The sequence below is a fragment of the Salvelinus namaycush genome, chromosome 37 (assembly GCF_016432855.1).
Source record: "Salvelinus namaycush isolate Seneca chromosome 37, SaNama_1.0, whole genome shotgun sequence".
In the NCBI taxonomy this organism is placed as follows: domain Eukaryota; kingdom Metazoa; phylum Chordata; class Actinopteri; order Salmoniformes; family Salmonidae; genus Salvelinus; species Salvelinus namaycush.
Window position 1 is genome coordinate 926,690 of NC_052343.1, and position 72,089 is coordinate 998,778.

General features: G+C 40.6%; 2 protein-coding genes across 2 annotated transcripts; both read left to right on the forward strand.

The window, feature by feature from the left end:
• The first annotated feature begins 18,114 nt into the window (after window positions 1-18,114).
• On the forward strand, window positions 18,115-38,509 carry gpatch3 (G patch domain containing 3). Its single transcript, XM_038976678.1, has 7 exons — window positions 18,115-18,560; window positions 33,023-33,462; window positions 33,750-33,924; window positions 34,054-34,113; window positions 35,119-35,243; window positions 37,952-38,079; window positions 38,233-38,509. Exons 1-7 carry the CDS (start codon window positions 18,140-18,142, stop codon window positions 38,414-38,416), a joined length of 1,533 nt encoding a protein of 510 aa, XP_038832606.1. The 5' UTR covers window positions 18,115-18,139; the 3' UTR covers window positions 38,417-38,509.
• A 16,876-nt stretch (window positions 38,510-55,385) lies between these two features.
• Window positions 55,386-69,395, forward strand: LOC120031375 (GPN-loop GTPase 2). Its single transcript, XM_038977095.1, has 6 exons — window positions 55,386-55,466; window positions 57,071-57,528; window positions 58,236-58,392; window positions 58,538-58,698; window positions 58,996-59,126; window positions 68,691-69,395. Exons 2-6 carry the CDS (start codon window positions 57,109-57,111, stop codon window positions 68,761-68,763), a joined length of 942 nt encoding a protein of 313 aa, XP_038833023.1. The 5' UTR covers window positions 55,386-55,466; window positions 57,071-57,108; the 3' UTR covers window positions 68,764-69,395.
• Window positions 69,396-72,089: the final 2,694 nt, after the last annotated feature.

The window sequence follows — 72,089 nt, forward strand, 5'->3', positions numbered from 1 at the left end:
TTCTGGCTTCGGTAAAAAATGTCAGAAGTTAGCAGATTCATTAAATTCAAAACAACTATCATTTTGACCACTAAACCAAAGAGTTTGACAAAAATATATTGGATTAAAACTTCCCTCTACTTCTCTGCTTGTCAAATGCGGAGAAGGTTTATTCAGTATGGAACTTACGTTACAGCAGTTTTACTAAATGCACTACCATGTGTTTTTTAAACTTTCACAAACAACTGCCGTTTTGACCCCTTTCCCAACATTTTACAGAAAACAATGTTTTCTATATAAAATCTACCCCTACTCTTCTGCTTTTCAAGCAAGAAGTCGGATTTCAAATCGGGGCTACCAATCTGTAACTAGAGCTATTTTTGTAACCCTTCGCCTGTTTTTCTGGCTTCGGTAAAAAATGTCAGAAGTTAGCAGATTCATTAAATTCAAAACAACTATCATTTTGACCACTAAACCAAAGAGTTTGACAAAAATATATTGGATTAAAACTTCCCTCTACTTCTCTGCTTGTCAAATGCGGAGAAGGTTTATTCAGTATGGAACTTACGTTACAGCAGTTTTACTAAATGCACTACCATGTGTTTTTTAAACTTTCACAAACAACTGCCGTTTTGACCCCTTTCCCAACATTTTACAGAAAACAATGTTTTCTATATAAAATCTACCCCTACTCTTCTGCTTTTCAAGCAAGAAGTCGGATTTCAAATCGGGGCTACCAATCTGTAACTAGAGCTATTTTTGTAACCCTTCGCCTGTTTTTCTGGCTTCGGTAAAAAATGTCAGAAGTTAGCAGATTCATTAAATTCAAAACAACTATCATTTTGACCACTAAACCAAAGAGTTTGACAAAAATATATTGGATTAAAACTTCCCTCTACTTCTCTGCTTGTCAAATGCGGAGAAGGTTTATTCAGTATGGAACTTACGTTACAGCAGTTTTACTAAATGCACTACCATGTGTTTTTTAAACTTTCACAAACAACTGCCGTTTTGACCCCTTTCCCAACATTTTACAGAAAACAATGTTTTCTATATAAAATCTACCCCTACTCTTCTGCTTTTCAAGCAAGAAGTCGGATTTCAAATCGGGGCTACCAATCTGTAACTAGAGCTATTTTTGTAACCCTTCGCCTGTTTTTCTGGCTTCGGTAAAAAATGTCAGAAGTTAGCAGATTCATTAAATTCAAAACAACTATCATTTTGACCACTAAACCAAAGAGTTTGACAAAAATATATTGGATTAAAACTTCCCTCTACTTCTCTGCTTGTCAAATGCGGAGAAGGTTTATTCAGTATGGAACTTACGTTACAGCAGTTTTACTAAATGCACTACCATGTGTTTTTTAAACTTTCACAAACAACTGCCGTTTTGACCCCTTTCCCAACATTTTACAGAAAACAATGTTTTCTATATAAAATCTACCCCTACTCTTCTGCTTTTCAAGCAAGAAGTCGGATTTCAAATCGGGGCTACCAATCTGTAACTAGAGCTATTTTTGTAACCCTTCGCCTGTTTTTCTGGCTTCGGTAAAAAATGTCAGAAGTTAGCAGATTCATTAAATTCAAAACAACTATCATTTTGACCACTAAACCAAAGAGTTTGACAAAAATATATTGGATTAAAACTTCCCTCTACTTCTCTGCTTGTCAAATGCGGAGAAGGTTTATTCAGTATGGAACTTACGTTACAGCAGTTTTACTAAATGCACTACCATGTGTTTTTTAAACTTTCACAAACAACTGCCGTTTTGACCCCTTTCCCAACATTTTACAGAAAACAATGTTTTCTATATAAAATCTACCCCTACTCTTCTGCTTTTCAAGCAAGAAGTCGGATTTCAAATCGGGGCTACCAATCTGTAACTAGAGCTATTTTTGTAACCCTTCGCCTGTTTTTCTGGCTTCGGTAAAAAATGTCAGAAGTTAGCAGATTCATTAAATTCAAAACAACTATCATTTTGACCACTAAACCAAAGAGTTTGACAAAAATATATTGGATTAAAACTTCCCTCTACTTCTCTGCTTGTCAAATGCGGAGAAGGTTTATTCAGTATGGAACTTACGTTACAGCAGTTTTACTAAATGCACTACCATGTGTTTTTTAAACTTTCACAAACAACTGCCGTTTTGACCCCTTTCCCAACATTTTACAGAAAACAATGTTTTCTATATAAAATCTACCCCTACTCTTCTGCTTTTCAAGCAAGAAGTCGGATTTCAAATCGGGGCTACCAATCTGTAACTAGAGCTATTTTTGTAACCCTTCGCCTGTTTTTCTGGCTTCGGTAAAAAATGTCAGAAGTTAGCAGATTCATTAAATTCAAAACAACTATCATTTTGACCACTAAACCAAAGAGTTTGACAAAAATATATTGGATTAAAACTTCCCTCTACTTCTCTGCTTGTCAAATGCGGAGAAGGTTTATTCAGTATGGAACTTACGTTACAGCAGTTTTACTAAATGCACTACCATGTGTTTTTTAAACTTTCACAAACAACTGCCGTTTTGACCCCTTTCCCAACATTTTACAGAAAACAATGTTTTCTATATAAAATCTACCCCTACTCTTCTGCTTTTCAAGCAAGAAGTCGGATTTCAAATCGGGGCTACCAATCTGTAACTAGAGCTATTTTTGTAACCCTTCGCCTGTTTTTCTGGCTTCGGTAAAAAATGTCAGAAGTTAGCAGATTCATTAAATTCAAAACAACTATCATTTTGACCACTAAACCAAAGAGTTTGACAAAAATATATTGGATTAAAACTTCCCTCTACTTCTCTGCTTGTCAAATGCGGAGAAGGTTTATTCAGTATGGAACTTACGTTACAGCAGTTTTACTAAATGCACTACCATGTGTTTTTTAAACTTTCACAAACAACTGCCGTTTTGACCCCTTTCCCAACATTTTACAGAAAACAATGTTTTCTATATAAAATCTACCCCTACTCTTCTGCTTTTCAAGCAAGAAGTCGGATTTCAAATCGGGGCTACCAATCTGTAACTAGAGCTATTTTTGTAACCCTTCGCCTGTTTTTCTGGCTTCGGTAAAAAATGTCAGAAGTTAGCAGATTCATTAAATTCAAAACAACTATCATTTTGACCACTAAACCAAAGAGTTTGACAAAAATATATTGGATTAAAACTTCCCTCTACTTCTCTGCTTGTCAAATGCGGAGAAGGTTTATTCAGTATGGAACTTACGTTACAGCAGTTTTACTAAATGCACTACCATGTGTTTTTTAAACTTTCACAAACAACTGCCGTTTTGACCCCTTTCCCAACATTTTACAGAAAACAATGTTTTCTATATAAAATCTACCCCTACTCTTCTGCTTTTCAAGCAAGAAGTCGGATTTCAAATCGGGGCTACCAATCTGTAACTAGAGCTATTTTTGTAACCCTTCGCCTGTTTTTCTGGCTTCGGTAAAAAATGTCAGAAGTTAGCAGATTCATTAAATTCAAAACAACTATCATTTTGACCACTAAACCAAAGAGTTTGACAAAAATATATTGGATTAAAACTTCCCTCTACTTCTCTGCTTGTCAAATGCGGAGAAGGTTTATTCAGTATGGAACTTACGTTACAGCAGTTTTACTAAATGCACTACCATGTGTTTTTTAAACTTTCACAAACAACTGCCGTTTTGACCCCTTTCCCAACATTTTACAGAAAACAATGTTTTCTATATAAAATCTACCCCTACTCTTCTGCTTTTCAAGCAAGAAGTCGGATTTCAAATCGGGGCTACCAATCTGTAACTAGAGCTATTTTTGTAACCCTTCGCCTGTTTTTCTGGCTTCGGTAAAAAATGTCAGAAGTTAGCAGATTCATTAAATTCAAAACAACTATCATTTTGACCACTAAACCAAAGAGTTTGACAAAAATATATTGGATTAAAACTTCCCTCTACTTCTCTGCTTGTCAAATGCGGAGAAGGTTTATTCAGTATGGAACTTACGTTACAGCAGTTTTACTAAATGCACTACCATGTGTTTTTTAAACTTTCACAAACAACTGCCGTTTTGACCCCTTTCCCAACATTTTACAGAAAACAATGTTTTCTATATAAAATCTACCCCTACTCTTCTGCTTTTCAAGCAAGAAGTCGGATTTCAAATCGGGGCTACCAATCTGTAACTAGAGCTATTTTTGTAACCCTTCGCCTGTTTTTCTGGCTTCGGTAAAAAATGTCAGAAGTTAGCAGATTCATTAAATTCAAAACAACTATCATTTTGACCACTAAACCAAAGAGTTTGACAAAAATATATTGGATTAAAACTTCCCTCTACTTCTCTGCTTGTCAAATGCGGAGAAGGTTTATTCAGTATGGAACTTACGTTACAGCAGTTTTACTAAATGCACTACCATGTGTTTTTTAAACTTTCACAAACAACTGCCGTTTTGACCCCTTTCCCAACATTTTACAGAAAACAATGTTTTCTATATAAAATCTACCCCTACTCTTCTGCTTTTCAAGCAAGAAGTCGGATTTCAAATCGGGGCTACCAATCTGTAACTAGAGCTATTTTTGTAACCCTTCGCCTGTTTTTCTGGCTTCGGTAAAAAATGTCAGAAGTTAGCAGATTCATTAAATTCAAAACAACTATCATTTTGACCACTAAACCAAAGAGTTTGACAAAAATATATTGGATTAAAACTTCCCTCTACTTCTCTGCTTGTCAAATGCGGAGAAGGTTTATTCAGTATGGAACTTACGTTACAGCAGTTTTACTAAATGCACTACCATGTGTTTTTTAAACTTTCACAAACAACTGCCGTTTTGACCCCTTTCCCAACATTTTACAGAAAACAATGTTTTCTATATAAAATCTACCCCTACTCTTCTGCTTTTCAAGCAAGAAGTCGGATTTCAAATCGGGGCTACCAATCTGTAACTAGAGCTATTTTTGTAACCCTTCGCCTGTTTTTCTGGCTTCGGTAAAAAATGTCAGAAGTTAGCAGATTCATTAAATTCAAAACAACTATCATTTTGACCACTAAACCAAAGAGTTTGACAAAAATATATTGGATTAAAACTTCCCTCTACTTCTCTGCTTGTCAAATGCGGAGAAGGTTTATTCAGTATGGAACTTACGTTACAGCAGTTTTACTAAATGCACTACCATGTGTTTTTTAAACTTTCACAAACAACTGCCGTTTTGACCCCTTTCCCAACATTTTACAGAAAACAATGTTTTCTATATAAAATCTACCCCTACTCTTCTGCTTTTCAAGCAAGAAGTCGGATTTCAAATCGGGGCTACCAATCTGTAACTAGAGCTATTTTTGTAACCCTTCGCCTGTTTTTCTGGCTTCGGTAAAAAATGTCAGAAGTTAGCAGATTCATTAAATTCAAAACAACTATCATTTTGACCACTAAACCAAAGAGTTTGACAAAAATATATTGGATTAAAACTTCCCTCTACTTCTCTGCTTGTCAAATGCGGAGAAGGTTTATTCAGTATGGAACTTACGTTACAGCAGTTTTACTAAATGCACTACCATGTGTTTTTTAAACTTTCACAAACAACTGCCGTTTTGACCCCTTTCCCAACATTTTACAGAAAACAATGTTTTCTATATAAAATCTACCCCTACTCTTCTGCTTTTCAAGCAAGAAGTCGGATTTCAAATCGGGGCTACCAATCTGTAACTAGAGCTATTTTTGTAACCCTTCGCCTGTTTTTCTGGCTTCGGTAAAAAATGTCAGAAGTTAGCAGATTCATTAAATTCAAAACAACTATCATTTTGACCACTAAACCAAAGAGTTTGACAAAAATATATTGGATTAAAACTTCCCTCTACTTCTCTGCTTGTCAAATGCGGAGAAGGTTTATTCAGTATGGAACTTACGTTACAGCAGTTTTACTAAATGCACTACCATGTGTTTTTTAAACTTTCACAAACAACTGCCGTTTTGACCCCTTTCCCAACATTTTACAGAAAACAATGTTTTCTATATAAAATCTACCCCTACTCTTCTGCTTTTCAAGCAAAAGTCGGATTTCAAATCGGGGCTACCAATCTGTAACTAGAGCTATTTTTGTAACCCTTCGCCTGTTTTTCTGGCTTCGGTAAAAAATGTCAGAAGTTAGCAGATTCATTAAATTCAAAACAACTATCATTTTGACCACTAAACCAAAGAGTTTGACAAAAATATATTGGATTAAAACTTCCCTCTACTTCTCTGCTTGTCAAATGCGGAGAAGGTTTATTCAGTATGGAACTTACGTTACAGCAGTTTTACTAAATGCACTACCATGTGTTTTTTAAACTTTCACAAACAACTGCCGTTTTGACCCCTTTCCCAACATTTTACAGAAAACAATGTTTTCTATATAAAATCTACCCCTACTCTTCTGCTTTTCAAGCAAGAAGTCGGATTTCAAATCGGGGCTACCAATCTGTAACTAGAGCTATTTTTGTAACCCTTCGCCTGTTTTTCTGGCTTCGGTAAAAAATGTCAGAAGTTAGCAGATTCATTAAATTCAAAACAACTATCATTTTGACCACTAAACCAAAGAGTTTGACAAAAATATATTGGATTAAAACTTCCCTCTACTTCTCTGCTTGTCAAATGCGGAGAAGGTTTATTCAGTATGGAACTTACGTTACAGCAGTTTTACTAAATGCACTACCATGTGTTTTTTAAACTTTCACAAACAACTGCCGTTTTGACCCCTTTCCCAACATTTTACAGAAAACAATGTTTTCTATATAAAATCTACCCCTACTCTTCTGCTTTTCAAGCAAGAAGTCGGATTTCAAATCGGGGCTACCAATCTGTAACTAGAGCTATTTTTGTAACCCTTCGCCTGTTTTTCTGGCTTCGGTAAAAAATGTCAGAAGTTAGCAGATTCATTAAATTCAAAACAACTATCATTTTGACCACTAAACCAAAGAGTTTGACAAAAATATATTGGATTAAAACTTCCCTCTACTTCTCTGCTTGTCAAATGCGGAGAAGGTTTATTCAGTATGGAACTTACGTTACAGCAGTTTTACTAAATGCACTACCATGTGTTTTTTAAACTTTCACAAACAACTGCCGTTTTGACCCCTTTCCCAACATTTTACAGAAAACAATGTTTTCTATATAAAATCTACCCCTACTCTTCTGCTTTTCAAGCAAGAAGTCGGATTTCAAATCGGGGCTACCAATCTGTAACTAGAGCTATTTTTGTAACCCTTCGCCTGTTTTTCTGGCTTCGGTAAAAAATGTCAGAAGTTAGCAGATTCATTAAATTCAAAACAACTATCATTTTGACCACTAAACCAAAGAGTTTGACAAAAATATATTGGATTAAAACTTCCCTCTACTTCTCTGCTTGTCAAATGCGGAGAAGGTTTATTCAGTATGGAACTTACGTTACAGCAGTTTTACTAAATGCACTACCATGTGTTTTTTAAACTTTCACAAACAACTGCCGTTTTGACCCCTTTCCCAACATTTTACAGAAAACAATGTTTTCTATATAAAATCTACCCCTACTCTTCTGCTTTTCAAGCAAAAGTCGGATTTCAAATCGGGGCTACCAATCTGTAACTAGAGCTATTTTTGTAACCCTTCGCCTGTTTTTCTGGCTTCGGTAAAAAATGTCAGAAGTTAGCAGATTCATTAAATTCAAAACAACTATCATTTTGACCACTAAACCAAAGAGTTTGACAAAAATATATTGGATTAAAACTTCCCTCTACTTCTCTGCTTGTCAAATGCGGAGAAGGTTTATTCAGTATGGAACTTACGTTACAGCAGTTTTACTAAATGCACTACCATGTGTTTTTTAAACTTTCACAAACAACTGCCGTTTTGACCCCTTTCCCAACATTTTACAGAAAACAATGTTTTCTATATAAAATCTACCCCTACTCTTCTGCTTTTCAAGCAAGAAGTCGGATTTCAAATCGGGGCTACCAATCTGTAACTAGAGCTATTTTTGTAACCCTTCGCCTGTTTTTCTGGCTTCGGTAAAAAATGTCAGAAGTTAGCAGATTCATTAAATTCAAAACAACGATCATTTTGACCACTAAACCAAAGAGTTTGACAAAAATATATTGGATTAAAACTTCCCTCTACTTCTCTGCTTGTCAAATGCGGAGAAGGTTTATTCAGTATGGAACTTACGTTACAGCAGTTTTACTAAATGCACTACCATGTGTTTTTTAAACTTTCACAAACAACTGCCGTTTTGACCCCTTTCCCAACATTTTACAGAAAACAATGTTTTCTATATAAAATCTACCCCTACTCTTCTGCTTTTCAAGCAAGAAGTCGGATTTCAAATCGGGGCTACCAATCTGTAACTAGAGCTATTTTTGTAACCCTTCGCCTGTTTTTCTGGCTTCGGTAAAAAATGTCAGAAGTTAGCAGATTCATTAAATTCAAAACAACTATCATTTTGACCACTAAACCAAAGAGTTTGACAAAAATATATTGGATTAAAACTTCCCTCTACTTCTCTGCTTGTCAAATGCGGAGAAGGTTTATTCAGTATGGAACTTACGTTACAGCAGTTTTACTAAATGCACTACCATGTGTTTTTTAAACTTTCACAAACAACTGCCGTTTTGACCCCTTTCCCAACATTTTACAGAAAACAATGTTTTCTATATAAAATCTACCCCTACTCTTCTGCTTTTCAAGCAAGAAGTCGGATTTCAAATCGGGGCTACCAATCTGTAACTAGAGCTATTTTTGTAACCCTTCGCCTGTTTTTCTGGCTTCGGTAAAAAATGTCAGAAGTTAGCAGATTCATTAAATTCAAAACAACGATCATTTTGACCACTAAACCAAAGAGTTTGACAAAAATATATTGGATTAAAACTTCCCTCTACTTCTCTGCTTGTCAAATGCGGAGAAGGTTTATTCAGTATGGAACTTACGTTACAGCAGTTTTACTAAATGCACTACCATGTGTTTTTTAAACTTTCACAAACAACTGCCGTTTTGACCCCTTTCCCAACATTTTACAGAAAACAATGTTTTCTATATAAAATCTACCCCTACTCTTCTGCTTTTCAAGCAAGAAGTCGGATTTCAAATCGGGGCTACCAATCTGTAACTAGAGCTATTTTTGTAACCCTTCGCCTGTTTTTCTGGCTTCGGTAAAAAATGTCAGAAGTTAGCAGATTCATTAAATTCAAAACAACTATCATTTTGACCACTAAACCAAAGAGTTTGACAAAAATATATTGGATTAAAACTTCCCTCTACTTCTCTGCTTGTCAAATGCGGAGAAGGTTTATTCAGTATGGAACTTACGTTACAGCAGTTTTACTAAATGCACTACCATGTGTTTTTTAAACTTTCACAAACAACTGCCGTTTTGACCCCTTTCCCAACATTTTACAGAAAACAATGTTTTCTATATAAAATCTACCCCTACTCTTCTGCTTTTCAAGCAAGAAGTCGGATTTCAAATCGGGGCTACCAATCTGTAACTAGAGCTATTTTTGTAACCCTTCGCCTGTTTTTCTGGCTTCGGTAAAAAATGTCAGAAGTTAGCAGATTCATTAAATTCAAAACAACTATCATTTTGACCACTAAACCAAAGAGTTTGACAAAAATATATTGGATTAAAACTTCCCTCTACTTCTCTGCTTGTCAAATGCGGAGAAGGTTTATTCAGTATGGAACTTACGTTACAGCAGTTTTACTAAATGCACTACCATGTGTTTTTTAAACTTTCACAAACAACTGCCGTTTTGACCCCTTTCCCAACATTTTACAGAAAACAATGTTTTCTATATAAAATCTACCCCTACTCTTCTGCTTTTCAAGCAAGAAGTCGGATTTCAAATCGGGGCTACCAATCTGTAACTAGAGCTATTTTTGTAACCCTTCGCCTGTTTTTCTGGCTTCGGTAAAAAATGTCAGAAGTTAGCAGATTCATTAAATTCAAAACAACTATCATTTTGACCACTAAACCAAAGAGTTTGACAAAAATATATTGGATTAAAACTTCCCTCTACTTCTCTGCTTGTCAAATGCGGAGAAGGTTTATTCAGTATGGAACTTACGTTACAGCAGTTTTACTAAATGCACTACCATGTGTTTTTTAAACTTTCACAAACAACTGCCGTTTTGACCCCTTTCCCAACATTTTACAGAAAACAATGTTTTCTATATAAAATCTACCCCTACTCTTCTGCTTTTCAAGCAAGAAGTTGGATTTCAAATCGGGGCTACCAATCTGTAACTAGAGCTATTTTTGTAACCCTTCGCCTGTTTTTCTGGCTTCGGTAAAAAATGTCAGAAGTTAGCAGATTCATTAAATTCAAAACAACTATCATTTTGACCACTAAACCAAAGAGTTTGACAAAAATATATTGGATTAAAACTTCCCTCTACTTCTCTGCTTGTCAAATGCGGAGAAGGTTTATTCAGTATGGAACTTACGTTACAGCAGTTTTACTAAATGCACTACCATGTGTTTTTTAAACTTTCACAAACAACTGCCGTTTTGACCCCTTTCCCAACATTTTACAGAAAACAATGTTTTCTATATAAAATCTACCCCTACTCTTCTGCTTTTCAAGCAAGAAGTCGGATTTCAAATCGGGGCTACCAATCTGTAACTAGAGCTATTTTTGTAACCCTTCGCCTGTTTTTCTGGCTTCGGTAAAAAATGTCAGAAGTTAGCAGATTCATTAAATTCAAAACAACTATCATTTTGACCACTAAACCAAAGAGTTTGACAAAAATATATTGGATTAAAACTTCCCTCTACTTCTCTGCTTGTCAAATGCGGAGAAGGTTTATTCAGTATGGAACTTACGTTACAGCAGTTTAGCAGTGAAAGTTAACATTATGTTTTCGAATAACATCCCCAAGAGGTAAAATATATAGTGAAAACAATAGTGGTCCTAAAACGGAACCTTGAGGAACACCGAAATGTACAGTTGATTTGTCAGAGGACAAACCATTCACAGAGACAAACTGATATCTTTCCGACAGATAAGATCTAAACCAGGCCAGAACTTGTCCGTGTAGACCAATTTGGGTTTCCAGTCTCTCCAAAAGAATGTGGTGATCGATGGTGTCAAAGGCAGCACTAAGGTCTAGTAGCACGAGGACAGATGCAGAGCCTCGGTCTGACGCCATTAAAAGGTCATTTACCACCTTCACAAGTGCAGTCTCAGTGCTATGATGGGGTCTAAAACCAGACTGAAGCATTTCGTATACATTGTTTGTCTTCAGGAAGGCAGTGAGTTGCTGTGCAACAGCTTTTTCTAAAATTTTTGAGAGGAATGGAAGATTCGATATAGGCCGATAGTTTTTTATATTTTCCGGGTCAAGGTTTGGCTTTTTCAAGACAGGCTTTATTACTGCCACTTTTAGTGAGTTTGGTACACATCCGGTGGATAGAGAGCCGTTTATTATGTTCAACATAGGAGGTCCAAGCACATGAAGCAGCTCTTTCAGTAGTTTAGTTGGAATAGGATCCAGTATGCAGCGTGAAGGTTTAGAGGCCATGATTATTTTCATCATTGTGTCAAGAGATATAGTACTAAAACACTTAAGTGTCTCTCCTGATCCCAGGCCCTGGCAGAGCTGTGCAGATCCAGGACAGCTAAGCCCTGGAGGAATACGCAGATTTAAAGAGGAGTCCGTAATTTGCTTTCTAATGATCATGATCTTTTCCTCAAAGAAGTTCATGAATTTATTACTGCTGAAGTGAAAGCCATCCTCTCTTGGGGAATGCTGCTTTTTAGTTAGCTTTGCAACAGTATCAAAAAGAAATTTTGGATTGTTCTTATTTTCCTCAATTAAGTTGGAAAAGTAGGATGATCGAGCAGCAGTGAGGGCTCTTCGATACTGCACGGTACTGTCTTTCCAAGCTAGTCGGAAGACTTCCAGTTTGGTGTGACGCCATTTCCGTTCCAATTTTCTGGAAGCTTGCTTCAGAGCTCGGGTATTTTCTGAATGCCAGGGAGCTAGTTTCTTATGACAAATGTTTTTCGTTTTTAGGGGTGCAACTGCATCTAGGGTATTGCGCAAGGTTAAATTGAGTTCCTCAGTTAGGTGATTAACAGATTTTTGTCCTCTGACGTCCTTGGGTAGGCAGAAGGAGTCTGGAAGGGCATCAAGGAATTTTTGTGTTGTCTGAGAATTTATAGCACGACTTTTGATGCTCCTTGGTTGGGGTCTGAGCAGATTATTTGTTGCGATTGCAAACGTTATAAAATGGTGGTCCGATAGTCCAGGATTATGAGGAAAAACATTAAGATCTACAACATTTATTCCATGGGACAAAACTAGGTCCAGAGTATGACTGTGGCAGTGAGTAGGTCCAGAGACATGTTGGACAAAACCCACTGAGTCGATGATGGCTCCGAAAGCCTTTTGGAGTGGGTCTGTGGACTTTTCCATATGAATATTAAAATCACCAAAAATTAGAATATTATCTGCTATGACTACAAGGTCCGATAGGAATTCAGGGAACTCAGAGAGGAATGCTGTATATGGCCCAGGAGGCCTGTAAACAGTAGCTATAAAAAGTGATTGAGTAGGCTGCATAGATTTCATGACTAGAAGCTCAAAAGACGAAAACGTCTTTTTTTTTTGGTAAATTGAAATTTGCTATCGTAAATGTTAGCAACACCTCCGCCTTTGCGGGATGCACGGGGGATATGGTCACTAGTGTAACCAGGAGGTGAGGCCTCATTTAACAGTAAATTCATCAGGCTTAAGCCATGTTTCAGTCAGGCCAATCACATCAAGATTATGATCAGTGATTAGTTCATTGACTATAACTGCCTTTGAAGTGAGGGATCTAACATTAAGTAACCCTATTTTGAGATGTGAGGTATCACGATCTCTTTCAATAATTGCAGGAATGGAGGAGGTCTTTATCCTAATGAGATTGCTAAGGCGAACACCGCCATGTTTAGTTTTGCCCAACCTAGGTCGAGGCACAGACACAGTCTCAATGGGGATGGCTGAGCTGACTACACTGACTATGCTAGTGGCAGACTCCACTAAGCTGGCAGGTTGGCTAACAGCCTGCTGCCTGGCCTGCACCCTATTTCATTGTGGAGCTAGAGGAGTTAGAGCCCTGTCTATGTTGGTAGATAAGATGAGAGCACCCCTCCAGCTAGGATGGAGTCCGTCACTACTCAGCAGGTCAGGCTTGGTCCTGTTTGTGGGTGAGTCCCAGAAAGAGGGCCAATTATCTACAAATTCTATCTTTTGGGAGGGGCAGAAAACAGTTTTCAACCAGCGATTGAGTTGTGAGACTCTGCTGTAGAGCTCGTCACTCCCCCTAACTGGGAGGGGGCCAGAGACAATTATTCGATGCAGACACATCTTTCTAGCTGATTTACACGCTGAAGCTATGTTGTGCTTGGTGACCTCTGACTGTTTCATCCTAACATCGTTGGTGCCGACGTGGATAACAATATCTCTATACTCTCTACACTCGCCAGTTTTAGCTTTAGCCAGCACCATCTTCAGATTAGCCTTAACGTCGGTAGCCCTGCACCCTGGTAAACAGTGTATGATCGCGGGGTGATTCGTTTTAAGTCTAATACTGCGGGTAATGGAGTCGCCAATGACTAGGGTTTTCAATTTGTCAGAGCTAATGGTGGGAGCCTTCGGCGTCTCAGACCCCGTAACGGGAGGAGTAGAGACAAGAGAAGACTCGGCCTCAGACTCCGACTCGCTACTTAATGGGGAAAACCGGTTGAAAGTTTCTGTCGGCTGAATGAGCGACACCAGTTGAGCATTCCTACAGCATTTCCCTCCAGAAGCCATGAGAAAGTTGTCCGGCTGTGGGGACTGTGCGGGGGGTTTATACTACTATCTGTACTTACTGGTGGCACAGACGCTGTTTCATCCTTTCCTACACTGAAATTACCCTTGCCTAACGATTGCGTCTGAAGCTGGGCTTGCAGCACAGCTATCCTCGCCGTAAGGCGATCGTTCTCCTGTATAATATGAGTACAGCGACTGCAATTAGAAGACATCATGTTAATGTTACTACTTAGCTTCGGCTGTTGAAAGTGCTGACGAACCATGTCCAGATAAAGCGTCCGGAGTGAAAAAGTTGAATGAGGGAAAAAAGTTGTGATGGAAAAACTAAAAATATAAACGGTAATTAAAAAGTAAAAAGAAAAAAAAAACGTAAAGTTGTCAGCTAGCAAAGTAAGGTTGGCAACAAAACGCACAGCAACAAAACGCACAGCAACACGTCTGCAAATTCAAGAGGAAGTGACGACACGAAAATTTGGTCACTGTTTGGTCACTGTTTTACAGCATGTGTTGGTAATGGCTGCTCAGTGAAACGATCTGTCCTGATTTGTCATAGACGCTTGCTAAAAAACTTTAATGAGCAAGCCTTCCTTCATGAACTGGCCTCTGTAAAATGATATAGAATCAGATTGATCCCCTCTGTCGAAGACGCTTGAACCTTCTTTTTGATATTTTCAGCTGTTTTGTTAACAGACACACCCCCATAAAGAAAAAAAGAATTAAAAACAGGTTCAGCCTCTGGTTCAACCGTGATCTTTCAGAGTTACTCGGCGGTGGCTAGAAAGTTGGTGACTTCGACCGCCAAACGCCGCCCGAACAAGGAGAGGGACCGACTTCGGCGGAAGTCGTGACACAATGACTCACTATTACAAACATTAAGGGGTGAGTGCAATTTTTACATATTCCCTTTGTTTCAATGCCACTGTCTTTTTTTGTATTTTAGGTCTCAGTGAGATTCTGTACATCACTCAGGCTTATAAAGGTTTGCTTTAGCACCTGTAAGTAGTTCGAAGGGAACAATGGTGCCATTCAACAGCAAAGAACATATCCAAGTTTCAATCTGTAGGGCATACACCTCTTTTGCATTGTGTAGTTTTGGCTCACACTAAACTATTCCCACAAACAGGCCATCTGATTCATTCACTGCATGTTCAGTATCAATATCTGTGTTTCTGCCTCAATTTATGTCCTCCAGGAAGCACATTTTAGCTAAATGATTTCTGCCTTTGCATTTAGCACAGTTCTTTCAGTAGGCAGGACACTGCTTTGCAACATGTCTATTACCACACTGCCTGCAGTCATGAGGCGTTTGATTCCTGGATTTGGATTCCATGCGCCCTCGTGTCCTTTTTATTTACTACACTCCCAGGCACATTTTCTTGCTCCAATCCCGCAGCGCTCGCTGCACGGTCTCAAAATGTTTGAGTGCATAGCAGAGCTCGCTAGCATGCAATATTTTTACTGCAGCCTCAAGAGTCAGTTCACTGCCCTGAGCAGTATCGCTCTCACCTTCTTGTCCAATATTCCAAAGACAATGTGGTCACTTATCATTAACTCCTTAAGCTACCCAAAATTGCATGTCTGTGCCTTAGCTTCTTAAGGGACTTAAAGACATCAAATGACTCTCCTAGCTTTTGAACACGGTAGCGAAACACGTATATCTTTCAAACGTTTCATTATTTTTAGGTGTGCAGTAATCAGAGTTTCAATAGTGTCCAGAATTTCTCTTATCCTCATTCTCAAAAGTAAATGTGTTGTACACTTACTTATATGGCTTGCGAGCCAGCCACTGTTAGCAACAAACCTACTTTACGTGCTCCTGGTTAATTGGAGGTGCCAATCGCGTTGAAGTACAGAAGAAAGCGTTGTTTGAAACTTTGCCACATTACATCAACATTTCCAGTTGCAGGAAAAACGGCAGCGTTATTCCTTCCATTACATCCTATTATGTGCTCTCACTCCTGTTACCTTTTAATGTTATTTAGAAATAATCCGATTCTGACACGAGGTCATTGAAGTGTAACTTTACTGTGACCTGTCAACTAGGACAACTACCTAACACCTACTTCTTTATTAGCGGTCTTTATGACAGTTCCTGCATATCATTACAACTACTGTTTCCCATTCATCATCTCTATATTTACAACGCACTTCTCGATTCAAACTCGACATCCACTTCCACCATGATGTCCCTCCTAGAATGCAGCTAGTTCCTTCTTTGTCAACAACAAAAACGGTTGTTGATTTGCATGATTATCTGTGGAGCACCAGAGAAGACAAGACAAGTGGACATTGAGAAAAGAGACAATCAATCAAAGCCTACACATGAATAGGCCTGCCCTGAGTGCATTCAAAACTTTCTAAAATGGGGAGTGAGGTGAAACGGAGGAGTCACTGTCAGTCTTTTTGACTTTTGAGTCTCTACCAGACAGTCATGTTAGGATATCTCAGTTGTCCTGTTAGAGCTTCTGTGCAGAATCCACAGCAGTATGTAGGAGGGAGATTCCAAGATGTGGGAAGTGTGCAGGAGGGCATGGGACAGGGTAAGAGATGATGAGGAAGGTGTAGATTCAGTTGTAAGTGAACATTTAAGAACAAAATGCTATGCTTTCCTAAATATATTCACAGATGGTTCTAAGGACCATAAAACAGGGAGGACAGGAGCAGCTTTTAGTGTTCCTGAGTTTAAGGTGGCAGTGACGAGAAGAGCACTGGATCATTTATCTGTTTACACAATGGAGTTGTTGGCCATACTATTGGCTGCAGAGTGGGTGGAGGTGAGGCCAGACAGAGTAGTCATCTGCTCTGACTCCTGTGCAGCACTGATGAGCTTCAATTAATTTATGTCTCAGAGCAGACAGGGTGTATTGTATGAGGGTGTAGCAGTTCTTGTATAGGGTGAAACAGATAGAGGTATTTGTGATGTTCCTCTGGGTACCAGCTCATGTGGGAGTAGAGGGGAATGAGGAGGTGGATATTATTGCCAAGCAGGCTCTTAAACATCCTAATGTTGAGATGAAATTGTCAATCAGTAAAGCAGAAGCCAAGTGGATAATAAAAACAGTGGTTAAAAATAAGTGGCAAGAGTTGTGGAACAGGGAGAGAAAGGGAAGATACCTGTATAATATCCATGAAAAGGTGGGGGCAGGGAGGTCCTCAGGCCGAGAGAGAAGGGAGGAAAGTGTAATCACAAGGCTGAGACTGGGACACACACAAGGCTCAATAGTACATTGAAATTGGTGGGGAAACATCCGACTGGGAGGTATGATCATTGTCAGGAGGAGATGGAGACAGTGGAACATGTTCTATTTCAGTGCCAGAAATATGTGAGGGAGAGGGAGTGAATGTTGTTAAATTTGAGAGGTAATGGGTTTGAAGAGCCAGGATTAAGTGAACTGCTGGGGAAATCTTCAGAGGATGTAGTATTTAAATAGGTTTTTCGTTTCCTTAGAGAGACAAGATTATTGTGTAGGATTTAGACCTTCACTGTCTCTGGTCCACTCTCAGGTCCAGTTGGTGGCGGTAACGCACCTAAAAGTTGGTTGCCAACCACCATATAAAATCCACAGAAGAAAAAGGTCCATTTGTATAGAGATTGTGGTGAGTGGTTGTCGGATGATGTCACTTTTTCCCTAGTTATATGTACATATCTAGCAGTGTATGGAGTAAAAAGTACATTTTATTTAGGAATGTAGTGAAGTGAAAGTAAAAGTTGGCAAAAAAATAAATAGTAAAGTACAGATACCCCAAAACAACTTAAGTAGTACTTTCAAGTAGTTTTACTTATGTACTTTACACCACTGATATCTAGCTACCTCAATTACCTCGTACCCCTGCACATAGACTCTGTACTCATTGTGTATCTATTACTTTTATTATGTGTTTTATTTTTCTATTATTTCTCTATTTTCTTTCTCTCTGCATTTTTTTATTTCACCTTCATTTAACCAGGTAGGCCAGTTGAGAACAAGTTCTCATTTAGAACTGCGACCTGGCCAAGATAAAGCAAAGCAGTGCAACACAAACAACAACACAGAGTTACACATGGGATAAACATACAGTCCTGGCCAAAGTATGCCACAGGGTGTTTTTATGCTGGTCAAGGGCAGTCAAGTCTGTTTACTTAGTGAAATGCTTACTTACGGGCGATCCCCTGTTAGTCTACACCTGTTGTTTATGAAGCATGTGACAATACAATTCGTTTTGACTATAGCCAGCACGCACACCAAGCAATTGTAGGTAGTCTAACATGCTTCATCCATGCAGTAGATGGCGCTACTACGTTTAATTTTGAATGGTTTTACAGTTTCGTTTGTTGCTGACACTGCCTGTCGTCTTCTAGATCACTTCCGTAATGACGTTGGAGTCGACAACAAATAAACAAATATGGCTGAATCCAGCACGGCTATGTACTTTGCTGTTAGCAATATACCTGCTGCCTTTCGATCTGCTAACCTTCGAAACTTTTTTAGCCAATTCATAGAAAGCAATGGTTTCTTGTGTTTCCATTACCGACATCGACCGGAGGTTTTGAAGGAGTCCGAGGGCACCCAAGTCAACATGTCAGACCATACAAGAAAAGACACGCCGACAACAGACATGCCATCCACAGATGTCGAGGAGGGCACAGAGGAGAGTGGATCTTCGCCGAAGAGTATAAAAACATGTTGTTGCGTGGTATCGGTACCTTCAAATGAGGCGGCCAGATTGGTCAAAATGTACGCGGGGAATCAATGGATCGACTCGAAGGGCAACTGGCTTGCGAGGCGTTGTGTGATAAGAAAAGTAAAAGTATCACATCCCACAGGTTAGTATATATTTGGAGTCATTAACACTAGAAAAGCTGGGCTTCGAGGGACCCCTTTAAACCACATTCTAACGGTCTAATAAATAGATGTCCTACGATATCGGGGACTTTATGTTTTGGTTATGTTTATGAAGGTGTCTAACGTCAGAATACGAAATATATACATATGTTTAAAGACAATATAATGTATTAGTTTGTTAGTGTAGGCCAGGGATCAACTAGATTCAGCCGCGGGCAGACTTGTTTTTCTTGAGTAGATGGTCACGGTAGCCCAGGCCGGCAGATGGCGATATTGATCTGGTATTGATGGTTTCATCTTACCTTCCAAAAGCATTGACTTTGTATGCAGCCGGCAATACACTGGTATTTCCGTTGACCGGTTCGTACGTAAAACAGTTTTACATTCAGGCTGCAAATGCGTCGATTTCCTCATTAACTATATTTAATGGTGAGAAGGATGGAAAATGGGGTTCCATAAAGAAAGCATGCATATTTAACGTTGTTTTTTTTCTCACCACTTAGTGGCTAATCCTACTTCCTGATATTGAGTCCTGTGTTCAGCCAGGGGTAGACTGCTGCATCTTGAATGGCTGAACGCAATACCTTACATCCTTACTAGCATTCCTAGGCATTAGCCACTTTAGCATGGTGGTGGAAAAAGGTGTGTCAGAAAGCATGAATATTTTACGTTGTTTTCCTGTTTTCTTGCCATTGAATCTAGTTAAGGAGGACATTGAAGCCTTTGCAGCCTGAATGGAGAATTTTAAGTATGAATCGGTCCACATGTATATGAGTGTATTGTTGGCTGCGTTCGGACGGATTTGTATATATTTTTTATTTAACTAGGCAAGTCAGGTAAGAATACATTTTTATTTACAGCTGCCTACACCGGCCAAACCCGGACGATGCTGGGCCAATTGTGCGCCGTGATACAGCCTGGATTTGAACCAGGGTGTCTGTAGTGACGCCTCAAGCACTGAGATGCAGTGTCTTAGACCGCTGCGCCACTCGGGAGCCCCCGAAATATGAAATAACTCAATATCGCTATCTGCTGGCCGTTGGGCTAGGTCAGGGGGGACAGGATGTCCAATCAAAAACACATATTTTCACCAATGGGTAAAATAATGTTAATTGTGTAGATAATAGGCCTACTCTAAGAAAACCAATGGTCCAAACCTCACATCTCTACCATAATTTGTTAAATGATTGGAGTTTTTACCCTTGTAGGATGGTCAAAATTAGGGCGGCTAAATCAATGGAGGCCACAGGAAAAAAAAGTGGCCATAAATCATGAAAATAGCACCAAGTCAGACTGGGAAAAATAGTTTTGAACCCATCCTACTCGGATGTCCAACTGCAGTCCAAAAACAAAGTAGACAACCCTCAGCCCCTGAAAGACATTTACATAATCTTCTGTGGATTTTATATGGCGGTTGGCATCCAACCAATGCATAATTTAATACTACATCCACTGAAGATATCCCACGCAATTCACTTAATCCTGGCTGTTCAACCCCATTACTGCTCAAATGTAATAACAATCGCACCCTTTCCCTCACATATTTCCGGCACTTAAATAGAACACTGTCTCCATCTCCTCCTGGCAATGATCACACCTCCCAGTCAGGTGTTTCCCTACCAATTTCAATGCACAATTAGAAGGGAAAGGGGGATACCTAGTCAGTTGTACAACTGAATGGATTCAAATGAAACATGTCTTCCGCATTCAACTAAACTCCTCTGAATCAGAGAGGTGCGGGGAGCTGCCTTAATCGTCATCGGTGCCGGGGACCAGTGGGTTAACTGCCTTGCTCAGGGGCAGAAAGACAGATTTTTACCTTGTCAGCTCAGGAGCCTTGTGTGTCCCAGTCTCAGCCCTGCGACTACATTTTCCTCCCTTTATTCTTGGCCCTGCCCCCACCTTTTCCTGGATCTTACACAGGTTGTCTTCCCTTTCTCTCCCTGTTCCACAACTCTTGCCATTTGTTTTTAAACATTGTTCTTATTAACCCCTTGGCTTCTGCTTTACTGATTTACCTTTTACATCGTCACATCCGAGTGTACCTTAAATGTTGCTTGCTCAAGCGAGAGATTGATGATCGGAGAGGCAACGTCCTTGGTGGATATCTTGAAGTTGAGGTTAAAAATAACCAACCTCAAGCTAAGAATGTACCTATCAATTTAACATAGCTAACTAACACTCCTGTCAGGTAGCTAGCTACAGTTACCCATAGGTGGCTAGCTCGTTTTACAGTTTGGTCATTTATTACAATACATTTCAGAATTACCCCCAAAATGTATGAAGTTAGCTATGTTTTATAGGCTCCTCACTACGACTAAGCCAATTTGAGCATCATTCCCATTTGCCAATGCTAAAATCAATGTCATCTATATCTATTTTTTAGCAAGCTAGTTAAATAATTTTGTCTCGCATTCCAAAAATGCAGCCATGTTGATTAAATTTGACACTTTGCGGCCACCGAAGTTTGACACATGACTACAGTTTGCATTGAATTGTGGGTTATGTCAACCTCCCAAGTGGTCAAAGGCTGCATTCCAAACACGTCAAAGACACACCCTCAGCCCTCAAATTAAGTGGACACTTATGACATTTCATGACGTATGATGAGTTAACACTTGCAGGGCAAACGAAGAATGAATGAATTTTAAATTGACTGCTCTTTCCCGTAAATTCATCACTCGTTCGTCCCACAGTTTTGTTTTCATTCATCATGGAACCACCGGTAGATCATGTGTATGCTTTATATGCGCTACAGTCAAATTGCATTTCCTATCTTGGCAGAAGAGAACGTGTCCGCAGACATCACATCGAATACTAGCCATTCGACAATAAAGTGTCAGGGAAAGTTGTATGTGCTAGCTAACGTTTCCAAAAGCTAACCAAACAAAAACATAATTTTACGATACATGTTTGTGCCTTAATAGGCGTCCCGCTAGCGGGACAACTTCCGGTGAAACTGGAGGGCGCGCAATTCAAATAAATAATCATAAAAATTATGGATATTAAACATTTATGTACAGTTGAAGTCGGAAGTTTACATATACCTTAGGCAAATACATTTAAACTGAGTTTTTCAAAATTCCTGACATTTAATCATAGTAACAATTCCCTGTCTTAGGTCAGTTGGGATCACCACTTTATTTTAAGAATGTGAAATGTCAGAATAATAGTAGTGATTTATTCCCAGTGGGTCATAAGTTTACATACACTCAATTAATATTTGGTAGCATTGCCTTTAAATTGTTTAACTTGGGTCAAATGTTTCAGGTAGCCTTCCGCAAACTTCCCACAATAAGTTGGGTGAATTTTGGCCCATTCCTCCTGACAGAGCTGGTGTAACTGAGTCAGGTTTGTAGACCTCCTTGCTTGCACACGCCATTTTAGTTCTGCCAACAAATATTCTATAAGATTGAGGGCAGGGCTTTGTGATGGCCACGCCAATCCCTTGACTTTGTTGTCCTTAAGCCATTTTGCCACAACTTTGGAAGTATTCTTGGGGTCATTGTCCATTTGGAAGACACATTTGCGACCAAGCTTTAACTTCCTGACTGATGTCTTGAGATGTTGCTTCAATATATCCACAATTTTCCTCCCTCGTGATGCCATCTATTTTGTGAAGTGCACCAGTCTCTCCTGCAGCAAAGCACCCCCACAACATGATGCTGGCTTCTTCCTTGCTGAGCGGCCTTTCAGGTTATGTCGATATAGGACTTGTTTTACTGTGGATATAGATACTTTTGTACCTGTTTCCTCCAGCATCTAAACAAGGTCCTTTGCTGCTGTTCTGGGATTGATTTGCACTTTTCACACCAAAGTACGTTCATCTCTAGGAGACAGAACGCGTCACCTCCTGAGCGGTATGACGACTGCGTGGTCCCATGGTGTTTATACTTGCGTACTATTGTTTGTACAGTTGAATGTGGTACCTTCAGGCGTTTGGAAATTGCTCCCAAGGATGAACCAGACTTGTGGAGGTCTTTTTTTTCTGAGGTCTTTGCTGATTTCTTTTGATTTTCCCATGATGTCAAGCAAAGAGGCACTGAGTTTAAAGTTAGGCCTTAAAATACATCCACGGGTACACCTCCAATTGACTCAAATTATGTCAATTAGCCTATCAGAAGCTTCTAAAGCCATGACATAATTTTCTGGATTTTTCCAAGCTGTTTAAAGGCACAGTCAACTTGGTGTATGTAAACTTCTGACCCACTGGAATTGTGATACAGTGAAATAATCTGTCTGTAAACAATTGTTGGAAAAATTACTTGTGCCATGCACAAAGTAGATGTCCTAACTGACTTGCCAAAACTATAGTTTGTTAACAAGAAATTTGTGGAGTGGTTGAAAAATGAGTTTTAATGACTCCAACCTAAGTGTATGTAAACTTCTGACTTCAACTGTACATAGAAGTGTCTTATATCGGTTAAAAGCTTAAATTCTTGTTAATCTAACTGCACTGCCCAATTTACAGTAGGCTTTACAGCAAAAGCATGCCATGCGATTGTTTGAGGACGGCGCCCCACATCAAAATATTTTATTTTACGATACATGTTTGTGCATTAATAGCACAATGTCTAACTTATTTACATTAATTTTTACTTACACACTTGTATGCTGACTTCTCCATATTGATGTTGGTTTTAAGTATTGGCGGATGTACAATCATTGCAAATTGAATTATGGGGGGTTTCAGGCCCCAGAGTGAACATAATTGTACACTTACACACTCGATCACAAACGATTGGACGCGGAGATTCCCCCAAAGGCATAAGGTAAGGGTAAGTGGCGGAGGGTGTGTCTTTTATGTGTTTGAAACGGAGCGAATGTTCTTCACTCGTTAAATCGAGGGTCGAGGGGACAACGTTTGTAAATTGGACCTCAACCTAAGATGGCCGCGGGGATTCCCCCAAGGGCTGAGGGTTTAGGGCCGAGGGCTGTCTACTTTGATTTTGAAACGCAGCCCTGGATTCGACGGAGATTCTCCCGAGAGGAAGTGGCTAGCGAGAGGGCTAAGGGGGTCAAATGTAATGTGATTGGCGTCTTTTTTTACTTATATATTTTATTAACAAAAATAAACAAACAAAAGAGGAATAGTCATGCAAACAAGCATACATAAACTTTTTACATTGCCAGGAATCCAAAACAAACAAATCATATTCATTAATAATACAAGTTTTAATTGCCTTTTTGTTTTTCAGTTTAGTTAATGAAGTAGTGCCATATTGTTTAAATTAATTTTATAAAGTTAAAAAAGCTAGGTTTTGAATTTGAGCATTTGCATTTGTGAATATGAAATTTACCTAGTATTATTAGCAGTTGAATTAAATTAAATATATCTTTATCAATGTCAGAATTTCTGAAAAAATCATATCTAAACCATTAAATTGTACAACCGGTCCTGTTTGTAATAAAGTTCTGTGTCAATCCCAAAAATTATAATGGTAAAAACTCAATATTCAGCTTGAATCTTTCCAAAACATTTTTCACAGGATAAATTCTATGTAACATTTTAAATTAAACTTCCTTTACCTTGTTACTGATAAAATATTTTGTTAGCAATTTTCCATGCTTTCCTCCATTGTATATCACCATGGATATTCGACCCAAGAAATCTTGCTGAGGGAAGTGTATCACAAACAATATTCCTAATCTGTTTATTACTACATTTATCTTTGAGGATTTTAATATTGCCAATTAATATGTTCATGTAAATCTATTACTTCAACCACAGAGGAATAAAAAAAATACAACCCCCCTTTGGAATTGAATCAAAAACAATTGCATATTCTTTCGGGGGTTATTGGAATTCGAAACTCATCAAGAAATCCCCCATATGAGATTAGATATCCATCCTCATTCAGTAACTGACGAACCCCCAAAAAATTCTCAAACCAGTTACAAAAAAAATACATTTGTAAATCGTTTATCTTTGTTGTTCCATAGAAAGTATCTGTGAGGGAAAAGTTGTTTATACGCTAACATCTAAGCTAATAGTCCCTGTTTATGGAATTTGGCCAATTTTACTGGGATGTTATCAACATAAAAATTACACCGAAGCAGAAATTCTAAACCACCAACAGAGTCAAATAAATACTTAGGGACAACATTGCAAATAATGTTCTGGTTCTTAATATACTGAAATCTAAAACATCAGTCACCAAACCCCAAAACACGTATTGCTTTGAACATAAACTCATGTTCTACAGTGTCAAAAGCTTTATAAAAATCAACAAACATAAGACAACTATCATCAAGGATGAGGTCATTATAGTCAATCACATCTAAGATCAACCTGATGTTATTTACTAATGTGTGGACCATGTAGAAAACCAGATTGTTCTTCATCAATTATGACGTAAGCCTTGTTTCAACCTCTTAGCAAATACAAGGGCAAATAATTTTCCATCATTATTCAACATCATTATGTCTATATAAAGACTATCCTTGTTAGGTTTGGGAATCAAAGTAATTACACCTTGCTTTAAGGAAGCTGGTAGCTCCCCTTTTTCTATCGATTCTTGGAACATAGCAAGAATGAAAGGAATCAATTGATCATTGAATGTTTTATAGAACTCGCTTATTAAACCATTTCCAGGAGACCTATTGTCCTTAAGGTATTTAATACAATATTTTATCTCAATTTCAGATAACTCATCACAAAAATCCCTGAAATCATAATCTATTTTAGCAATGCTTACTACATTGTCTAAGAAAGGATCCATATTGGAAGTTGACTGGGCTGATGTATACAGATTCTGATTAAACAACCTGCTGAGAGATTTCTTTTGGATTTTCATTGGGAGTATTATTGATCATTAATTTAAATATGGAAGTAATTTCGCCTGCCCTTTTTTTTCTAAATTAAATAAATATTTTGTATTTCTCTCCATCCATTTTCGATCTTACAAATGCTCCCCGGGCCTTTTCCTTGTAGATAGTCGAACTGCATTTGCAGTGATGATGGCTCCAGTAATTCCTAATTCGTTAGATCATTTTTTTGTGTAATCCAGTATTCCCTTTATGTCATTCTTTCTCTCTTGGCACGAGCTATTTTTTCCCCATTGAAATCCCCAAAAGCCTTATCAAATTTCATTAGCTCTCAGTAACTTCCAAACGTATTCATAACACAGGTACGATTCCAATATTTATCAATAATTCCTGCTACTGCATTCTTTAAATACTTAATTCTCTAGTAAAGTCTTATTCATTTTCCAGTAACCTATACTTTTTTTGTTGACAAACCATTCATATTTATCTTTATTGAAATCCCTTTGTGGTCTGTTAAAATCGATGGTTCAATTGAGACTGTATCAACCTTGTCAGCCATAAATCAATATGGGATTGTATAGATACATCTTTGGTACTCCATGTAAACCTAATCTTATCTGGGTTCTTATGTCTCCACATATCTAGAACACCTAACAGTAGAGATATATTCCTTAACTCACAAACAGATGGCCTCCTAAGGATAGCAATTCTATCTAGATTATCATGTAATACTGTATGAAAATCTCCACCCCATATTATTTTGGCCAATGGAAATGTAGACATTTTACTTACTTTCCTCTCGATGTCTCTAAATAAAATAGTTACTTGACTTGTTATTGGTAGCATAAGTATTAACAACAATGAATTGAATGTGGTTGACATCTACCAATAGCATAATCCATCTCCCTGTATTACCTGCTTCATGACTCAGTATATGACCCTTAAAGTTGCCTTTTAAAATTGCGTCACTTGCTGACCGATTGGTGCCAAATATCATTCCCCCATTTGACATTTCCAAAACGCAGTATCTGTGGAACAGGCATGAGTTGGGAGTTGGGACAAGTTGGGACTCTTACCTTTTACAATACAAAAATAAAGATTTCCTTTTCAAAATATTACGGATTTCCCTGGCATTAATAGTAAATGTAAATTTCTGTTTTTTCTATCACAGTGACTATATGAAGAATATTAACTTGTATATGTTCACATGAACCGGGTTCTCACAAAATGAAACGTTCTTACTAGTTGTAAATAAAAACAGTCCTTTGCACCATGCAGGTGGTAGACCTAAACAAATGGCCATCAAGCTAATATTAAGTGAATTTCCCTGCCATCAAAAAAAAATGGTTCACACAAATAATGCTCTTTCCTCAAGAAATATGTTTTATCAGTTGCAAATATAAATCAGTCCTGCACCATTCACTTGGTAAATCCAGTAGTCATCAAGCTAGGCGTCAGCGCAAATTTCCCTTCCATTAACAAAAGCCTTGGCTCCCACAAAGCATGCACTTTTCCCCTCTTTCCTTGCTCTCTCAATCATCGGCCACAGACGATTCCGAGCTTCTTTGTCAACTGCTGTCAGGTCCTCCATGAACCTCAGGTTGTTGTTCTTTAAATAGTCATTTTTCTTTGCACTTTTCCATGTCAGATCTCTCGCTGTCCTGGAGATGAATCTCATGATCACTGGTCGTGGTACCTGGTTATCCCCATCTCTCAGCCTACCCAGGCGCTGCACTACATCCAGTGAACCTGCAACAACATTTTGCTTGTCCTCCGGGACAATTGCCCTGCAAATGTCCTTCACTTTTGTTTTGATGTTCTCGTCAGATCTTTCTGCGATTCCATAAATTCGAAGATTCCATCTCCGACTATAACGGTCAGTCTTGTTTACCGTTGACTCCATTTCAGTGAGTTTCTTCTCCTGATTTGCAACCTGAGTTTTCAATGTTGCGTTCTGCTGCTTCAGAGTATTTACTTCCTCAGCATTGAAATCAATCGCTTTCTTCAGGTTAACGATGCTGATAGTGTTCTTTTTCACCAAGTCCATGATGTCATCTGCGCTCTTTGATTTTAGCGGACAATGTTGTCCTGTAGCTGGCTCAGTGATGGTTCACTTCTCAACTTCTTTGGAAGTTGCTCCTTGGTTGGGGTATTCGCGTATGAATCACATTCACCCCCCTTTTTTAGACTGCAAGCATATGAATGAGTTTCAGCAATGCCTCTTTTCTCCTTGGACGTTTCAACATCCATTATCTCAGCAACAGTTTGGTTATGTCCTGACTCCATGCTGCTAGCTATGAAGATTTTAGCTAGCTAACGTTAGCTAAACACGCTGAAACTTTGATAGCTAGCTTGTTCGTTGGAAATCGTCCCCCTTTCGTCCTAATTTTTTTACATTTTGCAACCGCAGCCTAAAATTATAAACTTTGAGAACCCTAAAATTGTTCCTCAGCTAGAAATGCCCTCATGCCGCCATCTTCAGCGCCCCACTCAGGCCTCTTGCTAAAGCTCTAACCTGAAGATCACTGACATCATGATTTTACCTATTCCCCTCCAGAGTTTCCAGTTGTCTTGAAAGCACCATTAAGGCTTACCATTTTACTCATATTTTTTCTCAAATCCAGAGGACATTAGAGGTAAAATAGATTACGATTTTGAGACATGGCCTGTAGTATTTTCATGTTTTAGTATACGCTGTTCATATTAATGTGAAGTTTCTGTTCTTTTTCGAAGACTTTTTACAAAAACAAGCGTACCTTTGTGAAATACCAACGGAGCACTGAGCATACCCCAAACTTTTTTTTTTTCAAGGCCTTTTACATTTAATTCAGTTATACATGCTAATTTTGCTATTTGTGACCGGCGGAAACCAATTGGAAGACGACGACCACAAAATGTAAAATCCTCTAAAGGATGTCAACAGAGCTTGGTGCTTATCGGTTGTATTAGGTTAGGAAATCTGACTTTTTGGATATCATTTTTATGAAATGTTAGATACTGAACATGAAGAATCGTATTTTATAACATAAGGAAGTGAAATGTCATCACTAAAGTGTGTCACCCTAAGGGCCAGAACATAATTACAAATAATTTGTAGACTGCAAATTGACCGCAAGAAGCCCAAACATACTGTATATAATATTTTACAAAAACATAATCATTTCAAACCTTACTTACATTTGTATACGGTCACATAGGCTATATACAGTACCAGTCAAAAGTTTGGACTCACCTACTCATTCAAGGGTTTTTCTTGATTTTTACTATTTTCTACATTGTAGATTCTTCAAAGTAGCCACCCTTTGCCTTGACAGCTTTGCACACTCTTGGAATTCTCTCAACCAGCTTCATGAGGTAGTCACCTGGAATATGCATTTCAATTAACAAGTGTGCCTTGTTAAAAGTACATTTGTAGAATTTCTTTCCTTAATGCGTTTGAGCCATTCAGTTGTGACAAGGTAGGGGTGGTACACAGAAGATAGCCCTATTTGGTAAAATACCAAGTCCATATAATGGCAAGAACAGCTCAAATAAGCAAAGAGAAATGATAGTCAATCTGGAAAATTTCAAGAACTTTGACAGTTTCTTCAAGTGCAGTTGCAAAAACCATCAAGTGCTTTGATGAAACTGGCTCTCATGAGGACCGCCACAGGAAAGGAAGACCCAGAGTTACCTCTGCTGCAGAGGATAAGCTCATTAGTTACCAGCCTCAGAAATTACAGCCCAAATCAATTATTCTCAGAATTCAACTAACAGACCCATCTCAACATCACCTGTTCAGAGGAGACTGCGTGAATCAGGCCTTCATGTTTGAATTGCTGCAAAGAAACCACTACTAAAGGACACCAATAATAAGAAGACTTGCTTGGGCCAAGAAACACGAGCAATGGACATTAGACCGGTGGAAATCTGTCCTTTGATCTGATGAGTCCAAATTTGAGATTTTTGGTTCCAATTGCTGTGTCTTGGTGAGACGATGAGCAGGTGAATGGATGATCTCCGCATGTGTGGTTCCCACCATGAAACATGGAGGAGGAGGTATGATGGTGCTTTACTGGTGACACCGTCTGTGATTTATTTAGAATTCAAGGCCCATTTAACCAGCATAGCTACCACAGCATTCTGCAGCGATACGCCATCCCATCTGGTTTGAGCTTAGTGGGACTATCATTTGTTTTTCAACAGGACAATGACCCAAAACACACCTCCAGGCTGTGTAAGGGCTATTTGACCAAGGATTTTCTACATTGTAGATTCTTCAAAGTAGCCTCTCTACTTTCAGAAAGTAGGGTGGCTACTTTGCTGCATGAGATTACCTGGCCTGCATGAGATGACCTGGCCTCCACAATCACCTGACCTCAACCCAATTGAGATGGTTTGGGATGAGTTGCACAGCAGAGTGAAGGAAAAGCAGCCAACAAGTGCTAAGCATATGTGGGAACTCCTTCGAGACTGTTGGAAAAGCATTCCAGGTGAAGCTAGTTGAGAGAATGCCAAGAATGTGCAAAGCTGTCAAAGGGTGGCTACTTTGAAGAATCTCAAACACATTTAAAATGTATTTTAGATGTATCACTTTCTTGGTTACGGCATGATTCATGTGTGTTATTTCATAGTTTTGATGTCTTCACTATTATTCTACAATGTAGAAAATAGTAAAAATAACGAAAAACCCTTGAATGAGTAGGTGTGTCCAAACGTTTCACTGGTACTGTATATAAAATAAATCTAGTTTTGTGAGTAACTCCAAATAGTTTCTGAAGGATTCAAATTAGGCCACAGTGCCTTCAGAAAGTGTTCACAACCCTTGACTTTTTCCACATTTTGTTGTTACAGTTTGAATTTAAAATGGATTAACTTCTTATGGCTGCAATCCCGCTAACGGGATGATATGACAACAGCCAGTGAAAGTGCAGGGCACCAAATTCAAAAAACAGAAATCTCATAATTTAAAATTCCTCAGACATACATGTGTCTTATACCATTTTAAAAGGTAATCTTGTTGTTAATCCCACCAAAGTGTCCAATTTCAAATATGCTTTTCAGCGAAAGCACTACAAACGATTGTTAGGTCGCACCAAACCACAATAAGCACAGCCATTTTTCCAGCGAAAGATAGCAGTCACAAAAAGCAGAAATATAGCTAAAATGAATCACTAACCTTTTGATGATCTTCATCAGATGACACTCATAGGACTTCATGTTACACAATACATGCATGTTTTGTTTGATAAAGTTCATATTTATATAAAAAAATCTGAGTTTACATTGGCGCGTTACATTCACTAGTTCCAAAAACATCCAATGATAGTGCATAGCCACATCGTTTCAACAGAAATACTCTTCATAAATGTAGATGATAATACAAGTTATACACATGGAATTATAGATATACCTCTCCTTAAATGCAACCACTGTGTCAGATTTCAAAAAAACTTTACGGAAAAAGCAAACCATGCAATAATCTGAGATGGAGCTCAGAACAATAGTAAAATTAGCCGCCATGTTGGAGTCAACAGAAACCAGAAAATACATGATAAATGTTTCCTTACCTTTGAACTTAATCAGAATGCAGTCCTAGGAATCCTAGGTCCAGAATAAATGCTTGATTTGTTCGATAATGTCCGTTATTTATGTCCAATTAGCTACTTTGGTTAGCGCGTTTGGTAAACAATTCCAAAGTCACAAAGCGCGTCCACTATAACGTGACGAAATGTCCAAAAGTTCCGTAACAGTCAGTAGAAACATGTCAAACGATGTATTGAATCAATCTTTAGAATGTTGTTAACATACATCTTGAATAACGTTCCAACCGGAGAATTCCATTGACTTCAGTTGAGCGATCGAACGGAGCTGCCTCTCACGTGAACGCGCGTGTTCAATGCGTGGTCACCTCATGGCAGTGGTGAATCATTCCTGTCTCCTTCGGCCCCCCTTCACATTAGAGTCATCAGACAAAGTTCTATTGACTGTTGTCATCTAGTGGAAGCCGTAGGAAGTGAAAACTCATCCATATCTCGCTGTAATTTCAATGGGAGCTTGGTTGAAAATCTACCAGCCTCAGAAAAAATCAAAACAGGAAGTGGAACTTCTCAGGTTTTTGCCTGCCATATTTTTTCTGTTATACTCAGACATAATTAAAACAGTTTTAGAAACTTCAGAGTGTTTTCTATCCAATACTAATAATAATATGCATATATTAGCAACTATGACTGAGGAGCAGGTTGTTTACTCTGGGCACCTCAGTGCACCTTTCATCCAAGCTACTCAATACTGCCCCTGCAACCATAAGAAGTTAAATTGAGATTGTGTCACTGACCTAGACACAATACCCCATAATTTCAAAGTAGAATTATGTTTTTGAATTTTTTTACAAATAATTAAAAAGCTGAAACGTCTTGCTTCAACCCCTTTTGTTATGGCAAGTAAGTTCAGGAGTAAATTGCATAGACTCACTGTGTGCTAATAGTTAACATGATTTTTTTGAATGACTACCTCGTCTCTGTACCCTACACATAAGATCCCTCAGTCGAGCAGTGAATTTCAAACACAGATTCTACCACAAAGACCAGGGAGATTTTCCAATGCCTCGCAAAGAAGGGCACCTATTAGTAGATGGGTAAAAAAAAAGCTGACATTTGAATATCCCTTTGAATATGGTGACGGTACAGTATTAAACTTTGAAGGGTGTATCAATATACCCAGCCGTCGTTCCTAACTGATAGGAGAAAACTGAGGATGGATCAACAAAATTGTAGTTACTCCGCAATGCTAACCTAAATGACAGTGAAAAGAAGGAAGCCTGTACAGATTACAAAATATTCCAAAACATGCATCAACTAAAGCACAACTGCAAATGTGTAAAAAAAAAAAAAATCTCTGTCCTAAATACAAAGCTTTATGTTTGGGGCAAATCCAACGCAACCCATCACTGAGTACCACTATTATTTTTCAAACATGGTGGTGGCTGCATCATGTGGGTATGCTTATCATCAGCAAGGACAAGGGAGTTTTTTTTTGGGGGGGGGGGGTAAAAATAATCGGAAAAGAAAAGGAAGGGAAAATTTTGCACAGGCAAAATCCTAGATGAAAAACCTGGTTCAGTCTGCTTTACAACAGACACTGGGAGACAAATTCACCTTTCAGCAGGACAATCACCTAAAACACAAGGCCAAATCTGCACTGGAGTTGCTTACCAAGATGACATTGAATGTTCCTGAGTGGCCTAGTTACAGTTTTGACAAAAATTGTCTTGAATATCTATGGCGAGACTTGAACATGGCTATCTAGCAATGATCAACAACCAACTTGAGAGCTTTAAGATTTGTACAATCCAGGTGTGCAAAGCTTTTGTAGAGACTTACCCAGAAAGACTCACAGCTGTAATCGCTGCCAAAGGTGATTCTAGCATGTATTGGCTCGGGGAGGTTGAATACTTATGTAATTTTAGAATCAATTTCAATCCCACCTTGTAACACAACAAAATGTGGAAAATGTCAGGGAGGGTGTAAAATACTTTCTGAAGGCACTGTAACTGAACCATTACTCTAGTGTGGGCAATCTTGTCATGGGTTGTCTTGCGCATCAGTCAATAGCCTGGGGATGAGGTCAGATATAAAACCATAAAATCTGCCTCTCTATTCATAAAATGTAATGAATCTACATTTTTTTATTTCAGATGAGGATGAATTCCCCTACAAGACAAAGTCCGGGCACAGGCGCCACGTGGCACTAACAGAACGCTTCACAGAGACGGACCTAAAGGGCTTGCCAGAGCTGAACCCGCCTTCTCTTATGCCGGCTGGTAATGTGGGTACAACCGTAAAGGTATTCTTACAGCTTATTCAGTCATGCCGCCTACCCCCACGCCTCATACGCAAGCTGGGCCTTGCCTTCCCCAAGACAAGCTGCAATCGGCGCTATGGTAATGTGCCCTTCCAGTACCATAACACCAGCTTGGCACCATCTACTGAGGAGAGTGTCTTCACAGCTGGTGGGCATGAAATATCAGGTCCTGGTAGTGTGGCCCCTCCCTCAGGAACCCAGGGCCCCACTGACCCCTCAGGGGACCCTGAAATACCAGAGGAAGACGAGGATGCCCAGTCAAATGCAGATGATGTGAGTCTAAATTTGTTACTGTGTATACTGTAAATATCCTATAACCTGTGAGCTATAGCACTTGCTGTGTTAAGTTCATAAGGGAATCATGTTGAAAAGTGGAAGGGCTTAAAATGTTAAAAAGCCCGAGTAAAGAAAAATACATCTCAATGTAGAAACATCTGAGTAGCCTACATAACAATGGCTGGGTAATATGAGAGTATTCTTGTTGCTGTGAACTCTGGCTTTACAGATGCATTTTCCCTTTCTTGTATTGCATATGATCCCTGTGTTCTTCTGTGCTGTAGGACGATGACCGCTGTGAGGAGTGGGAGCGCCATGAGGCCCTACATGAGGATGTGACGAGCCAGGAACGCAGCAAGGAGCGGCTCTACGAGGAGGAGATAGAGCTGAAGTGGGAGAAGGGAGGCTCGGGCCTGGTCTTCTACACAGATGCCCAGTACTGGCAAGAGGAGGAAGGAGGTATGACAGGGACTCCACTAGCCCTCTTAAAGATCTGCCCTTCTGATTTAATATTTCTGTCTTGTAAAATGGATAATTATACATTTCCCTCTAGTCAAATAGTGATTATTGTTTTTTCTCTCCGGTTAGATTTTGATGAGCAAACTGCAGATGATTGGGATGTGGACATGAGCGTTTACTATGAAAAAGGTAACCTGACTTAGCATGTTTTCCTTCACAATTCAGGATCTATAGCTAGGCTTCCATCCAATTTGCAACAGATTTTCATGTGAGTATTCTAAAATATGGATAAAGAAAATATGCGTGTGTTTCCACCAAACTGACTTGTTGCAAATAAAAATCCGTGCGTGATTACCTAGTGCGCACATTTACTTTTTCACTTAAGTTTTCATGTACTAAATAAAACATTGAATATTTAATGTCTTTCAATCGCATAGTTTTGTCACAAATTGTTGCGTTTAAATAGCAAATGTGCCTACTCTGGTCTTGGTACAAGCCAACAGCTTGCAGATACAGTATGGTTAGGCTAGTCTAAATGATGAGATTAGAGCGAGAATGTTTTGATTTGTCACAACGGCAGTCAAGCATCGATCATTATGTCACCGGAATAAGACCCTCAATATGTATTGGACCGGAGCATCAAGCTAACCCTAGCATCAAGCTAATCAAGCTAACCCTAACCCATAATTAATTTTACCAACACAAAAAGATCTCACCAAGTCGAACGAACAAATTATATTTTGGCATTTTATGAAATTATGCCAAAAGTTCCTGTTTCCATCACAGCTGTCGAGACTTTACTGGCATAACTGGATGGAAACGTGGTTGACTGATTTGAAATCCTAGTGGACTAGGTAGGCATGCTGTCTTAAGACATTTGAAGGAACATTTAACCTTTTATTTAACTTTGCAAGTCAATTAAGAACAAGTTCTTATTTACAATGATGGCCTACCAAGATGTAAAAGGCCTGCGGGGGATGGGGGCTGGGATTCGAAATTTAGGACGACACACAAAAAGACATGAGAACACTACATAAAGAGACCTAAAACGATAACACATGGCAGCAACACAACATGGCAGCGGCACAAACATGGTACAGACGTTGTTAGGCACAGACAACAGCACGAAGTGCAAAAAGGTAGTAATGGTGTACATAGAGAATGAATCTCGTGGGGGCCACTCTCTCCACACAGACGGGGGTGACATGGACTCCCGTGACTACGTCCGCATGCGGTATGAGAAGAGGCTGAGGGAGGGCCTGGAGGACCGATCTGGAGGACAAGATCAGCCAATCGGCAACTTTGAGAAGTTCACAAAGGTAGGAAAATCCTTGTGCCAATCCACTTAATAAAGCATTTATAATGGATTAGTAAATAGTTGACTTATTAATGATTACTCTATAAGATGTTTAATGTAGGTTTACTAATCATTAGTTAAGTCTTTTTGTGTGGCCTTATCTAAAGTGTGGGCAATTTATACTTTATAAATGTTTTGAGTGACCAGTAATTTCTCACACAAAAAATGGACATGCCATTGGAAGACATTCCAGCAGTACTGGATGCTCCTTACCTTAAGGTTTAAAAATAGCCTAGAGCATATCAATGGTAAAACACAGGATGTTAACCTCTCTAGGGTACGTGAGACGGTAGTGTCCTACCTCTTCAACAGCCAGTGAAACTGGAAGATACACTTGTTGTAAATCCAGCCACAGTGTCCGATTTCAAAAAAGCTTTACGACGAAATTAAACCAAGCGATTATGTTAGGTGAGTGCCTATTCACAGAATAACACAGCCATTTTTCCAGCCAAAGAGAGGATTCACAAAAAGCAGAAATATAGATCAAATTAATCACTAACCTTTGATGATCTTCATCAGATGACACTCATAGGACTTCATGTTACACAATACATGTATGTTTTGTTCGGTAAAGTTCATATTTATATCCAAAAATCTGAGTTTACATTGGCGCCTTACGTTCAGAAGTCACAAAACATCCTTTGATTTTGCAGAGAGCCACATCAATTTACAGGAATACTCATAATAAACATTGCTAAAAGATATTGTGCAGTCAACAGAAGTCAGAAATAACATTATAAACATTCACTTACCTTTGATGGTCTTCATCAGAATGCACTCCCAGGAATCCCAGTTCCACAATAAATGTTTGTTTTGTTCGATAATGTAAATAATTTATGTCCAAATTCCTCCTTGTTGTTCTAGCGTTCAGTACACTTTCCAAACTCACGATGCGCGGGCAAGTCCAGCGGAAAGTACGGACGAAAAGTTAAAAAAGTTATATTACAGTCCGTAAAAACAGGACAAACTAAGTATTGAATCAATCTTTAGGATGTTTTTAACATAATTCTTCAATAATGTTCCAACCGGAGAATTCCTTTGTCTTCAGAAGTGCGATGGAACAGAGCTCGCTCTCACATGAATGCGCATGGTCAGCGCATGTTCAGGTCATGGTAGACCTTACTCAATCCCCTCTCATTCGGCCCCACTTCACAGTAGAAGCATCAGACAAGGTTCTAAAGACTGTTGACATCTAGTGGAAGCCTTAGGAAGTGCAACATTACCAATATCCCACTGTATCTTCAATAGGAGCTGAGTTGAAAATCGACCAACCTCAGATTTCCCACTTCCTGGTTGGATTTTTTCTCAGGTTTTTGCCTGCCATATGAGTTCTGTTATACTCACAGACATCATACAAACAGTTTTAGAAATTTCAGAGTGTTCTATCCAAATCTACTAATAATATGCATATTCTAGCTTTTATGGCTTTGTAGCAGGCCGTTTACCCTGGGCATGAATATACTGCCCCTACCCCGCTGCTATAACAGCCTCCACGCTTCTGGGAAGGCTTTCCACAAGATGTTGAAATATTGTTGCGGGGACTTGCTTCCATTCAGCCACAAGAGCGAGGCCGGGCACTGAAGTTTGGCGATTAGACCTGGCTCGCAGTCGGAATTCTAATTCATCCCGAAGGTGTTCATTGAGGTCAAGGCTTTGTGCAGGCCAGTCAAGCTCTTCCACACTGATCTCGACAAACCATTTCTGTATGGACCTTGCTTTGTGCACGGGCGGCATTGTAATGCTGAAACAGGAAAGGGCCTTCCTCAAACTGTTGCCACAAAGTTGGAAGCACAAAATAGTTTAGCATGTCATTGTAGGCTGTAGCATTAATATTTCCTTTCACTGGGAGTAAGGGGCTTGAAGCATGAACAATAGCCCCAGACCATTATTCCTCTTGCACCAAACTTTAAAGTTGGCACTATGCATTGGGGCAGATGGTGAAGCGTGATTCATCACTCCATAGAACCCGTTTCCACTGCTCTAGAGTCCAATGGCGGCGAGCTTTACACCACTCCAGCCGACGCTTGGCATTGCACATGGTGATCTTAGGCTTGTGTGCGGCTGCTCTGCCATGGAAACCCATTTCATGAAGCTCCCGACGAACAGTTCTTGTGCTGATGTTGCTTCCAGAGGCAGTTTAAATCTCAGTAGTGAGTGTTGCAACTGACAGATCATTTAAACGCGCCTCAGCACTCGGCGATCCCGTTCTGTGAGCTTGTGTGGCCTACCGCTTCGTGGGTGAGCTGTTGTTGCTCCTAGATGTTTTGACTTCTAAATAACAGCACTTAGTTTACCGGGGCTGCTCTAGCAGGGCAGAAATTTGACAAACTGACTTTCTGGGCAAACCAAGGGGGCTTTCCACCTCTCTGTATACTCATCAAGACACAAGTCATGTAAAACTGTGTAGAACTGCAGGAGATGCGTTTTAAAATGTAAAAAAATAAATAATCTGCTTATCATTTAACCATTATGATCTAGGGGTCATTTGGAGACCTCATTTGGAGACCTAAAGGTACTGTTGGAATGTCTACCCATTTACCTAGTACTCTGTTCTCATTTAGTAGGCAGAATGTAACTGGTGTGGTCTGAATTCCTCAAAAGCAGGAATGGCTTTTTCCACTGTCTGGTACCTGGTACAAGGACTAGTACTAATCTTTTTATGTTGTCTAGGGTGTTGGTCGCCGGGTGATGGAGAAGCAGGGCTGGAAGGAGGGAAAGGGCCTGGGTAACAGTCAGGCAGGGATTCCAGAAGCCCTGGAGAATGAAGGACAGCATCCCAAATGCAAGAGGGGCTTTGGGTGAGTGCAACAATTACTATGACGATTAAATCTATGGCCTTTGTAACTTGAATATGTACAGGAAGGTAACGGAAAGTTGAAGAATATTACATGTTATTCTTGTTGACATCCAGGCAAATAAAAACCCTGATTACAATATGCTGTTTTGTGCAGGTACCATGGAGAGAAGCTGAGCACCTACTTTGTGAAAAAGGCCAAACCAGACTTGTTCATATCCACGGTGTATGATAAACCCAAAGACATAGACCAAGGAGACCCCTTATTGCGACGCAATCCCCAAACCAGCATGAAGTACAGAGGCTGGCAGCCAGGTGGCAGCATTGGGCCAAGAAGATGACAACACTATTTACATAATTTCTTATTACTATTACCTCTTGTTTCCATTAGAATTCATGCTTTGTTTATATTAAAGCATTTATCATACAAGGAATTTGTTTAAATTATTTTGTCTTGTCTCCTAAATTAATTACACATTTGTAATTTTGACCATAGTATGATTGAAACAGAAGTAATTATTTTAGGCAGTAGTAGTTGGCATGACCTGCCTTCCGCCTGCAAGAATAAGGTCGTGACTCTTGCGATTTTCCTTCTAAATAAAAGTCCCGAAATGATGGTAAAATGTTTTATACCAATGGTCGAAATTTGTAACATTTTGAGGAAATGTTGGTAGACTTAGAATTTTGTTTACCCTTATTCCTTCTTTCATATTGTTAATCTCCTTTTTATAGCACATATTATAGTAATGACATTGTTAACAGTATTATTTACTAGATATCATAGTAACAGTAACAAGACAAAATGCTATTAATAATATAATCAACTTTAGAAAACACTTAAATCCTATTGTCAATTAACTTATTAAATTTGTACAATGTTCAGTACATTTTCCATATTGGACATACTGCACCATAGTACACAATTTCCTGTACATTGTGTTGCAGAAATCAGGAGCACTTCTAGTTTCCAAATTCGTAGTGTACAACCCAAGGAGTGTCACTGCTCAGTCTGCGGCCCTTAAAGTGGCCTATCACCTTAAATGCAATACGTTTTTCATATTGGACATGCAGTATCAGTCAAAATTTGGACACACCTACTCATTACAGGGTTTTTTATTTGTGCTATTTTCTTAATTGTAGAATAATAGTGAAGACATAAAATCTACATATTTGAGATTCTTCAAAGTAGCCACCCTTTGCCTTGATGACAGCTTTGCACACTCTTGGTGTTCCCTCAACCAGCTTCATGAGGTAGTCACCAGGAATGCATTTAAATTAACAGGTGTGTTAATTTGTGGAATTTCATTCCTTAATGCGTTTGAGCTAATCAGTTGTGTTATGACAAGGTATACAGAAGGGCTCTATTTGGTAAAAGACCAAATCCATATTATGACAAGAACAGCTCAAATAAGCAAAGAAAAACAACAGCCACTCATTACTTTCAGACATGGTCAGTCAACATGGAAAATTTCAAGAGCAGTAAAAAAAACTTTAAGCTCTATGATGAAACTGGCTCTCATGAGAACCGCCACAGGAAAAGTAGACCCAGACTTACATCTGCTGCAAGTTCATTAGCGTTACCAGCCTCAGAAATTGCAGCCCAAATAAATGCTTTAGAGTTCAAGTAACAGACACATCTCAACATCAACTGTTCAGAGGAGACTGCGTGAATCAGGCCTTCATGTTTGAGTTGCTGCAAAGAAACCACTACTAAAGGACACCAATAAGAAGAAGAGACTTGTTTGGGCCGAGAAACACAAGCAATGGATATTAGACCGGTGGAAATCTGTCCTTTAGGTCTGAGTCCTAATTTGAGATTTTTGGTTCCAACTGCCATGTCTTTGTGAGACGCAGAGTAGGTGAACGGATGATCTTTGCATGTGTGGTTCCCATCGTGAAGCATGGAGGAGGTGTGATGGTGCTTTGCTGGTGACACTGTCCGTGACTAATTTAGAATTCAAGGCACTCTGCAGTAACACACCATCCCATCTGGTTTGCGCTTAGTGGGACTATCATTTGTTTTTCAACAGGACAATGACCCAAAACACACCTTCAGGTTGTGTAAGGACTATTTGACCAAGGAGAGTGAAGGAGTGCTGCATCAGATGACCTGGCCTCCACAATCCCCCGACCTCAACCAAATTGAGATGGTTTGGGATGAGTTGGACTGCAGAGTGAAGGAAAAGCAGCCAACAAGCGCTCAGCATATGTGGTAACTCCTTTAAGACTGTTGGAAAAGCATTCATCATGAAGCTGGTTGAGAGAATGCAAACCTGTCATCAAGGCAAAAGATGGCTACTTTGAAGAATCTCAAATATAAAATATATTTTAATTTGTTAAAAACTTTTGGTTTTACACATTTGTGGCCTGCTGGAGGTCATTTTGCACATTTGTGGCCTGCTGGAGGTCATTTTGCAGGGCTCTGGCAGTGCTCCTCCTTGCACAAAGGCGGAGGTAGCGGTCCTGCTGCTGGGTTGTTGCCCTCCTACGGCCTCCTCCACGTCTCCTGATGTACTGGCCTGTCTCCTGGTAGCGCCTCCATGCTCTGGACACTACGCTGACGGACACAGCAAACCTTCTTGCCACAGCTCGCATTGATGTGCCATCCTGGATGAGCTGCACTACCTGAGCCACTTGTGTGGGTTGTAGACTCCGTCTCATGCTACCACTAGAGTGAAAGCACCGCCAGCATTCAAAAGTGACCAAAACATCAGCCAGGAAGCATAGGAACTGAGAAGTGGTCTGTGGTCACCACCTGCAGAACCACTCCTTTATTGGGGGTGTCTTGCTAATTGCCTATAATTTCCACCTTTTGTCTATTCCATTTGCACAACAGCATGTGAAATTTATTATCAATCAGTGTTGCTTCCTAAGTGAACAGTTTGATTTCACAGAAGTGTGATTGACTTGGAGTTACATTGTGTTGTTTAAGTGTTCCCTTTATTTTTTTGAGCAGTGTATAAATATACACACTTTTCTCACAAAAGTAGCGCACTGGGCCTTTACCTGTCCTGTATTAGTGGACAGATATAGCCGGCTATAGCATGGGCCAAAAAAAGTGCAGCACCCCCACCCGCAAACATCTTCCCGTGGCTATGGACGCACTTGATATTGTGTGCCCAGCAGAGAATCAGAGATGAAGGGCGGCATCAGGCACACATTGATATATAGCCTAATAAGCAACTAATTTTAAAAGACTGAAGTATTGAAATTTCATAATTTCCAAATGACTGTGCATTCGGAAAGTATTCAGACCCCTTGACTTTTTCCACTGATATTTTCAGGCTTATTTTAAAATTGATTCAATTAATTTTCTTCCTCAATCTAAACAATACCCCATAATGGCAAATTGAAAACAGGTTTTTTGAAGTATTCAGACCCTTTGCTAAGAGACTCGAATTTGAGCTCAGGTGCATCCTGTTTCCAATGATCATCCTTGATGTTTCTACAACTTGATTGGAGTCCACCTGTGGTAAAATTACATTGATTGGATATGATTTGAAAAGGCGCATCCTGTCAATATAAGGTCCCACAGTTGACTGTGCATGTCAGAGCAAAACCAAGCCATGAGGTCAATGGAACTGTCCGTAGAGCTCCGAGATAGGATTGTGTCGAGACACAGATCTGGGGAAGGGTACCAAAATATTTCTGCAGCATTGAAGGTCCCCAAGAACACAGTGGCCTTCATAATTCTTAAATGGTAGAAGTTTGGAACCACCAAGACACTTCCTAGTGCTGGCCACCAGGCCAAACTGATCAATCGGGGGAGAAGGGCCTTAGTCAGGGGGATGACCAAGAACCCGATGGTCACTCTGACAGAGCGCTAGAGTTCCTCTGTGGAGATGGGAGAACCTTCCAGAAGGACAACCATCTCTGCAGCACTCCATCAATCAGGCCTTTATGGCAGAGTGGCCAGACAGAAGCCACTCCTCAGTAAAAGGCACTACAGCCCTCTTGGAGTTTTCCAAAAGGCACCTAAAGACTCAGACCATGAGAAACAATATTCTCTGGTCTGATGAAACCAAGATTGAACTTTTTGGCCTAAATGCCAAGCGTCACATCTGGAGGAAACCTTGCATCATCCCTACAGTGAAGCATGGTGGTGGCAGCATCATGCTGTGGGGATGTTTTTCAGCGACAGGGACTGGAAGACTAGTCAGGATCGAGGGAAAGATGATCAGACCAAAGTACAGAGAGATCCTTGATGAACACCTGCTCCAGAGCGCTTAGGACCTCATACTGAAGGCGAAGGTTCACCTTCCAACAGGACACACAGCCAAGACAACGCAGGAGTGGCTTTGGGACAAGTCTCTGAATGTCCTTGAGTCTCCCAGCCAGAGCCCGGACTTGAAACCGATCGAACATCTGTGGAGAGAACTGAAAATAGCTGTGTAGCGACGCTCCCCATCCAACCTGATGGAGCTTGAGAGGATCTGCAGAGACGAATGGGAGAAACTCCCTAAATACAGGTGTGCCAACTTTTCCAGACTTTTTTTTTTTTTTTTAGGGGTGGATCAGCTTAATATTGCGGAAAGAATGTTGCTTCCAATGTAATTGTCTGCATCATTTCCAATCCCCCATATTTTTTGGGGTAAATATATATATCCATACACGCATGCATACATATACACATATATACATACACATACCTATATAGACATACATACTTTTTTAAAGAATATACCTTTATTATTATTCCCCGTAAGTCCTAACAGACTTGCCAAAACTATAGTTTGTGGTTGAAAAACGAGTTTTAATGACTCCAACCTATGTGTATGTAAACTTCGACTTCAACTGTATGCAATGCTGTTCATTGACTACAGCTCAGCATTTAACACCATAGTACCCTCCAAACTCATCGTTAAGCTCGAGACTCTGGATCTCGACCCCCCCCCCCCTGTGCAACTGGGTCCTGGACTTTGGCGGGCCGCCCCCAGGTGGTGAAGGTAGGAAACAACATCTCCACCCTGCTGATCCTCAACACTGTGGCCCCACAAGGGTGCGTTCTCAGCCTTCTCCTGTACTCCCTGTTCACCCATGACTGCATGGCCATGCACGCTTCCAACTCAATCATCAAGTTTGCAGATGACACTACAGTGGTAGGCCTGATTACCAACAACAACGAGACGGCCTACAGGGAGGAGGTGAGTGCCCTCGGAGTGTGGTGTCAGGAAAATAACCTCTACCTCCACGTCAACAAAACAAAGGAGATGATCGTGGACTACAGGAAACAGCAAAGGGAGCACCCCCCCCCCCCCCCCCCATCTAAATCGACAGGACAGTAGTGGAGAAGGTGGAAAGTTAAGTTCCTCGGCGTACACATCACGGTAAACCACACAGACAGCGTGGTGAAGAAGGTGCAACAGCGCCTCTTCAACCTCAGGAGGCTGAAGAAATTTGGCTTGTCATCTAAAACACTCACAAACTATTACAGATGCACAATCGAGAGCATCCTGTCGGGCTGTATCACCGCCTGGTACGGCAACTGCTCCGCCCACAACCGTAAGGCTCTCCAGAGGGTAGTGAGGTCTGCACAACGCATCACCGGGGGCAAACTACCTGCCCTCCAGGACACCTACACCACCCGATGTCACAGGAAGGCCATAAAGATCATCAAGGACAACAACCACCCGAGCCACTGCCTGTTCACCCCGCTATCATCCAGAAGGCGAGGTCAGTACAGGTGCATCAAAGCAGGGACCGAGAGACTGAAAAACAGCTTCTATCTCAAGGCCATCAGACTGTTAAACAGCCACCACTAACATTGAGTGGCTGCTGCCAACATACTGACTCAACTCCAGCCACTTTAATGATGGAAATTGATGGAAAAATATATCACTAGCCACTTTAAACAATGCTACTTATTAATTAATGTTTACATACCCTACATTACTCATCTCATATGTATATGTATATACTGTACTCGATATCATCTACTGCATCTTTATGTAATACATGTATCACTAGCCACTTTAAACTATGCCACTTTGTTTACATACCCTACATTACTCATCTCATATGTATATACTGTACTCGATACCATCTACTGCATCTTGCCTATGCCGTTCTGTACCATCACTCATTAATATATCTTTATGTACATATTCTTTATCCCTTTACATTTGTGTGTATAAGGTAGTAGTTTTGGAATTGTTAGGTTAGATTACTCGTTGGTTATTACTGCATTGTTGGAACTAGAAGCACAACCATTTCGCTACACTCGCATTAACATCTGCTAACCATGTGTATGTGACAAAAAAAAAATTGATTTGATTTGAGGTTGTTGGCCAAGATCTCGCGATACATGGCCCCATCCATCCTCCCCTCAATACGATGCAGTCGTCCTGTCCCCTTTGCAGAAAAGCATCCCCAAAGAATGATGTTTCCACCTCCATGCTTCACGGTTGGGATGGTGTTCCTGGGGTTGTGCTCATCCTTCTTCTTCCTCCAAACACGGCGAGTGTATTTTAGACCAAAAAGCTATTTTTGTCTATTTTTGTCTCATCAGACCACATGACCTTCTCCCATTCCTCCTCTGGATCATCCAGATGGTCATTGGCAAACTTCAGACGGGCCTGGACATGCGCTGGGTTGCGCATGTGTATTAATTTATTTAGCATTGTTTGCGGTTTTCTTCTGTCTTTTCCTTTTTTCTCTTTAATTCATTCTCTTGGTTGTTGGTGCGTTGGTGGGTTCTTGGTGGTGGGGAATGGAATGAATTGTATTTTATTTTTAAATGTTTCTTCCTGGCCAAAAAACGTGACTGTGGGAGGGGTCTCGAATGATTGAGGGACAGCTATTGGGGAACTGTGGGGGGGGGGTCTTGGAGGGTTCAGGTTCACGTTTTTTGGCCTGGTGGTAGATCGGTCAACATGCCCTTGAGCAGGGCATTGATCCTGGATGCTTCTGTGTTTCGCTCTGAATGGGAATCTGTTGGATGACTGGTATGATGTAGTTATTGAGCGGCTTCACTGCAAGTATATTGTATGTTTAGAATATTCAATAAATAATAAAAAATAAAATAAAAAATGCAGTAGATGGTATAGAATACAGTATATACATATGAGATGAGTAATGTAGGATATGTAAACATTACTAAAGTGCCGTTTATTTAAGTGACTGGTGATACCTGAGATGTTATTACCTACCCTCACCAGCGGGGTGACAGGGCGGGGTCGAGACCCAGGGTCTCGAGCTTTATGACGAGTTTGGAGTGTACTATGGTGTTAAATGCTGAGCTGTAGTCGATGAACAGCATTCTCACATAGGTATTCCTCTTGTCCAGATGGGTTAGGGCAGTGTGCAGTGTGGTTGCGATTGTGTCGTCTGTGGACCGATTTGGGCGGTAAGCAAATTGGAGTGGGTCTAGGGTGTCAGGTAGGGTGGAGGTAATTTGGTCCTTGACTAGTCTCTCAAAGCACTTCATGATGACGGAAGTGAGTGCTACGGGGCAGTAGTCGTTTAGCTCAGTTACCTTAGCTTTCTTGGGAACATGGACAATGGTGGCCCTCGTGAAGCATGTGGGAACAGCAGACTGGGATAAGGATTGATTGAATATGTCCGTAAACACACCAGCCAGCTGGTCTGCGCATGCTCTGAGGACGCGGCTGGGGATGCCGTGCAGGTGTTTGTACACATGCATACCTCCTTCCCTCAGTAAGAGCATTGAAGATGGGTCGTGGCTGGGTCTTCCAGCATGACAATGACCCAAAACACACAGCCAGGGCAACTAAGGAGTGGCTACGTAAGGAGCATCTCAAGGTCCTGGAGTGGCCTAGCCAGTCTCCAGACCTGAACCCAATAGAAAATATTTGGAGGGAGCTGAAAGTCCGTATTGCCCAGCGACAGCCCCGAAACCTGAAGGATCTGGAGAAGGTATGGAGGAGTGGGCCAAAATCCCTGCTGCAGTGTGTGCAAACCTGGTCAAGAACTACAGGAGACGTATGATCTCTGTAATTGCAAACAAAGGTTTCTGTACCAAATATTAAGTTCTGCTTTTCTGATGTATCAAATACTTATGTCATGCAATAAAATGCAAATTAATTACTTAAAAATCATACAATGTGATTTTCTGGATTTTTGTTTTAGATTCCGTCTCTCACAGTTGAAGTGTACCTATGATACAAATTACAGACCTCTACATGCTTTGTAAGTAGGTAATCCTGCAACATCGGCAGTGTATCAAATACTTGTTCTCCCCACTGTATGTGTGTGTTCTTGTATGTGTTCATTTGAATGAGAGTGAGTGCATATGCATGTGTACAAACACCTGCACAACATCAGCCTCAGGCAAACCGGCATTAGTTGTAAAAACACTGCCAATTAGTGTCATTCAAATTTTCTTTTTATTATGATTTATTTTGACTTTTATCTTTGACCATCATTCTATCTCTCACAGCAACTCCACTCCCACTTGTCTCCAATTACACATACCAACCCTCAGCTTCCCTCAGCCCATCCCATCTATCTCTACTGACCACCCACTTCGGGTTTCTACGCAACACATATCTTTCAACTATACTGTGATGTTTAATGTACAATTTCAATCGATCTAGTCGAATAGAATCCACAGACTGCGAGTTGAAGATAAATACTTTTACTAAGAGTATTAGTAATTGACTGACCCGGTCTCTCCAGATCTCCTAACAGTACTATTTCTAGGGTTAATTTTAGATCAATGCTATGCATTTTCAGCCATTCCTGAACTGAGACCAGAAACAGGCAATACCAAAATAAATGGTCTATTGATTCTGTATCCTCACAACAAAATCTGCAGAGCTTCGATGATTTTATGCTCCAAATATTCAAAATGTTATTAGTGGCAAGAATTCTATATAATAATTTTAGCTGAAAAGCACGATGTCTTGAATCTTGCATTGTTTTATATATCAACTCAAACACCCTGTACCATGGAATCGGTACATCAAAAATCTCTTTCCAACTATTTTGCAATCTGTATGGCACAGTTGTCAACATCCTGGTCCTCAAATGAAACTGGTATACTTTCCTATTTATGCTATTTTTATTCCTCTGCCAGTTTTGATCCTTTATATTGGGCATACAGACCAGTTCCCTACCTCCTCCCGCTGCCACCCGCCTCCTCCATTTTGGGGCAATGCTGTAATCAATTGGTTGTACTCTTTGATTGAGCAGACCTTTCCGTACAATTCTGATAACTCCATGAAGGACATAACTCTACCATTCCAATTTACAATATAATTTAAGAACAAAATACCCTTTTCAAACATCTTTCCCATAAATACAGGTATTTTATCAACCAGCACATTTGAGTTCAGCCATAATATTTTTCTCTTTTCAGGGGGATGAAATCGAAATTGTAGCCAGCTCTGCAATGCTTGTTTGAAAAAGAGAGATACTTTGAAAAAATTATAATTTTCAATTAATCGAAAATAAGACATGGCAATCTGCACAAAGGCAAAAAGGACATTTTCAAACAATGGATGAGCTTTTCTTATTTATTTTAATTTTATTTTACCTTTATTTAACCAGGTAGACTAGTTGAGAGCAAGTTCTCATTTACAACTGCGACCTGGCCAAGATAAAGCATAGCAGTGTGAACAGACAACAACACAGAGTTACACATGGAGTAAACAATAAACAAGTCAATAACACAGTAGGAAAAAACTGAGTCTATATACATTGTGTGCAAAAGGCATGAGGATGTAGGCAATAAATAGGCCATAGGAGCGAATAATTACAATTTAGCAGATTAACACTGGAGTGATAAATCATCAGATGATCATGTGCAAGTAGAGATACTGGTGTGCAAAAGAGCAGAAAAGTAAATAAATAAAAACAGTAAGGGGATGAGGTAGGTAAATTGGGTGGGCTGTTTACAGATGGACTATGTACAGCTGCAGCGATCGGTTAGCTGCTCAGATAGCAGATGTTTAAAGTTGGTGAGGGAAATAAAAGTCTCCAACTTCAGCGATTTTTGCAATTCGTTCCAGTCACAGGCAGCAGAGAACTGGAAGGAAAGGCGGCCAAATGAGGTGTTGGCTTTTGGGATGATCAGTGAGATATACCTGCTGGAGCGCGTGCTACGGGTGGGTGTTGTTATCGTGACCAGTGAACTGAGATAAGGCGGAGCTTTACCTAGCATGGACTTATAGATGACCTGGAGCCAGTGGGTCTGGCGACGAATATGAAGCGAGGGCCAGCCGACTAGAGCATACAGGTCGCAGTGGTGGGTGGTATGGACGGTACAGCGAAGCGGGAATGCTGTATCCCGATTGAAGCCCTGACAGAGGCATATACAGCCCAATGGGGGGGGGGAAATTCGGCGGGTTGGGACAATTCCAATCATCGGACAAGGCAGACAATGCACACTAGCTAAGACAACAGGTGAGACAGCAACAGCTAATCAGCTAACACAACAATAGCAGGTAAAATGGCGATGACTAGGCAGAGAGGGTCGGAATAACTACACCCAGAGCCTGAGTTCGCGGCTGGGGCCGACAGTTAAAAAAAATAAACACAATGGAGTACCGTGAATTAATGGACAGTCCAGCAGGCATCAGCTATGTAGCCAAGTGATCATAGTGTCCAGGGGGCAGCAGTAGATGGAACAGGGAAGCCGTGGAGTAGTCGCCATTACGCTAGCACGCGGGCGACACAGCGTTTAAAGTTAGTAGCCCGGGGCTAGTAGGAGCGTCTGCTCCGACGGAGGCCGGTTGAAGGCACAGCGGATGGAGTATTCGTCGGCAGACCAGTCGTGGTGGTGCGGCGGGGCGCCGTGTCGACAGAGGATCCAAGAATTTAGTTTGCTAGCCGGGAGATGCGCCTGGCTCACGGCTAACTGGTGCTAGCTTCGTGGCAGGGGCGTTAGCCACTAGCTAGCTGTGAAGATCAGAAGTGGTGGTCCAGGGATTATGGCAGGAATCCGACGTTGTAGTGGAGAGATAGTCTAATACTGGTAGATTGGTGAGTATTATCCAGACTAAAAAACAGGGCTGGTATCTTTGCAGAAGGTAAAAGCCGCTAGCAGTGGCTAACAATGACTAAATAGCTTGTAGCTAATTAGCTTCTGGTGGTTCTTGAATGTGTTCTAAAATTAATGGACTGCTTTAATCTACTTGAGAACCATTTAGGGTTCAAATAAAACTTTTGAATGAGTGAAGCTTTTAGAGAGAGGTTTAGTGCTTTTATATTTAATAATCTCAACCCACCCAATTCATATTCATTATATAGATAGGCACGTTTTATTTTGTCTGGGTTAGCATCCCAGATGGAGCAAAATATTTTTTGCTCAAATTATTTGAAAAACGAATCATCAGGAGTAGGCAGCGCAACAAGTAAGTGCGTAAACTGAGATATGACTAAGGAGTTAATCAGTGCATTTTTTTCCATGAATAGACAGGTATTTATCTCTCCATGGTTGCAGGATCTTGTCTATTTTTACAAGTTTTCTATTGAAATTCATTGTGGAGAGCTTATTTATATATTTTGTGATATGCATACAGAGTATGTCTACTTCACCATCAGCCCATTTTATAGGTAAACTGCAGGTTAATGTAAAAGTTGTATTTTTTAAGGATCCAATACGTAATATTGTACACTTATCATAATTGGGTTTTAGTCCAGAGAGTACAGAAAAGTTATCTAGATCTTTAATGAGATATTGCAAGGATCTAGCTTGCGGACTTAATATAAAACTTGAATCATCGGCATACATGGACACCTTTGTTTTTAAGCCTTGGATTTCTAATCTTCTAATGTTGTTATTGGATCTGATTCTAATAGCTAGCATTTCGATGGCCACAAAGAGTAGATATTGTGACAGCGGACACCCTTGTTTAACTCCTTTTGACAATTCAAAACTCTCTGAGAAGTAGCCGTTATTTACTATTTTACACCTGGGGTTGCTATAAAAATCCAGGCATTTAGAAATAAAATCCAGTCTTACTTTATCAAATGCCTTTTCAAAATCCACTATAAATACCATACCACTCCTTCCCTCAGTAAGAGCATTGAAGATGGGTCGTGGCTGGGTCTTCCAGCATGACAACGACCCGAAACACACAGCCAGGGCAACTAAGGAGTGGCTACGTAAGAAGCATCTCAAGGTCCTGGAGTGGCCTAGCCAGTCTCCAGACCTGAACCCAATAGAAAATCTTTGGAGGGAGCTGAAAGTCCGTATTGCCCAGCGACAGCCCCGAAACCTGAAGGATCTGGAGAAGGTATGGAGGAGTGGGCCAAACTCCCTGCTGCAGTGTGTGCAAACCTGGTCAAGAACTATAGGAAACGTATGATCTCTGTAATTGCAAACAAAGGTTTCTGTACCAAATATTAAGTTCTGCTTTTCTGATGTATCAAATACTTATGTCATGCAATAAAATGCAAATTAATTACTTAAAAATCATACAATGTGATTTTCTGGATTTTTGTTTTAGATTCCGTCTCTTACAGTTGAAGTGGACCTATGATAATTACAGACCTCTACATGCTTTGTAAGTAGGACAACCCGCAGAATCGTATATTACTGTATATTATACTGGAAAAAATTCAGTTATAAATTATTTTGTCTTAGTTAAAAATAAGTTGTCCTCCAGTAAACTTTGATCAAATTTCCAATATCTAAGTCCACGTGGAAAATATATGTTATGTGAATGCCAATTAGAAGATGATTCGATCGCATTCTGTCTCCTATTAAAACTTTTTAAACCTTTGATGCAAGAGAGAAAAAGACACGAAAGTAGTCAAGACGACTAGCTTGATTAAGTCTCCATGTATATCTCACTAGGTCTGGGTTTTTTAGTCTCCAAATATCCACTCTTTCTAATGTATCCATAATATTTGTGATTTCCTGAAGGTCACGGTGATGATAGTTAGTAGAGTGATTACCTTTACGGTCCATTGAGGTACTTCTCACTGTGTTATAGTCTCCTAACATAATGATTAGATCATTTGTTGCCTGTAAGTTCAATAAATTGGTATAAATGTTTTCGAAAAAGTGCGGATCATCCTGATTTGGACCATATAAATTAATGAGCCAAATCACTTTTTCATCCACTTTCATATTCAAAAGGATCCACCTTCCTTGCGAATCATTCCTGACTATTTGCACATTCAGATCGAAATGTTTGAGTTCCTTTGTCCATGACAGAAAATTATTTCACCACCCCATTCATTTTCCCACGCAACTTCATATAAGGATGTAGAGTGAGTTTCCTTTAAACAGTATATGTTATATTCCTTTTCTTTTAGCCATGTAAAGACTGATCTTTTTTTATAAATCTGCTAAACCATTACAATTATAACTGGCTATACTTATTTCACCCCTTACCATAACTAGATACTATTCTCAGTCTAAATTGACCATAATTAGTGCTTGTAAAGTTACTGCCATCAGAGGTATTATGAAGGTCAAAACTAGAGCTTTCAAATGTCTGATATTTAGAATTCAAGAAATAGGTTCTAGCAATATTTGTTTTATTCCCTTGCCTGTTTGCCTGTGAGCAAATGCCACAGATGTTAGAAAATTGAGACAAGATATTATGTGTGTAGCAAATCTGAGTAGGTTGATGTGTATGCTATTGGATGTGATATAGTGATGTCTGTATAAGAGTAAGACTATAATCTGTGATGTCCAAATAAATAATAACTCTGCCAATTTGCATGGTTGAGTGTCTATGTGTGTAACATGTAGTGCGTACAGTGGGGCAAAAAAGTATTTAGTCAGCCATCAATTGTGCAAGTTCTCCCACTTAAAAAGATGAGAGAGGCCTGTAATTTTCATCATAGGTACACTTCAACTATGACAGACAAAATGAGAAAAAAAAATCCAGAAAATCACATTGTAGGATTTTTTATTTTTTTAAATACTTATTTTCCACCATAATTTGCAAATAAATTCATAAAAAAATCCTACAATGTGATTTTCTGGATTTTTGGATTTTTATTACTTGGTTAAAGCTTCTCTAGTGTCCGTGGGTTATTTAATCTGAAAAATAAGAACCTAACAGTAGTGTTCAAATTTTGTGATGATCGGTCGGGGACCCTTGGTCTTGTCGCTCCAAGTCTGTGTACTCGGTGGAAAGTCACCTTGTTTACAGTCTCTATAGGAAGTTTCAAGGCGGATTGCATGAATTCTCTGATCGCGCCCTCTGGATTATTGGATTCGTCCTCAGGAATCCCAGAAAAAAATAGATTTTCACGCATGCTACGACTTTGTATGTCTACTCCTTCATCACCCTGTTTTCCCTGAGTAGACAATCCATGTTGGAATCGTGGATTTTTACTTTGGCTGTGAGTGTCTTGTTTTCTCTTTGGAGCGTGAGAATTACACTCTGGCTGAACTCCAAACTCCCCCTCAGCCCTGCTACCTCCTCACACAACTTTTCCAGTGTTACATGGATTCCAGCCAGAGCACTAGCCTCTACCTCAATGGTAAGTAAATCACCTGTGTCTGTAGATGAATCTGTTTTTCTTTTTTTTGTCGGGCTAAAGTTATTTTGTGAGGTGGTCGCATCTTTCCATGAAGGAGTATATTGTTCCTCCATAGCGTAAAGCTGTTGGTACTCTTCGATTTCCCTCAGGATCTCCTTAGTATCCAGATTGGCTCTTTACTGCAACCAGTTGTTTTACGAAAAGATAACAATGAGTCTTTCCTACAACGACGACAGGTGTCTGTAGTACAGCCAGCTAGCACTCGCGGAATCCACGCAAAAAAATGTCTATCTACTGCATCTTGCCTATGTCACCTTGCTTGAGCTATATTGTTGATGTAAATTGAGAAGAGCGTGGGGCCTAGGATTGAGGCTTGGTGACAGGCAGTGGCGGAGACAGCAGATGTTCTGAATTTATACACTGCACTCTTTGAGAGAGGTAGGTAGCAAAACAGGCCAAAGACCCTCAGAGACACCAATACTCCTTAGCAGGCTCACAAGAATGGAATAGTCTACAGTATCAAAAGCTTTGGTCAAGTAAATAAAAATATCAGCACAACATTGCTTAGTCAGGGGCATTTAGGACCTTTAAGGTTGCCGTGACACATCCATAACCTGAGTGGGAAACAAGATTGCATACCAGAGAAAATACTATAGACATCAAGAATGCCAATCAGTTGATATTTGACAAGTTTTTCCAACACTTTTGATAAACTGGGCAAAATAGAAATTGGCCTATAACAGTTAGGATCAGCTTGATCTCCCACTTTAAATAAAGGATGCACTGTGGTTGCCTTCCAAGCAGTGGGAACCTCCCCAGAGAGGAGACAGGTTAAAAAGGTCAGAGATAGGCTTGGTGACGATAGGGGCAGCAACCTTAAAGAAAAAAGGGTCTAAACCATCTGACCCAGATGTTTTTGGGGGTCAAGTTTAAGGAACTCCTTTAGCACCTCGGACTCAGTGACCGCCTGCAGGGAGAAACTTTGTAGTGGGGCAGGGAAAAAAGAGGGAGAAGCATCGGGGCTAGTCACATGAGAAGAGGTAGGAGATGAAGAAATGTTGGACGGGCAAGGAGACATGGCTGTCTCAAATAGGAATCCTGACTTAATGAAGTGGTGTTTAAAGAGCTCAGCCATGTGGTCCTTGTCAGTAACAACCATGGGCAGCTGTTAGGAGGGTTTATTCTCCAGGTCTTTAACCGTTTTCCATAACTTCTTAGGGTTAGACCCACAAAGAGAGAACTGCTTCTTAAAGTAAGTAACTTTGGCCTTCCGGATAGCTTGAGTGCACTTATTTCGAATTTGCCTGAACGAGAGCCAGTCAGCTGAGCATTTCGCCAAATGGAATTCTTGAGGTGGAGTAACTTTGCAAGATCACGGTCGAACCAGGGGCTGAACCTGTTTTTAATTCTCATTATCTTTATGGGGCATGTTTGTTAACAATACCACTGAAAATATAAAAAAGAAGGTCCAAGTGTCTTCGACAGAAGGGCTCAAGCTGATTCTATACCATTTTACAGAGGCCAGGTCACGAAGGAAGGCTTGCTCATTAAAGTTTTTTAGCAAGCGTCTATGACAAATCAGGACAGGTCGTTTCACTGAGCAGCCATTACGAACACAGGCTGTAAAATAGTGATCACTAAGGTCATTACAGAAAACACCAGACTGATACCCATCAGGATTATTTGTGAGGATAACATCAAGGAGAGTAGCCTTTTCTGGGTGTTTGGAGTCATACCTTGTGGGATTGGTGATAATCTGAGAAAGATTTAGGGAGTCCCATTGCTTTAGGACTTGGTCAGGTGGTTTAAGCATGTCTCAGTTTAGGTCACCTAGCAGGACAAATTCATACTTAGTATAAGGGGCCAGGAGAGAGCTTAGGGCATTTAAGGTACAGGCCGGTGCTGTTGGTGGACGATAACACCCAGCAACAGTCAACAAAGAGCTATTTGAAACTTTAATGCTTAAAACCAGCAAATCAAATTGTTTTGGGACAGACTTGGTCGAGACAACCAAGCACTGAGGTTGTACCTTGGTAAAGATTGCCACTCCACCAGCTTTGGGAGATCTGTCTCGCTGAAATAGGTTATAACCAGAAAGGTTAAGATCAGTGTTCAAAAAACTATTTCTTAACCATGTCTCAGTAATGACCAACACATCTGGATTGGAGCTGTGAACCCACACTTTCAATTGATCCATTTTAAGCTTCTAGTGTTAATGTGCAGAAAACACAGGCTTTTACGAGAGCAGAAATCAGTGAAGCAGATATCAGAGCATAATTGGGGCTAGCAACAGTAGATGGGCCAGGGTGTACATGCACATTTCCAGATATCATCAGCAGTAATACAACCAGGGCACTGCAGAGGACAGGGAGAGCTCTGCAGTGCTAATTTAGGACATTTGAATGTGCATTAGATGGCAACAAGATCATATTGTACAGCAACATTTTATCAGGTAACATGAATAAAAAGCCGGCAATAAGTGGTTAGAATAGAGAGTCAGAGTCTCGAGTGTGGGAACAAACAGTCTGTCCCACAGTTGGGTAAAGAACCAACTTCATAGTTAACAAAGCACGCAGGAGTCATGAGGCAAATAGCACAAGAAAAAAATATAGTGACTTGGGACTAGCCATTGTAAGTTCAGAGTTACTGCGACACAACATACGGCTACTTTTTAAAGTTGCAATTAATGTGTACACACACGAAAAACATTGTTGACCATTTAGGCTTTAACATTTTATGACATAATATCTTATAGAAATATGTATTTCTTTGTAGGATAAGAAGTCAAAGATATTGATAATTGTGCTCATTTTTGCCCTAATTATTCCTTTACTAAGTATACAGGACGGGATTTTTATTCTGAAGGATTCCAAAAACCGTGACCCGGAAGTAGTTAGTTATTTTTACCTGTTTCACAGCAGTGTTGTCTAGATTTTGGGTAGCTTCTCCAATAACCACATTTAACGGCGGCAAGTGGCGCTGGTTAGTATATTTCACTCGTATCGGAATGTAATATTTACAACACTTATTTCTTCTTATAACATGTCTTTTGGGGAGCATTTTGCTAGCTATTTTAGCTACTTGTCGTGATACATTTGCTACGCTGCTAATTAGCAAGCTAGCTGCAATATGACTAACTAGCGCATCATCACTTCGCATGACATTGCGCATTGAATGCTATTCTAACCAGTGGTGTAAAGTACTTAAGTTAAATTACTTTAAAGTACTACTTAAATCGTTTTGGCTGGTATCTGTACTTTTTAGATTTGACACATTTTACGTCCCTACATTCCTAAAAAAAAAACTTTTTTACTCGATACATTTTCCCGGACACCCATTCGTTACATTTTGAATGCTTAGTAGGACAGAGAAATCGTCAAAATCACACTTATCAAGAGAGCATCCCTGGTCATCTACTGCCTCTGATCTTGCGGACTCACTAAACACATGCTTGGTTTGTAAATGACTTCGGAGTGTGTCCCTGGCTATCCGCCGTAAATTAAAACAATGTGCTATCTGGTTTGTTTATTAAAAGGAACTTGAAATGATTACTTTCGATACTTAAGTATATTTTAGCAATTACATTTACTTTTGATAAGTATATTTAACCAAATACTTAGTTTTTTACTCAAGTAGTATGTTCCTTTAGTCATTTTCTATTAAGGTATCTTTACTTTTATTAAAGTATGACAATTGTGTCTTTTCCACAAATGGTGCTAACTATAAAATGTGCATGTTAATTGAAAGATGTTAGTCAGCAAACCATGTTTTACACGTTTCTGCGCTAACCTGGCTAGTTTCCTAAACTCAGTCCACCTTGGGATCCCAAGGATTGCAGGTTTTGGTTTTTGCCTTAACACTACACAGCTGATACAACGCCTGATAATTAGTTCATTATTTGAATCAGTTGTGTAGTGTTATGGCACTCCTTGGGGTCCCGAGGACCGAGTTTGGGAAGCCCTGCGCTAGACCCATAATAGCTGATGAACGCTCAACTCCGTTCTCTTAAATCGAGGCGAATGTTTGCTAGTAAAATGTATCAAAACTCAACTCCGCCTCGATAAGAGAACGGAGTTGAGCGTTCCTCAGCTAGCCCAATAATATACTATTTAACACACCGACAGCGTCATTGCGAAAAATAGTATGCAGCATCATCTGGATATGTATGTAACAAAAGTTCAACATTCACCTTCTGCTACCATTTCTGTCAAGCCGTCCACGCATACAGTTTGACGCATATGTTCGATAAATCCAATGTATGCACCACACCGAACGCACTGCCTTTGCAACGGAAACGCAGTGTTTCATTGGAAATGAGTGTAATTGTGGTGTACCAAAATGCAAAACGCTGTCGGTGTGTTCGAAGCGTAACCCTATAAAGGTGCGTACTAATTTAACCTTTCATTTGTTGAAAATTATTTCTTGCTGATATACAACATACATACCTTATGTTTCCAAAACCGTACCGTAAATGATGCATCATTAATAGGCGCTAAATGTAGTTAGCTTCTATGAATGGGCTAACCTGAGGCAAGGACCATATGTGGTGGTTAGTGATGGGTATGTACCATTTGTTTTCTCCTCAGATGGGAATCTAACAAGTCAGAGCTTTGGAGAAGTAATCATGGCTACCCAGCCCTCGCAGCCTCCATCCTTACGCTTTGGCCAGGTGGTCATAGGACCTCCTGGCTCAGGTAAAACCACATACTGCCGGGGGATGCAGGAGTTATTGAGTCACTTGGGAAGGAAGGTAGTTGTGGTGAACATGGACCCTGCAAATGAAGGGCTCCCATACCCCTGTGCCGTGAATATTTCAGAGCTGGTCACCCTAGATGACGTGATGGAGGGTTTGAAGTTGGGGCCCAATGGTGGACTCCTGTACTGCATGGAGTACCTGGAGGCCAATCTGGACTGGCTGGAAACGAAGTTAGAGGAACATAGTGACTGTTACTTCCTGTTTGACTGTCCTGGTCAGGTGGAGCTGTACACCCACCAGAACTCAGTGAAAAACATCTTTGCTCAGCTGGCCAAGTGGAACTTCAGGGTGAGATGGTTCAGGATTCTAAGATGTTTGTGCCCATTGGTGCTGGAATGTTGTGATTCCTAGTATGAATGATTCCCCAAAATAAACACTTAGTGTAGTATGTCAATCCATGCATGACACATTCAGTATCATTTAGGCTAACTTAAGAAATGTATTGTTTGCCACATTGATTGAGAATTTGGGTCTTTGACAAGTAGGCCTAGCTATTTGTATTGGGTGTTTATGGGCATGTGCTTTATTAGTGTTGAGTCATAGTGCCTATAGGTCGTGCTCATATCACTGGGTGAGTTCTATTAACCTGAGCAGCGGTGCACCAGTCAATGACTCGTGACATTAACGGTCAAAATCAGTGAGGGAGGAGCTCCCTTCTCAAATCACAGTGTGGTGCATTGTCCAGAAACGCATCTCTTTCCATAAAATATATGTTCGAATTTTTAAACTAGTTTTTATTGGGAAGGCAGATAGTGTTTTTATTAAAAGCAATCACTTTTGCTTTTAATAAAAGTAGAAGCCTACTCATTACTCCACATGCTTAATCTAGCCTAGGCTTTGAACAGGGCACCTGGCTCACGCCCGAGGGGGCAGCCCGTTTCCAAAACAAATGCAATCATTTTTCACCCTGTGCAAACTCACCCCACCGGGATAACCTGGGCCCGTTAGTTGAATCCCTGCACTGTCTCACTAACACTCCCTCTTTAAACACTCAGCTGACTGCAGTGCACCTTGTGGACTCTCATTACTGCGCTGACCCAGCTAAGTTCATCTCAGTGCTGTGCACCTCCCTGTCCACCATGCTGCACGTGGAGCTACCCCACGTCAACGTCCTCTCCAAGATGGACCTCATCGAGCAGTACGGCAAACTGGGTGAGATGAGACATCCTGGGTGATGATGAATATGGGCTTTGTATGGCTATATTCCCTCAGTTTCCCTCAGAAGTGTTTGATTTGACAGTTTGTCTTTAGCTGCGGGACTTGTTTCATTTTTGCACTTTCTCTGTCTCTGGGATAGCCTTCAACCTGGACTTCTACACAGATGTTATGGACCTGACATATCTGCTGGATCACTTGGCAGCTGACCCTTTCTTTAGGAAGTTCCTCAAACTAAATGAGAAACTTGCAGGGGTCATACAAGACTATGGCCTTGTCTCTTTTGTGCCTCTCAATGTGCAGGTGAGACTTTGCTGCTATCTTTAGAAGGTCACTGGTTCTTGGGCATCTGCTGTTTCTGGGTTATATTTATTATGGGACATGAAGTTCAGTACCTCCCTGTTTCAGATATTTTTCTTCTGCTTTGTGCTTACTAGTGAACACAACCGCAATACTTTGTCTAAACTCTAAATAAATACTGGTCAATTTTAGCAGGTGGGGTAAGGTTAAAACACTGTAGTCTCAACCTGGAGGATGAAGCTTGCATTTACATTTTTTGCCACTTAACCACTGACATCCTGCACTGTGCTTTCTCTCCAGGACAGAGAGAGCATGACGCAGGTCCTGCGGACTGTGGACAAGGCCAACGGCTACTGCTTCGGTAACCTGGAGGAGAGGAACCTGCAAGCAATGATGTCAGCCGCTGTGGGAGCAGACTTCCAGTTCACCTCGTATCCTTTACTAACAGCTGCTATATTGATTTATGTGTTTGTTATTAAACCAGTCTATTCCACATGCTCAACCTATGAAACAAAGCAATTTTAAATGTCAAAAGTGTTAAAGGCCAGGTTCAGTCCAAAACTAGATTTTCCTGTGTGTTATTTATAAATAAATACAGAGTACCAGTCACAAGTTTGGACACCTACTCATTCAAGGGTTTTTCTTTATTTTTACTATTTTCTGCATTGTAGAATAATAGTGAATACATCAAAACTATGAAATAACACCATGTGGAATCATGTAGTAACCAAAAAAGTGTTAAACAAATCAATATCTTTTATATTTGAGATTCTTCAAAGTAGCCACCATTTGCCTTGATGACAGCTTTGCACACTCTTGGCATTCTCTCAACCAGCTTCACCTGGAATGTCTTGATGGAGTTCCCACATATGCTGAGCACTTTTTGGCTGATTTTCCTTCACTCTGCGGTCCAACCAGCTTCATGAGGTAGTCACCTGTAATGCATTTCAATTAACAGGTGTGCCTTGTTAAAAGTACACTTTTGGAATTTCTTTCAATGTGTTTGAGCCAATCAGTTGTGTTGTGACAAGGTAGGGTGGTATACAGAAGATAGCTCTATTTGATGAAAGACCAAGTCCATATTATGGCAAGAACTGCTCAAGTAAGCAAAGAGAAACGACAGTCTACCATTACATTAACACATGAAGGTCAGTCAATCTGGTAAATTCAAGAACTTCGAAAGTTTCTTCAAGTGCAGTCTTAAAAACCATCAAGCGCTATGATGAAACGGGCACTCATGAGGACTGCCACAGGAAAGGTAGACCCAGAGTTACCTCTGCTACAGAAGATACGTTCATTAGAGTTAACTGCAACTCGGACTGCAGCCCAAATAAATGCTTCCGAGTTCAAGTAACCGACACATCTCAAAATCAACAGTTCAGAGGAGACTGCGTGAATCAGGCTTTCATGGTCGAATTGCTGCAAAGAAACCACTACTAAAGGACACCAATAAGAAGAGACTTGCTTGGGCCAAGAAACACAAGCAATGGACATTAGACCGGTGGAAATCTGTCCTTTGGTCTGATGAGTCCAAATTTTAGATTTTGATTCCAACTGCCGTGTCTTTGTGAGACGCAGAGTAGGTGAACGGATGGTTCCCACCGTGAAGCATGGAAGAGGAGGTATGATTGTGTGGGGGTGCTTTGCTGGTGACACTGTCCGTGATTATTTAGAATTCAAGGCACACTTAACCAGCATGGCTAGCACAGCATTCTGCAGCAATATGCCATCCCATCTGGTTTGCGCTTAGTGGGACTATCATTTGTTTTTCAACAGGACAATGACCCAAAACACACCTCCAAGCTGTGTAAGGACTATTTGATCAAGAAGGAGAGTGATGGAGTGTTGCATCAGATGACCTGGCCTCCACAATCACCTGACCTCAACCCAATTGAGATGTTTGGGATGAGTTGGACCGCAGAGTGAAGGAAAAGTAGCCAACAAGTGCTCCTTATATGTGGGAACTCCTTCAACACTGTTGGAAAAGCATTCCCCAAGAAGCTGGTTGAGAGAATGCTAAGACTGTGCAAAAGGTGGCTACGTTAAATATTTGATTTGTTTAACACTTTTTTTGGTTACTACATGATTCCATATGTGTTACTTCATAGTTTTGATGTCTTCACTATTATTCTACAATGTAGAAAATAGTTAAAATAATGGAAAACCCTTGTAAGTGTGTTAACTTTTGACTGGTACTGTGTCGTGTCTTTGGCATCATTAAAGGTGAAGACTGTTATTTTATCAAATCAATTCTCAGTTATTATTATTACCTGATTAAATTAATCTTGTAAATTTAATTAACTAGGATGTCGGTGCACCACGGAAAATCTTCAGATTAAAGTTATAATTTTGCGAATATAACTCTTCAGATATTTAAATATCTGATCAATTATTCTTTACCTCACGTGAGTCTCATTCCAATCGTCGTGAATTGTTGGTTATCTGCACGAACCCAGCCTAAACCATGAATCATCCATACACCGGTTGGCTTAATCATTTATTTATTAACTAACTAAATAATCACAGAAATGCATAAACAAACAAACAATAGATATTGGTTACTGACAAGGATAGGAAAGTCCCTTATTGGGCTAAACAAAAACAGTTCGGTTATAACACGATAGATTCAGAGAAGAGAATGGGTTTTGGGAAGGAAGGCTAAGGAACATTGGTCTTTATCGGACCTGGGAAGCTATTCTCACATAAATACATATGCTACTATCGATCGCTCATTCGGAAAAGCAATGCATTGTATTTACATGAAGCTGGTTATGTGAGGCTCTGGTTTGTCCTTTGTGGAATCTTGTCGTTGTGTGGTCACGTGGTCTGAGAGGTTCATCTCACTCTGGAGATTCGTCCATGTCAGTCAGTGTTCTCGTACTAGATTTGCGCATATGTTCAGCTGCAGTCTGATATATGCTAGTTTAGTATGCACTTCTTTAGGTGATCAATAGTTCAGAGTTCATACCATTTCATGTGTGGCGCAAGCTCTCATGTTTCCTGGCCTGTAGGGTTGAAATTAGAATGAGCCCTTTTTAAACATGAGGACAAATCCTCCTGTTATTTGGAACTCAGGTGACTTTGGGGGCTTTTATAGAAATGTAGAAAAGGGGTTGGTTCATAATTTCCAACCAATGCCTATTCACTTGGGGGTGGCTCCTGACTTAGTTCAACTTTAAAGGGAAGATGATTTTCTCATTTTAAAAGTTAACATCATATTACATCATTTTGCAAATAGTTTCATCTTTACTCATTCATTTTATACAATAATTAGATGCAAACCTCATAACTGAGGCACCTGTATAAACAGAGTTAGGGTAATGTGGCTATATTGCCTTTCATAAGGTCACAAACATGAAACAAAACGGACCGGGTCGTAGCTGGCTTCACCGACCGTTTACACATTCACCACAATATGGATATTGTTCAGTTATATTCTGTGATGATGTAGAAGTTCCTTTGTTCTACTGTGAAACTCTCTCCATACTGCATGGGCAGGGAGAGTCTCTATATGGAATTTATGGCGTGGGGGTTAAGTTGTAAAACTCCCCCTCCCCTCCTAACAGGAGAGGGGGTTGTTCACATCTCTGCTAGCCAATTCACTGAAAGGGCTGTAGGTGTGAATGACAACTGTACAGTCATGACAACTGTATTTCAATAAAATAGTTCTGGTCCATTTAAAGGTGCAAGATTTTTTATTTTATTTTACCTTTATTTAAATAGGCAAGTCAGTTAAGAACAAATACTTATTTTCAATGACGGCCTAGGAACAGTGGGTTAACTGCTTTGTTCAGGGGCAGAACAACAGATTTGTACCTTGTCGGCTCAGGGATTCGATCTTGCAACCTTTCGGTTACTAGTCCAATGCTCTAACCACTAGGCTGCCTGCCGCCATACCAGGCAGTGATGCAACCAGTCAGGATGCTCTCGGTGGTGCAGCTGTATAACTTGAGGATCTGAGGACCCATGCCAAATCTTTTCAATCTCCTGAGGGGGAATAGGCTTTATCGTGCCCTCTTTATGACTGTCTTGGTGTGTTTGGACCATGATAGTTTGTTGGTGATGTTTGCAGCCCCACTGCAGCCCCTTCGATGAGAATGGGGGCGTGCTCTGTCCTCCTTTTCCTGTTGTCCACAATCATCTCCTTTGTCTTGATGACATTGAGGGAGAGGTTGTTGTCCTGGCACCACACGGCCAGGTCTCATCCTATAGGGAAGGAGGTCAGTCTCATCGTTGTCGGTGATCAGGCCTACCACTGTTGTCATCGGCAAACTTAATGATGGTGTTGGAGTCGTGCCTGGCCAAGCAGTCATGAGTGAACAGGGAGTACAGGAGGGGACTGAGCACGCACCCCTGAAGGGCCCTTGTGTTGAGGATAAGCATGGTGGATGTGTTGTTACCTACCCTTACCACCTGGGGGTGGCCCATCAGGAAGTCAGGGATCCAGTTGCAGAGGGAGGTGTTTAGTCCCAGGGTCCTTACTTAGTGATGAGCTTGGAGGGCACTATGGTGTTGAACGCTGAGCTGTAGTCAATGAATAGCATTCTCACATACACTGGCAAGAAAAAGGTTATGTGAACACTTTGGAAATACATGGATTTCTGCATAAAGTGGTCATCAAATTTGATCTGATCTTCATCTAGGTCACAACAATAGACAAACAGTCTGCTTAAACTAATAACACACAAACAATTATACATTTTCATGTCTTATTTGAACACACCGTGTAAACATTCAGAGTGCAAGGTTGATAAAGTATGTGAACACTTGGATTTAATAACTGGTTGACTCTCCTTTGGCAGCAATAACCTCTTCTGTAGTTGCGGATCAGACCTGCACAATGGTCAGGAGGAATTTTGGACCATTCCTCTTTACAAGTTTCAGTTTAGCAATATTCTTGTGATGTCTGGTGTGAGCTGTTCTCTTGAGGTCATGCCACAGCATCTCAATCGGGTTGAGGTCAGGACTCTGCCTGGGCCACTCCAGAAGTCGTATTTTCTTCTGTTGAAGCCATTTTGTTGTTGATTTACTTCTGTGTTTTGGGTCGTTGTCCTGTTGCATCACCTGACTTCTGTTGAGCTTCAATTCGCGGACAGATAGCCTAACAGTCTCCTGCAAAATGTCTTGATAAACTTGGGAATTCATTTTTCCGTCGACGATAGCAAGCTGTCCAGGCACTCAGGCAGCAAAGCAGCCCCAAACCATGATGCTCCCGCTACCATACTTTACAGTTGGGATGAGGGTTTGATGTTGGTGTGCTGTGCCTTTTTTTCTCCACACATAGTGTTGTGTGTTTCTTCCAAACAACTCAACTTTATTTTCATCTGTCCACAGAATATTGAACACCATTCTTGTTTAGTGTGTTCCAGAGCATGTTAGCATGTTTCTGTAAGTCTTTGACACTCTAGGATTCTTCTTTACCTCATTGAGTGTTCTGCGCTGTGCTCTTGCAGTCATCTTTGCAGGGCGGCCACTCCTAGGGAGAGTAGTAACAGTGCTGAACTTTCTCCATTTATAGACAATTTGTCTTACCGTGGACTGATGAACATCAAGACTTTTAGAGATAATTTTCGAACCCTTTCCAGGTTTATGGAAGTCAACAATTCTTAATCTTAGGTCTTCTCTTTTGTTCGAGGCATGGTTCACATCAGGCAATGCTTCTTGTGAATAGCAAACTCAAATTTTGTGAGTGTTTTCTGTAGGGTAAGGCAGCTCTAACCAATATCTCCAATCTCGTCTCATTGATTGGACCCCAGGTTAGCTGCCTCCTGACTCCAATTAGCTTTTGGAGAAGTCATTAGCCTAGGGGTTCACATACTTTTTCCAACCTACACTGTGAATGTTTAAAATATGTATTCAATATAGACAAGAAAAATACAATAATTTGTGTTATTATTTTAAGCACACTGAGTTTGTCTATTGATGTGACTTAGATGAAGATCAGATCAAATTTGATGACCAATTTATGCGGAAATCCAGGTAATTCCAAAGGGTTCATATACTTTTTCTTGCCACTAGGTGTTCCTTTTGTCCAGGTGGGAAAGGGCAGTGTGGAGTGCAATAGAGACTGCATCATATGTGGATCTGTTGGGGTGGTATGCAAATTGGAGTGGGTCTAGGGTTTCTGGGATAATGGGATAATGGTGAGCCATGACCAGCCTTTCAAAGCACTTCATGGCTACAGATGTGAGTGCTACGGGTCGGTAGTCATTTAGGCAGGTTACCTTAGTGTTCTTGGGCACAGGGACCATGGTGGTCTGCTTGAAACCTTGGTATTACAGACTCAGTCAGGGAGAGGTTGAAAATGTCAGTGAAGACATTTGTCAGTTGGTCAGCGCATACTCGGAGTACACATTCTGGTAATCTGTCTTGCCCTGAGGCCTTATGAATGTTGACCTGTTTAAAGGTCTTACTCACATCGGCTACGGCGAGCGTGATCACATGGTCGTCCGGAACAGCTGATTCTCTCATACATGTTTGTGTTACTTGCCTCGAAGCAAGCATAGAAGTAATTTAGCTTGTCTGGTATGGTCGTGTGACTGGGCAGCTCGCAGCTGTGCTTCCCTTTGTAGTTTGTAATAGTTTGCAAGCCCTGCCACATAAGACGAGCGTTGGAGCCGGTGTATTACGATTCAATCTTAGTCCTGTATTGACGCTTTGCCTGTTTGATCGTTCGTCGGAGGGCATAGCGGTATTTCTTATAAGCTTCCGGGTTAGACCCGCTCCTTGAAAGCGGCAGCCCTACCCTTTAGCTCATTGTGGATGTTGCCTGTAATCCATGGCTTCTGGTATAGTTACGTTGGGGATGACGTCATCGATGCACTTATTGATGAAGCCAGTGACTGATGTGGTGTACTTCTCAATGCCATCGAAAGAATCCTGGAACATATTCCAGTTTGTGCTAGCAAAACAGTCCTGTAGCTTAGCAGCTGCTTCATCTGACCACTTTTTTTATTGACTGCATGCTTTCTGCTTTAGTTTTTGCTTGTAAGCAGGAGGATAGAATTATGGTCAGATTTGCCAAATGGAGGGCGAGGGAGAGCTTTGTACGCGTCTCTCTGTGTGGAGTAAAGGTGGATCAAGAGTTCTTTTCCTTTTGGTTGCACATTTAACCTGCTGATAGAAGTTAGGTAAAATGGATTCAAGTTTCCCTGGATTAAAGTCCCCGGCTACTAGGAGCGCCAGCTGCACGTAAAACCCGCCAGCTGTATGTTCTTCATGTCGTCAACATAAGATATTAACGTTTTTAATGTCCCATTGGTAGGATATACAGTGGGAAGAACAAGTATTTGATACACTGCCGATTTTGCAGGTTTTCCTACTTACAAAGCATGTAGAGGTCTGTAATTTTTATCATAGGTACACTTCAACTGTGAGAGACGGAATAAAAAAAAAATATCCAGAAAATCACATTGTATGATTTTTAAGTAATTAATTTGCATTTTATTGCATGACATAAGTATTTGATCACCTACCAACCAGTAAGAATTCCGGCTCTCACAGACCTGTTAGTTTTTCTTTAAGAAGCCCTCCTGTTCTCCACTTAGTACCTGTATTAACTGCACCTGTTTGAACTCGTTACCTGTATAAAAGACACCTGTCTACACACTCAATCAAACAGACACCAACCTCTCCACAATGGCCAAGACCAGAGAGCTGTGTAAGGACATCAGGGATAAAATTGTAGACCTGCACAAGGCTGGGATGGGCTACAGGACAATAGGCAAGCAGCTTGGTGAGAAGGCACTGTTGGCGCAATTATTAGAAAATGGAAGAAGTTCAAGATGACGGTCAATCATCCTCGGTCTGGGGCTCCATGCAAGATCTCACCTCGTGGGGCATCAATGATCATGAGGAAGGTGAGGGATCAGCCCAGAACTACACGGCAGGACCTGGTCAATGACCTGAAGAGAGCTGGGACCACAGTCTGAAAGAAAACCATTAGTAACACACTACGCCGTCATGGATTAAAATCCTGCAGCGCACGCAAGGTCCCCCTGCTCAAGCCAGCGCATGTCCAGGCCCGTCTGAAGTTTGCCAGTGACCATCTGGATGATCCAGAGGAGGAATGGGAGAAGGTCATGTGGTCTGATGAGACAAAAATAGAGCTTGTTGGTCTAAACTCCACTCGCCGTGTTTGGAGGAAGAAGAAGGATGAGTACAACCCCAAGAACACCATCCCAACCGTGAAGCATGGAGGTGGAAACTTTATTCTTTGGGGATGCTTTTCTGCAAAGGGGACAGGATGACTGCACCGTATTGAGGGGAGGATGGATGGGGCCATGTATCGCGAGATCTTGGCCAACAACCTCCTTCCCTCAGTAAGAGCATTGAAGATGGGTCGGGGCTGGGTCTTCCAGCATGACAACGACCGGAAACACACAGCCAGGGCAACTGAGTGGCTCCGTAAGAAGCATCTCAAGGTCCTGGAGTGGCCTTGCCAGTCTCCAGACCTGAACCCAATAGAAAATCTTTGGAGGGAGCTGAAAGTCCGTATTGCCCAGCGACAGCCCCGAAACCTGAAGGATCTGGAGAAGGTCTGTATGGAGGAGTGGGCCAAAATCCCTGCTGCAGTGTGCAAACCTGGTCAAGAACTACAGGAAACGTGTGATCTTTGTAATTGCAAACAAAGGTTTCTGTACCAAATATTAAGTTCTGCTTTTCTGATGTATCAAATACTTATGTCATGCAATAAAATGCAAATTAATTACTTAAAAATCATACAATGTGATTTTCTGGATTTTTGTCTCTCACAGTTGAAGTGTACCTATGATAAAAAATTATAGACATAGCACAAAACATTTCAGGAAAATTCTTGAAAATCTGAAGTTACATAAAAACACTTTTCTGACAATTAGAGGAGTTTAGAAAAAAGTAACAATGCATATAAACAAATTATTTTCTTTGAGAGACTAAAAACAAGTCTAGAGCGAAATGGAGGGGGAAAAACGGCAGTTAAGTAAATCGGTCTCATCAGTTGCTCGTTCTATCTATTAGATGGAGGTGTGAATGACATGAGGTCACTGGGGCACATTGACTGTCTCACTCTGTCCATCTGATCAGGGGTGAACAGCAACATGTCCGACTCGACTGGCTGTGGGAGACGACGCTTCCTCCCTACTTGCTTTGTAAGTAGGAAAACCTGCAAAATCGGCAGTGTTTCAAATACTTGTTCTCCCCACTGTATGTGCTCGTAGATCGTCTATTTTATTATCCAATGATTGTAAGTTGGCTAATAGGACCGATGGTAAAGGCAGATTACCCACTCGCCGTCAGATCCTTCCAATGCACCCAGACCTACATCCCAGATATTTCTGTCTCTTTCTCCTGTGAATGACGGGGATGAGGGCCTTGTCTGATGTCTGGAGTAAATCCTTTGCGTCTGACTCGTTAAATAAAAAATATTCTAGTACGGGGTGAGTAATCGCTGTCCTGATATCTGGAAGCTCTTTTCGGTCATAAGAGACTGGTAGAAACATTATGTACAAAATAAGTAACAAATAACGTGAAAAAACACATAATAGCACAATTGGTTAGGGGACCGGAAATTATCACTTAAATAGACCAATAAGAGTTCCTAACCCCTCTGCCAATAACAGCTAGTTTTCCCCTCCCCACTCAGACCACTCCCAGACAGTCCTAGCAAAATTCTTGCTTGAGAAATTGATCTTTGCTAAGAAGCTATTTTTGTTTGTTTTTATTTAAAATGGTCAAAAAGAATCTGTAAGGTACTTAATTGTTACCCAAAAATGATTTGGTATTGAGCTAAAAACTGCTGCATTTCGACTTTTTTTTTAAAGCAGTCTCAGCAAGTGGTGACAATTATTTGAGTTTGAATAGTGTGTTCTGCTGTAAACAGATCTGCCTGTAGAGTGCTGCTTAACATAGATGACTGGTCAACACTCCTAAGCTTTTCACTGTTGGTCTACACCTGTTGTTTAAGGTGCATGTGACGAGTAGCATTTTGATTAGATTTTCTTAAATTTTACCCCTAGTACTCTAGGAGTACAAGAGAGGTATGTTGAAGATGGTGAAAAGACCGTGGAGGAGGAGGTGATGGATCTGTAAATCGACAGACACCCATCAATGGATGCTGCTGACCTCGATGTTGCTTGCACTGGACCAGCAAGGGACCGACGGTACAACATTTGTACAGTGGAATTGGAGTGTGAAACGCAGCAAATGTTATCTTCTTTCACTCTTTGACTGAACACGTAAATAACTTTTTTTTATCTTGATATGGCTGCCTCTGGTTATATAGAGAGGAGAGAAGGGTGGAGAAGGGGTTAGAAGCATCAGTCTGCAAATAGAATCCAAATCAACTGCTTCTTACCCCACAGTCCAAGAATTGGATCAATCTGGGTTAAGAGTTTGAATTGATATATCCTTGGCTTTGTGGCTGGGTTATAATGCTAGTGTTAGTACAGACTACAGTGTGTTATTTAGTTGGATGCAAATGTTGATCTCTTATTCTGCCAGTGAAAAAGATGGACAAATCCAGGAGCTCTGGAGTACAGATAATTATTTACATATTGTAATGAGAAATACACTGGTGTGTGGGGCAGTTTGGTCAGCCCTTCAGTCTATAAGGTGTGTACATTGGGTATGAATCCCTTTGCAGATCAGCAAAATCAACTGTTAAATGTGTTTTTTACATTTCATGAATAAAGTTTGTGAAGAGTTGGTCTTACATACATGTACAGATGTGCCCTCTTGTGTTTGTATGGACCTATAGTGTATTAGGTGCAGACCAGGAGAGGGTGAGGTGGACTATCTCAAACTGAGCATCATCATCTCCCTATCTACACCAGACCTGTGACACATTTAGATTAGGAAGAGGCAGAGAGGGAGAATTCAGAGTGGAGCTTTAGTCAGATCAGCAGCATAGGTACTGGTCCCCTGATGCAGCTGTTCCCTTCATTTCTCTCCAGAATTTATTCAGGTAACTTTTGTTCTCCATAGGTGGCAGCTGATAGCCAACAGAAAGAAGCTCGCAGGCGGATTAAAACAACAGACGTGTGCAAAATAGTAGGCAAGATTCTTAACCAAACCTGATTTAGATGCTCGCTTTAAGGATGTAAAATGATACACAGAGGTTTAAAATATACACTTATAACGACCTTGGTGTTTCATCTTTGTAACCTTCAGAAGCATTGGCATAACTGAGTCAGTAATTCACCTAGCTCATAGAGTAGAGCTGTTTTCAAAACATGAAATGGAGTTCTATCAAGTATTGGTCACACTTCAAGGTCTTGTCCTCAGTTGTCTGCCAACCTTTCAAAGATGTAGCTTAAATGGAACTAATGCTGCTGTACATCTAGAAAGGTGGAAGTAATCTTGACTTTCATATGCTCAGAAAAGTTCATACCAGCAGTGTCCAAAGGCTTGTTGGGGAACCAAAAATAGATGAATGTGGATATGTTTTATCCATGGATAATTGCTTTCTTGTAAACCGTTATTCCATGTAAAAACAAGAACATTGGCAGTATATTGGCAGTCAAAACTAACCCTACTTAAAGACTCACCAATAAGTGCATCGATGACGTCTTCCCCACAGTGACCGTACGTACATACCTCAACCAGAAGCCATGGATTACAGGCAACATCCGCACTGAGCCAAAGGGTAGAGCTGCCGCAATGAGTGGGACTCTAACCCGGACTCTTATAAGAAATCCCGCTATGCCCTCCGACGAACCATCAAACAGGCAAAGCATCAGATTGAATCATACTACACCGGTTCTGACACTCGTCGGATGTGGCAGGGCTTGCAAACTATTACGGACTATAAAGGGAAGCACAGTCGCGAGCTGCCCTGTGACAAAAGCCTACCAGACAAGCTAAATAACTTCTATGCTCGCTTCGAGGCAAGCAACACTGAAGCATGCATGAGAGCATTAGCTGTTCCGGATGACTGTGTGATCACACTCTAGCCGATGTACGACCTTTAAACAGGTCAACATTCACAAGGCCGCAGGGCCAGACAGATCACCAGGGCGTGTACTGATCAACTGGCAAGTGTCTTGACTGACATTTTCAACTTGTCCCTGATTTGAGTCTGTAATACCAACCTGTTTCAAGAAGACCACCATAGTCCCTGTGCCCAAGAACACCAAGGTAACCTGCCAGAATGACTACCGACCCGTAGCACTTACGTCTGTAGCCATGAAGTGCTTTGAAAGCCTGGTCATGGCTCACATCAACACCATTATCCCAGAAACCCTAGACCCACTCCAATTTGCATACCTCCCCCAACAGATCCACAGATGATGCAATCTCTATTGCACTCCACACTGCCCTTTCCCACCTGGACAAAATAATCACCTGCGTGATAATGCTATTCATTGACTATAGCTCAGCGTTCAACACCATAGTGCCCTCCAAGCTCATCACTAAGTAAGGACCCTGGGACTAAACACCTCCCTCTGCAACTGGATCCCTGACTTCCTGATGTGCTGCCCCAGGTGGTAGGTAACAACACATACACCATGCTTATCCTCAACACAAGGGCCCCTCAGGGGTGTGTGCTCAGTCCCCTCCTGTACTCCTTCTTCACCCATGACTGCATGGCCAAGGATGACTCCAACACCATTAAGTTTGCCGACGACAACAGTGGTAGGCCTGATCACCGACAACGATGAGACAGCCTATAGGGAGGAGGTCAGAGACCTGGCAGTGTGGTGCAAAGATAACAACCTCTTCCTCAACTTGATCAAGACAAATGAGCTGATTGTGGACAACAGGAAAAAGAGGACCGAGCACGTCCCCATTCTCATCGATGGGCTGTAGTGGAGCATGTTGAGAGCGTCAAGTTCCTTGGTGTCCACATCACCAACAAACTATCATGATCCAAACACACCAAGTCAGTTGTGAAGAGGGCACGACAACGCCTATTCCCCCTCAGGAGACTGAAAAGATTTGGCATGGGTCTTCAGATCCTCAAGTTATACAGCTGCACCATCGAGAGCATTCTGACTGGTTGGATGACCGCCTGGTATGGCAACTGCTCGCCGTCCGACCGCAAGGCACTACAGAGGGTAGTGCATTTGGCCCAGTACATCACTGGGTCCGAGCTTCCTGCCATCCAGGACCTCTATACCAAGCGGTGTCAGAGGAGGGCCCTAAAAATTGTCAAAAACTCTAGCCACCCTAGTCATGGACTGATCGCTCTGCTACCGCACGGCAAGCAGTACCGGAGCGCCAAGTCTAGGTCCAAAAGGCTTCTTAACAGCTTCTAACCCCAAGCCATAAGACTCCTGAAAAGCTAATCAAATGGTTACCTGGACTATTTGCATTGTCCCTACCCCACCCCCCATTTTTATGCTGCTGCTACTTTGTTTATTGTCCTTGCATAGTCTCTTTACCTACATGTACATATTACCTCAACTAACCGATGC

Excerpts from the sequence above, each read along its gene's own strand:
- gpatch3 (XM_038976678.1), top strand. The coding sequence starts at position 18,140 with ATGGCTGAATCCAGCACGGCTATGTACTTTGCTGTTAGCAATATACCT. Across the intron at positions 33,925-34,053 it reads CTGGCAAGAGGAGGAAGGAG|ATTTTGATGAGCAAACTGCA; the intron begins GTATGACAGGGA and ends CTCTCCGGTTAG. Across the intron at positions 35,244-37,951 it reads ACTTTGAGAAGTTCACAAAG|GGTGTTGGTCGCCGGGTGAT; the intron begins GTAGGAAAATCC and ends TATGTTGTCTAG.
- LOC120031375 (XM_038977095.1), top strand. The coding sequence starts at position 57,109 with ATGGCTACCCAGCCCTCGCAGCCTCCATCCTTACGCTTTGGCCAGGTG. Across the intron at positions 57,529-58,235 it reads TGGCCAAGTGGAACTTCAGG|CTGACTGCAGTGCACCTTGT; the intron begins GTGAGATGGTTC and ends TTAAACACTCAG. Across the intron at positions 59,127-68,690 it reads GCAGACTTCCAGTTCACCTC|TACTCTAGGAGTACAAGAGA; the intron begins GTATCCTTTACT and ends TTTTACCCCTAG.